Genomic DNA, 72,089 nt, shown 5'->3' on the forward strand with positions numbered 1-72,089 from the left:
GTGACCCCATGGACCAGAGCACGCCAGGCACTCCTGTCTTCCATTCCCCCCCTCAGTTTGGTCAAACTCATGCTGGTAGCTTTGAGAACACTGTCCAACCATCTCGTCCTCTGTCGTCCCCTTCTTGTGCCTTCCATCTTTCCCAACATCAGGGTCTTTTCCAGGGAGTCTTCTCTTCTCATGAGGTGGCCAAAGTATTGGAGCCTCAGCTTCACAATCTGTCCTTCCAGTGAGCACTCAGGGCTGATTTCCTTAAGAATGGATGAAGTACTTGTGAAATAATAACTATTTCTTCTGTTCATTGACAACCCTGGCTCAAACCATGACTATACTGCTTGGGTTGATCTTTTCCATGTCTCCAAGGAGGCCACTAGATAATGGGCAATCAGGTCATCTCATTCATTTGTCAGGAGTAGACATAAAAGAGGTAATTGCATACAACTTCCTCAGTGTGCAATGTTGCCTGGTGGCATGCAATAGTATAGTTTCTGCTCATGGTAAACAGCTCAAATGACTTGCTCATCAAGTATCCACTGTGGGCAGTCACAGAAGAAAGGCAGCCTCTGCAAAAAAAAGAACAGAATAGTCCTTTCTTCCAATTCCTCCCCAAATTTCATAGATGTATACTTGGGAGTTAAACTGCATTATTATGCTCAAGTATAATAGGATGATGAACTATTTTCGACAGAAAGTCTATTATTCCAGACCAGGGTGTTATTACAGAATCTACATGAAAGATTTTGGGGTTTGATTTCCTCTGTTTCTCTCCATTCAAAAGCTGTAAACGGTTTAACGCTTTTGAATTATTGCTCAGGCCTTCTCATTCGGTTTCATTGCGACCTTGAGCAATTCATTTGCAGGAGTTTTGCTAATGGCCCTTAAAAAAAAAAGAGGAGGGGGAAAGATAGCAATGAGTTTCACTTTGATAAGAATACTAGAGGTATGCTGTGTATTATTTTAATGTTGTTGTTTTTTATTAAATCTCTGTTATGATATCATTATAATTCTTCATACTTTGGGGCTCTGCCTTTTGTCATTTCTACGCTATTTCTCCCATTTCTACAAAATACATTTCTCAGCCAGAGGTAATGTAATGACCAGGCTTTGACCTCCATTTTTATGTTCCTCCTACTGTGAAGAGAAATTGAAGATGAAATGTATAGAGAGCTAATAGCTGTACAGCCTTCGTCAATCTAGGAAGTATAAAGATCCCAGCCATGGGACACAGTTAAATATTAAAACTGTATTATGTGCTCTAAACAATTTCTGATGCAACTCCCCAGTATGTTTTAATGATCTAAGAAGTTATTGCATTATGAGGGTTTAATTTGAAAGTCTCCCCCTTTCTCCTTTTTATTATGATTATTGAATCAAAACTTTTCCCTGATGACATTTCAGGGAAGTTAGATAATCATAAAGAAATACAGCACACAGTGCCTTTTTCTTATTATACATTCCTTCAGCCATTCCTTAGCACAGCTTATCTAATTATTTGCTATTGATCAATTGATATGTTTTCATGATATCCGATAAATGAATAAGAAAATAAACACAGTACTTTCAGGAATAGCTGAATGAATTTATTCAATTTTAGTGAGAATTCCCATTTTATTTTTCCTTTTGGCAGCTATGTTAGAGCATTTGAACAAAATGTGAGAATATTTTTTCGGTCAATTAAACTGCTGGTATGCTGAACTTTTGCTTGTCAGAAGTACTGTGCTAATCAGATTGTTTTAATGCATCGTGGATCATTATCTCTTATTACGTTCTTGCTTTCTCCCCATTATTGTCATGTTCTGTTGTGAAGAAATAACACGAATTTGAATTACTGAGGGCCAAACTGCCCACTTTTATTTTGGAGGAACTCCTGCCACATAATCTGATCTGGAATGTCTTCCCCATTAGGATTGGGTTCCTATGTTGATTTTCTGCTGAAAATTATCCTGTATCTGGCTGTTACCTTCCTCTGAATGATGGCAAAGGTGCTGTTTTCAAGCAACACTTTCTGGTGCAAAAAGAGAGTTATGTTCAGCAGAAAACTGATGTGGGATACCAATTCAGATGTAGCAGATGTAGAAAAGCATAGGAGAAGCATGTCATGTAGTGGAAAAGTAGCTTTCTATCACGATCATTCCAGATTGACACTCCAGTTATGATCAGGCCAGAACCATGGGCAATAGTGCCATCTTGGTCCATCCCTGCCAGGAGGCCTGATGATGCTAAGAGGTCCAGGAGAGTTGCACATCCTCTCTGTCCACATTATCCAGCAGGGAAACCAAGACAGTTTCATTCCAAATCCAGGCAGAAGCCAAAACTGGGATGAATCTAACTAATTATTTCAACCTAGGAAACTCCAGTGCCAAAGCACAACCGCAAATATAATAAACACAAGCTGAAATACATAAACACAGATGCAAAATTCATGCCTAATACAACTTTGCTGGACTTTCTCATTGGTGGCATAACTACTGCCAAATCAAGCCTAATATATGAAGTTTGTGGTGCACAGCTGAAACTACCCGGGGAAGCACTGGAGACTGTTTTATACATGCAGAGAACAATATGCTGAGCATGGGAGCAGGAATTGCCTCCAAGTATCTGCTGTGGTGTTCCAGGGAATCCTGGGGAACTTGCATGTTACATAGATTATCTGCCACAGCTGCTTTCCTTCTTTAAAACATTTCTCTCTTTTTCAGAGGGAAAGAGCGTCCTTGCCACCACAAGGGCTCGCAGAATCCACTTCTGTTGTCCATTTCTTAGTCCCCACAATACAGAAATATAGAACATCCACAGATAACAAGGACTCCTCCAAAACAAAGTTGATGTGAACAATCATTTCTGACCAGCAAGAAAGAACCATAGGATGCCCACATCATATGCTTCAAGGTTTTTATGGCCATTTTGTGGGGAAGTGGAGTGTGTACTGATGTAACAAGGTGCAGGAAAATGCAAATCCATATACTTTATTAGGTATAATGCAATCAATTATTTTCTTTGAACCAGTTATATAGAGGATTGGTATAGCGTGAGAAAGGAAAATATGCATTATAATTATTCTGCTCCTTTATTGTTGTTCATTGATTCACCTTTTCCTTTCTTCCTCATTGTATATATAATATATATAATATAATATATATTTATATCATATGAAAGAATAAAAAAGAGAACAAAGAACAAAGAAGGAAAGCACCAACTCCTAGGGACTGAGGTTCCTTCGGCCCCCGTAATAAAACATTTGAGGAAGCCGCCCCCCCCCAAAGTTGATGGGCATTGCCATTCAAATGGTGTGCATGTGCCACTTTTTGTGATTATGTGGGGCAAGACTTGCCTCCCGCCATATTTTATTCAGATTGGCACCCCTGTTGCCAGCATCTACCTCAAATAGCCAACTTATAGTGTGCTGCCCTCTTGTTGTTTAATGGTTCAATGTTTATGAATTTTGTATTGAATTGGTTTCTCTTTAACGCTATAGGTTTATTGGAGCATTTTTAAAATTGTTCACTTTGCCTTGTTGTTTGGCCAATATTTTGATGTCACTGGAATCATTTTCAGTAGTTTGTTCGCCACTTTGGGTTTCCCTTTGAAGGAAAAGCAGAATTCAAATAAAGACTAATATAAACAGAAAGTTACAAACTATGTCAGATCTCCTCCCAAAGATATTCACAAGCTCTGGAATTCTATTGAAAACATTCTTGGCTCAGGAAACACCTCATGAGAAGCAAAAGGCTGCAGATTTTTTACTTAAAGAAAAGAGCTTTGTTGACTTGAGGTACATGATAAGCATTGTGGGGAAATGTATAATGTACAGCTTTCTCTGTGTTGGCTGTGCCTCAACAGAGAATAAGAAACACTGCTTTATTTCCTCTGATCATAAAAAATCACCCACAACCTCCAGAAATTTTATATATATATATATATATATATATATATATATATATATATATATATATATGAGAAAACTGTTTCTTTCCATGGGCATAAACTCCAACACAGACTTATGACAAATTTACTCTCTATCAGCAGAATAGTTTGGTCTATTTTAGACCTAAGACACATTCTTTTAGTTGAGAAAATGTCAGGCAAACTAATCTCTCCCACTTCGCTTGAATAGACAACTGACCTTCCTAACACAAGTCAAATGATCGTTGTCATTATGACTCTTTTATGATCTTACTAATGAAGTCCACAGTTTATGCTTCTAGTCTGATTAATATTGCTGGAGAATTAACCAAGCAGAGATAATTCATTAGGCTGATCACAGTTCTTGGCAAGTGTATTTATTTTGTTTTTCATTAGTTACAGAAAAATAATATGGGAAATTGTCCTATCCCTGCATGTCTGTATGACTCCAGTGGAAAGTCTTGAGATGCATGAAGAGGTTTTTTTATTTATTGGTATGAGAGATACAGAACCAAATAATGTAAACTAAAAATCCTTCAATTATACTGGCTCAGAGGAAGGGTAGATAGAAAAGAGTGAACAAGAGGACCTTCAGCACATGATTGAAATATTAATATGTAAGTCTTCATTGCTAGGTTTTGCATGCAAATAGAACTCCCCCCTATGGATTAAAATCTATTTTTCTTTACATTGTGTTCATTAAAATGCACACCCAAAAGTACATTTTGAACAACATACACATTGTGCACCTACTCCTTTTACACAGAATTAATTGAGGCCAGTTCTCTTTGTCCAGTGTAATGTACAGTCTATATTAGATTGATAAGACAGGAGGGGAGGGGAGAGGTCATGGGCTAAAAAAAGAGCAATGAGAATGGGTAGAGTCTACTTAAGGCTAAGTTGATTACATCTGTCATGCTACAGTGAGATGAGAGAGAGAGAGGGAAGGAGAGAGAGAATCGGTTATGAACTTGTCACCATGCAGCCAAATGTGAGCCTAAAGATTTAATTTTTTTTGAGAAATTATTGCTAATGAAGTAAATTTTCATTTCAGTAATTTCTTCCCAGAGATAGAACACAAATTACAGCAACACTCCCCTTGATACCAATGCAGTAATTTTGAACACTATGTATGCCAATAATTGGCTATATGATTGCTCATTTCATTGCTGTGCTTTTCACTATGGATCAGCTTGTAAAGTGACTTTTAATGTCATTTGTGTCTAAAGTTGAACTGCTTTAGACTGGATTTTAGCGTGTAGGAAATGAGTCAACATTTACTACCACAAATGTCGCCAATGAACACTTTAAAATATATATCCCATTGCTCATGTATGTCTCATAAATGGGGCCTGCATGCATGTTTTAACTATACTATAACCAGGATTAAACCAAGACACAAGCCCCTAGCAACACTTTACATCAATTTCAATTAAAACAAGAATGAATTTGTTCACAGCAGGAAAGGAAAAATATTTTGGGGGGTAGCTGCTTCTTGTTCTGCTTCCCATTCTCCCATTCACTCTTCCTTCCAATGGCTGCAGTTCTTTTCTATTATCATGGTTATCCAGAGTTGTCTAAGTGTATGATATAGATGGGGGGGGGATGCTTATGCCCCTCTATGGGTTTTGGAGAATACAGCCTCTTCTCCCTGGGAGAGAAATTTGTTGACCAATTTGCATAGGGCAATGGTGGAAAAATAGCTGAAATTCTTAGAGAAGATTGGGGTGGAGAAAATGCCACTTCCACAGCAGGAGCCCCACTACCCCAATGCTTCTGCCTCCCTAGTATTTTGGGGAATACAATGAAGATCTCTTTATTGACTTGCACAGGGGGAGGCACAGGTCAATGAAAAACACACACAGTTGTTAATGCCTCTCCCAAATCACTGTGATTGGTGTGCCCTGCTGAAATAATTCCCTATGATTAACAGCTAGATCTGTCAGTCAAAATGGAAGACGTTGTGTACCATCTCCCATCTTCAGGTCTGAGTATTCCCCAGTCAAATTTTGTTTTGCAAGCAAAAAAATCTGATTGTGTGTTTTTAGAGAGCTGAAGCCACTCAGAATCGTAGGGAGTTTTTGATCAGCCTCAAGATGCCCTTTAATGGTGCACCGTAAATAAGAGAACCTTTCCTGAATCACTCCAATTTGCCTCATATGTTAGGGTACACACAGAGCTGCTGCACATCCTTGGAAACTGTGCACCCATCGGAGGGATCAGATTTTGCTCAAAGACAGCCAGCTTTGGATGCTTACAGTAGAACTGCAGCTAAGCCTTGATGATCTGTCCTGCCTAGTTATCCTGTTTCTGCATCTGCCCTCCTGTGATATCAACCGGGCATTTTTCAACTACATTTTTTAAAAAATTGTTTAATGGATTTTTTTTGCCATCTCTAATCATTTACCTTCCCTGTTGCAGGGAACCAGGGGACAATGCTGAACTCACTGTCAACTCGTGTGACTTCTAGGATGTCTTGCCTGACTAGTTAAATCTACACAAACTCGTCTGTAGCAGTGTGCCGGTCGGTCTGTAGGTGAGTAACACTAATGTTAAGTCAAATATCTAATTATGTGCATTTGCTCTTTTGACCATCCAGATGAACTACAGTCATGAGATTTGGAAGGAACTAAAAAAGTCATCTACAGCTACAGCATTCCTGATAGGTGGCCATCCAGCCTCCTCCGCTTAGTATTTCACTATGGTTGTTCCCACAAATAATAGAAGAGACTTCTAATTATTTAAATAATCCCAGGTTGTTCGACTACATAATGGGCTGTCTGAATCCATACACACTGTTGTCTTGATTCTGAAGCCTAGTACTAACAGTGCTTCATTAGCAAAGGCTTCATGTCAGAAAGAATCACCAACACATTGTTGAAGCAACCAAGACATCTTGTGAACTTCCTGACCCTGGTAGTCAATAAGATTCTTTTATGTGGAGTTCTAATATGCAAACCATTAGAGTTAATGAAAGAGCTCTTGACCTGGCTGATGTCGAGGGTTAGCAGAAGTTTACAGACACCTTTGCCTGACATTCCTATCATGCCAGGCAGCTTGGGAGTGTCTCCTTTGCTTTTCACAGGCTGGGTAATAATAAAATTGAGCGGAGTGCTCCTAAATCTATAGAGGGAATAAGATTTCAGTCTTCTTGGAGTCTGGTCCATCTTCTGCTGCACTCAGTGGGTTGAGTAGAGCATTCTGCTGGAAACTGCAGGAGGGGAGGCTGTTGTTCTCAGGTCCCACTTGTAAGCATCCCATAGGAATCTGGTCAGCCACTGTGAGAAGAGGATGCTGCACCTGATGAGCCATGGGCCTGATCCCACTAGTTTTTCTTCTATTACTATCTTGTGATTTATGAATAGTCAGAGGAATGTGTTTGGTGTAATTCTCTGCATTCAAAATACCTGTAACCAAAAGGACACTTGCGTTTCCATTTCTTATACAAGGACCATGCCCTTGTGAGTAAAATCTGAAGCACAAAGCAAGCCTTAGGGTTTGGGATGAACAGCTGAGATGATAACTGATGTGTGGTAAAGATACCATAGGGGGGCTTTTGTGTGTGTGTGTGTGTGTGTGTGTGTGTGTGTGTGTATGGTGAATGACTGCTTGATTGCTTTGATAAATCCACAGATAACAAAAATATAAATGTTCCTCCGACTTCTGTCCAAATCCTTCCCTGCATTACCCACCTCCTTACTCAATATAAAACCAAGGGCCAGAGACATGTTATAGTTGTCATGGAAATGTTGCCAAAAATGTTTTCTCCATGGTAAGTGATGCCCACAAAATTGTGGGGATCAGCCATGGATTCTCCATGCTTCCACTTCATCCATGAACCCTGCCAGAAAGAGCTTGACTATCAAAACTGGACAGCCAAGCTCCATGTGGCAATTGTCTTTACACACTGTAGACTGAGATGGAATCACCTGCATGCCTGTCATACAACTGTATTGTGTGCTCCAAACCTTATGCCAGTATTTCTGGCCACATCAGTACAGGGGCCGGTAAACAGATTTGCACAGCCAACCTATGTGTGGAACCTGGGGTTGTTTTAGGGAATGTGACTGTCTTTTCACAGACCCTTTGTTCATGAGTAGCCTTGCTATGTGATAATCTGTGAAAACACTCAGAAGCGGAATAACTCTTCTGAGAAAGGCATGGGAAGTATGCAACTGTGTAGTGAAAATTGCGATTATATTGGGGATTCCTTGTCATGAGCGATTGTGGCAGTCTCTGTAATGGCTAGACAAGCCTCCAGCTCCTGTGGTATCACTGATTGTTTAGATTAGTTCTGTGATTAGCTTGTCAGTCTTACAGAAAACCTGAGTTGTGTGTAGGCAGTGTTAAATAGGTCTTGATCGTTCAAGGTAAAAACAGATCTCAATTTCTTGCAACTAAATCTTGTCTTAACTTTCTGATATTTATAAACCTAGTTACATCTCTAAGAATAAACACACAGCAAATTAAGTGAGCACTTGTCTAGAGTCAAAGACATTTTTTCAAACCAAAGGAGGATCAGCTGTCTGACTTCCTGAAGGACAAGATATTGTGTAAAAAAAAAAAGGGGGGTCATTATTCTTGTGAATTTGGACTCTCAACACTTTAGTTTACTGGAAGGAGAAAAACTTGCTTAACTAGGCTTCTAGGTTAGGTTTCTAGGTATAACCTTGTTGAATTTTCCTATTGTCCTGGTCTTTCTGGTGAGACAACAAAAACGCATTCACATGGTAATGAGACAATCAGGTGTAGAAAGAAAATGTTATCACTGTCGTTCAATAAGACCTGTTGCAAGGTTAATAAATTCTGCAGGCTAAAGGGACAATCAAAGTCAGAACAATGTATAAGGGCAGTGAAGCAGTTTCTACAGATGATGCTTCATTTGTGGATGGCAGGACCTAGAAAGCAGCAAGTTGAGGATGAACACGAACAATTCATGGATTGCACACTTTTGTGCTACAAATGGGTTAGCGTGTACACAGCCTATGACCAGAACATGATGTTGGTTTCCAAATGCTTTAGCCATTCTCCTGAAGCTGTGTTTTAATTTGGCATTGCATGAGCCCACATCCTCTAGGCAGTTACACTGATGGAATTAAAATGAAAACAAAATGCAGATGACATCTCATTAGGTGCCACAAATGTTTCCAGTTGTTGTTTTATGAATGCTGAAGGAATGAAATTAAAGGTATGCCACAGAGTTAGGAAAATCAAAACACTTCAGCGCTTTGTTATCCCCTTAAGGCAATGTAGCTCTTATTAGTGTAATAGAAACCTTCATGTGTGTGCCAGCTTTTCTATGTATTAAGATTCTGAAAAAACACTGCAGACACAACTCTGAGTGCTAATGTATCTGCTAATGTATTTACCTGATGAAATTTGCAACTGTGATAGGTGCTGTGTAGTTTAACAGCATACTATCTTCTGATTAAGAGACAAGGGAAGAAGAGTTGCTTATACTGTGGTACCTCTGGTTACGAACTTAATTCGTTCCTGAGGTCCGTTCTTAACCTGAAACCGTTCTTAACTTGAGGTACCGCTTTAGCTAATGGGGCCTCCTGCTGCTGCCGCACAATTTCTGTTCTCATCCTGGGGCAAAGTTCTTAACCCGAGGTACTACTTCCGGGTTAGTGGAGTCTGTAACCCGAAGTTACAGTGAAAGGGCTTCTGTTGGAATTAGTACTGTCAGAGAGCCACTCTGTGCATGAATGGTGGGGCTGGTGATGGACCAAAGCCCTTTCTGACCTTCTAAAAATGGGACATTTCCACAACTGTTTTCTCTGCTTGCCCAAGGCTACTATGTTGCCCAGTAAGACCCCCTTCTCCACTGTGCCATAAACTTCAGTACGTTTTTCTAGCTCTCCACTTCTGATCTCAGCTGGCAACCCTGGGACTAGGTGAAACCTTATTGAGAGAGCAGATTTGACTCAAGGGGTTATTTCTGATGATTTTTTTTTTTACAAAAAATCACACGGGCTAAGAAAGGCTACGGAGTGCTCCACCTAGGAGTGTATGACAATGAGAAACATCAATGGTAAAAAGATGGCAAGCATTTTAATGGTGGATGCACTCCGGAACTTAGCTTGGTGGCATGTGGTTTGTGGCCACATTTCAGATTGTGAATACCTCTGAAATTTTCATTCCACAAACTCTTGGTAGTGCCATCTTAAAATCTCCACTTTGTCAGCAGTGAGTTGATTCAGAAAGGGACTTCTGAAATAAATCACTCAAACACCATTACAGATTTGATGGATGAAGCTGACACAATAACAATGCAAATTCTCATCTTACTGAAGCAAGCATATTTCAAGTGATGGCACTTGACAAAAAGAAAACCTGCACTTCCTCTAACCATCAGAGATATAAACATAAGAAGTTTTCACACTTTCTTCTTCTTTATCTTAACCATCATCATCCTCATCCAAAATAGCTATATTTCCGCATCTATTTTTATTCCCCTGTTGAAAGAAACAATGGAGGGTGGAAGTGCAAGAGCCACAAGTGCTTCTTAAAGTCTATTTTGCAAAATTACATTACTACCAAGATTTGAAAATGGTACTGAAATTGATTTTTTTAAGAGTTTTATGTACAGATGAACAGGTTGCTAAAGATTAGTATTGCAGGTAGTGATCAAAGCACGTTATTTTACAACTTTTTTATCAGCCACATTATGTTAATCATGCTGTATTCCATTTTTCAATAAAAGGTCAACAGTGCACTGTTTGTTCAGAATATGCAATTTAAACTTCATGTCTGTCATTAGAGATAATCTAGGCTTGCTGTATCAAGTGGGGTTGTCATAGTAACTAGACCCGAGATCTCTGTTTACAGCCTTTGGAGAATAAACATTTTGCCTTTTTTTCTTGGGGGAAAAAAAGTCAAACAATTAAATAAGGTTTGGAAACAAAACCATAATAGCCCAGAAAGAGAGACGTCATTCGTCAAAAATCAATATATGTGATGCAGTTGGTACAAGTCGAAGCATTCATGCAATTGACTGACAGCTATAGTGAAATATTTCCCCTGGGATGAAGGAAGTAACTGATAATGTATCACAATGCCTGGAAGCAGAATTCATTTAGCTTGGCTAATGGGTTTTGTTCAGCTATTATAACACTGAAGAATATTTGCTTAAATTTCATTTAATGCTAGATAAAGGGTTTTAAAATGTTAAAAACATTGGTCGTTCATAACAGCACAAAGAGATTTTACTCTTGTTTTCTGTGAGACTCTTTCCCTTCCTGCTGAACATCATTCAGAGAGCATTCATATTTAACACTGGCTTTGCATTTTTAAAATTCTTTTCTGCTGGGCTTTTGTGTGTGTGTTTGTGTGCTCCCACTCACCCACAAATGTAGGAATAATCTTCGGCCATTTCTGGTAACGTGCACTAACACATTGTGGCACCGTGGCTGAGTTGTCTGACATCTGATTTCAAATACTGAAATTGGCCAGAGTGCCTATACTCAAGTGTAGAATTCCTTTTGCTAGAGATGTATCAAAACATTCCCTCTCCAATCCAGACAAAGACAAAGAGCAGTAACACTGCCACTGAGCATGTCCAGAGTGTATCCCTTGCTGATTCATCTGCAACAATGAGAGTTGGCAATTAATCTAGATTCTGACTGGGAGACAAAGCTGGCTAGTGGTGGGCATTGGATACTAGCCTCATTTGATAGTTAATGTGCCAAGATTCTTTGAGCCAACCTACTAACCATTGTAGTCCTTTCTTAGCTCCAGTAACATGCTAAAATCTTCCACTCGTATGGTATGGTTTGGTTGTATTGTGTTGTTACAATCCACCATTAAGAGTCAATAGGCACTTACACAATTAGTCACCACAGCAAAAGTGGGGTGAGAAGGCAGATTATTGTCTATAATCCTATGCATACCTACTCAAATCATATACGTCCCACTGAGATCAATTACACTTACTCCCAGGTAAGTGCATATATGTTTACAGCAGCATCAGATTTAGGGTGGTGCAGGCAGTTCCCCTGCACAGGATGCCAAACTGAGGGAGTGCAAAATAATTAAAATACTGTAAACCTAAAATGAACCAACACAACACAACACAACACAACACAACACAACACAACACAACACAACACAACACAACACAACACAACACACAAAACAAAACAAAACAAAACAAAACAAAAGCAATTTATATGGGTACCTACTGAGAGGTTCCATTAAGAATGCAACTGTACCAAAAGAAATTCTTGTAAAAATAAGTAAGAAAGAAAACTGGGGGGGGGGGGTCCACTGAATTTTGTCCTCCTCAGAGCATTATATTACTGAAGTCCACCCCTGTTTGCAGCCTTTGAGGACACTCAGAAGCAAGCCTGACTGAGTTCAGTTGGGATTTCTACTAGGGAAGGGGGCATAGGGTTACACTCTGAGGCTATCCTAGACTTGCTTATCAACTTCTGCGTATACATGCATAGTAGGAATGGGGAACCTGAGGAACTTTAGATAATTTTGGCTCCCATCACCCCTGGCTGCTGGCAGTGCTGGCGGAGGCTGATGGGAGTTGGAGGCAACAAGACCAGGAGGGCCACAGGTTCACCATCAGGGCTGCACTGCTAGTCATTTTCTTCAACTACTGCTGCCATTGCAACATACCAAGTGGTTTGCCAGCAGCCACACTGCTTTGAGATACATGATAAGCTGTAGAGGGAAGAGCACTGGTCCCTCATAAACCTGTCAGAGACACTAGCATCCATTCTGGTGCAGCAATGTGACTGGGATAGCTTTAAGTTATGAGTGAGAATCTAATGGGGGTGTAAATGCAGCTTCCTTATAGCTTAGCAGAAGATGTTGGGAGAGGGCAACTGGTATCATGGTAAAATTTACATCAAAATGAAGTTCCTGAAGAAATCCTAGCTCTCTGCTGGTAAGGCTGGGGGGCAGGAAGAGGGCACAGAAGGCTGTGTACACTAATGTTGCCATTCAAGTTTGTAAAGCACTCCTCACTCACATCTGTGCTTCCTGAATGAATAATTAAGAGGAACATTGCTGCCAAAACCACAAATGTGTGCTGCTAATGTGCTTGCACCGCACTGCCTCAGCTGGGAGTTTCCTGAGCTTTGGAAGGTGTGCATATACAATCCAATAAAGATGACTGGTTGATTTTCTACATGCAATTAAGCTTCTTTCCCTAAAGGAGAATATCTTCCATGCTCTGATCTGTTTGTGCTAGAGCACAAAGTTGCTCCCTAATTATTTGCTCTATTTGTAGTGCTTGACCTTGACTGTATTTATAATGCAGTGTGTGTGTGTGTGTGTGTGTGTGTGTGTGTGTGTGTTGAATCTGGAAATCAGGTACAGGCTTGTGAAGCTGTTGGTCTGAATTTTTATGAAAATGAGTAAAGCAAACTGAGGGTCTTTACCTTCACACTAGTTTTATTTTGCTTTGGTTATTAGATTGCCCTGCATTGCTTTGACATTGTATTTTATGAATATGTTGATAATAAATGCCACAGGTCAACTCATATTTTTTTAACCCTCACAACATGAATTCATTTAGTTATGAGTTATGTCTGTCGTCTTATTCTTCTGCAATGGAAAATCAATTATTCAGCCTCACAACAGCCTTGTGAGGTTGGTGATGGCTGATAATGATGTCTACTGGCTATCTGATGGGTTTTATAATGGGTTGGGGGTTAAACGTGCAGTTCTCACTTGCAAGTCCTGAAACCTCTGAGGGACACAAATAGCTGCCTTGTGCCATCATCAGATCCCAGCTTTCCAGGTAGCATGAAAGAAATTCCTTGGCACTTCCTGGACTTTTCTGAGAAACACAACTCTGTAATGATTCTACAATCCAAATCACTTTTTTAGGAATTGGGAGAAAGGAAGCTGTCTACAAATTTATTTAGGCTGTATCTGAAGTGAACCAGGCAGCACATTCAGCTCTGAAGACTGGCTCAGAGACAAGCTGAATTTCAACCACAGCTCTCCAAAGCTCAGACCCTGAACCTGCCTTGAACAGAGGACTCACCATGGAACACACAAATGGATGATAAAGAAAAGAGGTATCCAAGCGTGTGTGAAGCATTACTCCTTCACAGCAGGGTAACCACCTTTGGTTCCTACCAGGTATGGGGGAGAAAGTCAGTTCAAGTTGCATTTAAAGGAAATTTACCTAGTTCACACTTTCTGAAACAATACGTGAACCAAAACACAGACAACCTTCAAAATTTGTACTTTCCTGAATTTTGCAATGCAGCCCCCTGGTCAAGTGTTGTGTACAAAACTGCATACACTAGCAGAACCTGGCACACAGAATTCCCACTAGAGAGAGACCCCATAAATGTGAATGATGTGGGAGAAACTTCAACTGGAAGTCAAACCTTATTGCACATCGAAGATTCCACGCAGGGATGAAACCATATAAATACCCCAGGGGCGAAAAGAGCTTCTGTCAGACCTCCAAAGTTGCCAGAAGTCAAAGTGTGCATTTATTTATTTATTTATTTATTTATTTATTTATTTAATCACCCTGTATCAAGAGATCTCAGTGTGCATATATTCATGTAAATAATATACAAAAAGCATTATATTAGGGAAAATTGCCTTGCAAAAATCTCTCTCAAATGGAAATGGAAATGTGGAGAATAGAAACATGAGAAACTGGAAGAAACTGAAATTGACATATTTTTCCATTCCTAGTTCCAACACATTTGAAATAAAAGGCCTTTGGATTCACCTTGTTGTTTGTTTGTTTTTGAAATTAACCACTGGTGACAAGGCTCTTTCTTTTTCAATAACAGCCTGGACCTGAGCTGAGCTACTGGCCAACATGAACACGTGAAGCCCCCCCCCCCCCAAGGAGCAACCAGAAAGGCTGAGTGTATATAAGTGTGTTTAGCTAGTAGTAGAAAGCAGGTCATAACTGGGAACAAAAGGGTGGTAAAGGCTCAGCATTGATCAAAGTTATTAAATGCCTCAGGCGTTGTTTTAATATGGCATGCTCTCCACAAAGAACTGCAGGGGGGTGGCTAGGGATGCAGCTAGCATGCTTTAACTTCTCATTTACTTTCCTAAGTATCTGGCAACGTTATATGGAGCTGTATTGCTGAAAGACTGGAATGTGCAGGAGGAGAGGGCAAATGTAGGTGGCTTCCCCAGGGTTTCTCATCAGAGAGGACAAGGAGAGTTGAATCTCTGCAGGTAGCTTGAGCTTTGCCAGAGAAGAAGCTCTTATGATAACAGTGGTGTTAAACGGTGAGGGTTTTTTCTTTCTTTTGGGGGGTGGAATGGAAAATGTGAATAGAGTAAGTGCAGTTGACTTTCTTCTAATGGAATTGTAAGATGCTGTTCATTTTTACAGCACCCGAAGGCACTCTTAATCTGTTGCACTATTTAATGTAATGTTTTGTTGTTTGGGCTTTTAAAAAGTAGACTCTTCTCACCGAAGAATGCTCATCCACCCAGAGCATCTCAGCCAAAGCTTAAAGAGCACAATAAAGAAGCGTCACACAATCCTGTCACCTTTCAAATCCATCAGCAGCACTTAGCAGGCAGATGTGTCAAGTGTTGTCTAGCTGGCTAGGCTTGGAGATCAGAGTTGTTGCTTTTATTCAGCAACTCCCACCACTGATGGACGTGTAGACAAAGGAATCAGAAATGTGAAAAGAATGCTGTACACTCGACAGCAGGAAACATCAGCTTGTTAGAAAACCACTAAAATTTGGATGTCCTCTATATTGTTGTTGGGCAGCAGTATCCAAGGATCTTTCCAGCTTCGTCGTCTTCAAACCAGTAGCATTCCTTAAGCGTCTAGGCACTTACTGAGTCTGCAGAATGAGAGCAGTATCCTCTCTGCCAACATATGTATACAGTCGTACCTTGGATGTCGAACACCCTAGAACTCAGACGTTTTGGCTCCCAAATGCCGCAAATCCAGAAGTGATTGTTCCAGTTTGCGAACGTTCTTTTGGAAGTAGAACGTCTGACGGGACTTCCACAGTTTCTGATTGGAAGCAGGAGCTTTCTGCAGCCAATCAGAAGCTTTGGTTTTCGAATGTTTCCGAAGTCAAACAGACTTCTGGAACAGATTTCGTTCGACTTCCAAGGTACGACTGTATTTAAATTACTATTGAATTATTAAGCTTGATTCACCCACCAGTAAGGGTAAAAACAATCCAGACACAATCCAGACACATTTTTAGAGTGACTAATTTAAAGCAATTTTGTTTTAAGATAAAAATAAATGAAACAAATGGTAATGCTAGCTTTAAGGGTTACTTTACATAAAACCTATTTGGCTGCTGTTCCTTTAAATAAAAATAGTTACTATACCAGGTAACTGTTGCTTAAAAGGGCGCAAGAAGAGCATTTGGCCAGCAGCCTGTTTCCCCAGAGGCCAACCAGATGCCTATGTGAAGCTTGCAAGAAGGACCCTGGAGTGCAACAGCACTCTTCCCTCCTGTGGTGTCCAGCATGTGGCATTAAAGAGGATACCACCTCTGACAGTAGGGGTAGAACATAGTCATCAGGGTTAATAGCCACTGATAAAGTTCAATTCTTCCCCCATCCAGAACCAATTGCCCATTACCCAGCTTGTGCCATTCCACTCCAGTTAACTGCCACCAATCCAATCAATGAGGACTATACTCAAAGTCTTCTAGTTGGCCACTTGCCTCTGGAGTAGAGGCTGCCACCTTTGTTCTGGAAAAATACAGGGCAGGGCAGGGTAGTTGGGGGAGATTTATTGCCATCTGGTGCTGAAGTGCCCCTCTGGAATTTGTCACACACATACGCACACATGTGCACACACATACACATACACATGAATTTGTAAATCTGTTTGTGCTTGGTTACCCAGAGCTTCAATACATGACCTTTCACACAGCCTTTCAAAGACATGCATTTGGTGACCATCCCTAACGTGTGTGTGTGTGTGTGTGTGTGTGTGTGTGTGAGAGAGAGAGAGAGAGAGAGAGAGAGAGAGGACCTGAAATACAGGACAAATTTGTATGATACAGGACAGGTGGCAACCCTAAGAGACACCCAGATTCAGAACTCCTGCCGAAGTTCCCTCTCTGGTCCAGCAGTTCTCTGCTGCCTTGGGAACTCAGGGCTCTATGCCGGCTTCTGGCTTCTGAGCTCTCCCCAAAGCCTCTCATGAGAATTCTTCTCTTTCCCATTGTTCTGCTGCTCTAACCAGTGATGTCATATCTTTGACTTTTCACCAGGCTATGACGCCCCTCACCTGGCTTCAGCTTCCAGGTTTGCATTCAGCTGAATCTTCTGCCCTCTTCTTTGCCCACCTTCAGGCACCCGCAGACTCCCTCTCCTGCAGGTAGAGATTTGTTTTTAATGCTCCATCAGGGTCTCCTCTCCTGCCAATCGTTTTAAATCGGAATAGAATTTTCCGCCCTCATTAAGCCATAACAATTAGGCCATGTGTGGGTGAGGCAGAATGTCCACTTGCTTAACCAATAAAAGCTAACAGATTTCTCTGTATAAATGACCAGGACCTCATTTCTCAAAGCTCCCCTGTTAACATGTAGCTGACAGTTCCACTGACCACCAACCATTTGCTGTCCCCCGATACCTTGTACACACTGTCAAGGCAATTTAAATGCAGCTAACCCTTTTCATTACACATAGTGAGTCCCTTAGACATTCCTAATATACAAAACTTTCCCTCAGAATATATGAGGAATGAAGTCCCCACAAGTCGACTGGGAACAGTCACCACATCACTATCAAATGCAACGTAGACTTAAAATGCAGCCAGGGTGTTCTTCTTGATAGAAGGTAGTTTCTTTGGGGGGGGGCACATCAAAATGTATTTAAAAACCCCAAGAGGGTAGATACAGGATAGATATGGATTGTGGCTAACATTGTGTGTACATAACATTGTGTGTACATAGGCTGAATGTAGAGTAAACGTGAGTGTGAAGACAACCATATGTGTAAGCGGAAACAATTGTCAAGGAGGTCCAGCCACCACCAGATTTGACTGGAAAAGATTAAACGTCTTCTGAGTGAACAGGTAACTTGGATTGTGCTGGAGACCAGTACAGTTTGAAGCAGCCCACCAGTTTATTTGCTGGGGATGATCTGATCTGATATAGTGCACCTGATTCCCTAAATTAGAGTGGCCTGAATGTGCCCTAAATTTCCTCACAAAGAGCTGAATAATAATGAACCACATCTCATTACATACTGCCTTTAGAGGAAGGTGGTTACTGAAATTAACAAGCCAAAAAGAGCTAAGTTGTATGGGGGGAAGTGAGGGAGGGTCAGAGCACTGCATTAGACAATTTAAATAAGAAGCAGGCAGAGAGACCAGAAGCCATTAACCAATTATAGAATGTGGATGATGAAAGAAAGAGATGAAATCTAACACCTGATAGAGATCAAAAGTGTCACAATGAATGTTGCAGCATTTGCGTGAAGCCTTCCTGTAATTATCATCAAGCTGCCATCTTGGTACATGGATGCCAAGCATTGAAATACATCATGCCACTGGGGAAATATTTTATTTTGGAGTTGATTTCAGGTTGTCATAAAGTCCACTTCTGAACAGGAGTAGAATGTAACCCATCATGAGTGCAAATAGCTTATTTCTTCAGCGAGAAACAGTCCCTGGCTCTCCATCAAATTCCCAGCATGTGACCAATGAGCATTCGCTGTGTGGGGGTGTGCTTCTCAAAGCTGTTGTAAGAAAAACCTCTGTTTTTAATAAAAGTAAGAGGTGCTAACCAATGGCTGTGTAAATCACCCATTTAAACAAGGATATAAAATGAGACTTATCAGTCTAGGTGAAATTGTACTGGAATCTGAGAGGGGAACAGACCCAACCAAGCTCCACACTTTTGTTTGTCCCATGATTTCTAGGCATGGGGGTCCGAGAGGATTTTCTTCTGTTATGCTGCTTTCCCCAGGAAAACCAGTGATTTGCTGCTGAATCGGAACAAACATCAGTTGGGACAATCATGGGACAAATGGGAGAAACAGTGGGACAAAGGGAAGTCTGGATGAGCCCCAAATTTGGTGTAGGCCAGTTGTTCCTAGATAGGTCACTAGGCTAAGTAGGGGCTCAGATAGTTTTTTGGTTTGTTAAATGTGTGTGTGTGTGTGTGTGATCCTGCATTTCTGGAAGTGTGTGTAGTGTAGTGGATAGATTGTTGGACTTGGAGGCCAGGGTTTAAATCTTGACCTAGCCAGGAAGCGCATTGAATGACTTTTGACCAGTCGCTTTCTCACAGAGTTTTGGGTGAGGATAAAAATGAGATAGCAAGAACCGCATATGCCACCTTGAGCACATTGGAAGAAAGCTGGGATAGAAATGTAATAATACAATAAATAAATAAAACTACTATTCAGGAGAGGCCAATTGCCTGGGTCTTTTCTACTTCATAGGTTGCTAGCCTGCTTGTCGCGGTAGTGGTGCTAATTGCATGTGATAGATGCACCTGATAGGCCTCTACCCACCCAGTTGTGATATTTTCCTGGCTCCAGCCCAACACCCACAGAGGTTCTTACCTGGAAGTAGGAAATATATCTTTATTCAGGCAAATAAAAGTACAAGCTTGACAGCAGACTCTGTGCTCAAGAGTCATAATTCAGGAGTTCCACAGCAGGTCAAGAAAATCCCTAATGGGACAGAAATATTTCCCACCTCACCCACTAAGCTTTTACAGACAAGGAGTGATACACTCACTTGTAAGACTCTCTTGCCTTGTGGGAATTTTGGGATTGCTAATTGGGATGGGTGGGTCTGCTCCCACCTCTGGTGATGGCCCTTGCTTTGAGGCAACAAGACTGCACCCCCCTGTTCAGGTTCCTGCCCAGTTTCTGCCACCCTCCTCAGCTGAACAAAGCTCTCTCCAGCCTCCCCTGAGCCTCTCCACTTCACAGGAAGGTCAGAGGGCAGAGCTGACATCCCTGTTCACCCTTTCAAAATGATTGAAGTTGGGGTGCACAGGTGGAACTTTCCCTCCTCCAATCCAGGCTCCCCCCGTTCAGTCCACCCGGTCCTTCCTTGCCACCTTGGCATATGAGGCACCAGCACACAATATAGTGGTACCTTGGTTCTCAAACGCTTTGGTTCCCAAACAGTGAAAACCCAGAAGTAAGCGTTCTGGTTTTTGAACTTTTTTTGGATGCCGAATGTCCGATGCAGCTGTCGGCTATTGTTTCCAGGGCACTTGCACCAATCAGAAGCTGCACCTTGGTTTTCGAACATTTCAGAAGTCAAACAGACTTCCAGAATTGATTAAATTTGGTGCTTTTGTTTTTGCTATTTATTTTGCTTTTTTGAGGCTTTTTTGGTTAATTTGTTTTTGTGACTGTGTGGAACTGAGTTCAGCTACTGATTGGTTGATTGTGTGACTGCAGAAATGGATAAAAGCCTCCCATCCAAACAATGACTATCATCAATACAGGTAAGAAAAAAAATAATTTTAATTTTCATCATCTACAATACTGGTTTATTTATTTTATAGTACAGTACATTGATTATTGCTTTCATTTTATGGATCAATGGTCTTGTTAGATAGTAAAATTCATGATAAATAGCTGTTTTAGGGGTTGTTTTTAAAAGTCTGGAATGGATTAATCCATTTTGCATTACTTTCTATGGGAAAGCGCGCCTTGGTTTTGAAACTCTTTGGTTTTGAAACGGACTTCTGGAAAGGATTAAGTTTGAGAAGCAAGGTACCGCTGTATAGGTAAACAAGTCTGAAGCATACTGTTTTGCTTGAGATTGTCAATCTCCAAGTAGCTGCCTTTATAACCACACCTGATTGTGTAAACAAACCTTTCTGTCATGTATAGAGGGAGATCTGAATGTTCTTTTCATACCAGGTAATAATAAACAAGGTAGTTATTCCATCAATCCTGATGGAGGAAAAAACCTGCGACGTTTAGGTATACTTTGCACAGGTCTAACCTTGAAGGTTTTTTTCTGTTGACCCTAGCCTACCTGTCACAAGAACATAAATTGGATGAGAACTAATTAACTGTCAAAACTCAGGGCAAGGGAGTATAAACTCTTGCTTCACCTCCTAGTGGGCTCCAGTCCTTTCTTTGATGTGACAAGTTGTCCTTTGTTCCTTTTGCAAACAACTTAGCACGGCAGAGGAAATGCAATATACCATCAGGCAATCACTTATCGACGACAGCAGATCAACATGAAAAATGGGCTTTGGAACTCTAAAGGACAATGATCAGAGAGGCTTCTTCTTTCATCCTAAATCATTATGTTTAGTAGTCGGCTGGAGCACCATAAGTTATTTATAAATGTCTCTGCTTGTTAGGAGATGGATGTTTTTCTAGAGAGATAAATAAATGTTTTTAATCAGATGATAAATGTATGCCGTCTATAGGAAAACAGAAGTCCCTCCCATTCCCTATGCTGTAACCATCTACGGCGGTTGAGAGGTGAAAACATTACTAGCTGAAATGCACTTGGGTGCTGCAGTTTGTGGGTTGTTTGGCTGTGCTGCTGTTTGCATAGCTGGGCTGATGAAGTTCTGAAGTGAATCACAATGAATGGAAATGATCAAGTTTTCAAAAGCACTTTAAAGATCTGCTGTCCTTCTGCTCAACCTCAGATGCAAATGAAGACTTGCGATCACTTTCAATGTTGCATCTTTTATTTCATATGATTGCTTTGGAAGAATATGCAAGAGAGAAAGAGAAAGAGAAAGAGAAAGAGAAAGAGAAAGAGAAAGAGAAAGAGAAAGAGAAAGAGAAAGAGAATTAGTTTGGTTTATTGGTTTTTTGCTATATAATTTTCAAAACAATTACAAAATTAAATACAGAGATCAGCAAGGCTGCAAAATTCAGGTGTACATTCACATTTCACTGAAAGCAATGAAGAGAGTGAGGAGAAGGAGTTCTAACCTCCTGATGCCTTGTCTTCTCCCTCTGAGGTGGTGCAGCTTGGGCTCAGAGACAAGCAAATGGGCAGTGGCAAGGAGAAGGAGGAGGTCAGTGGCTCACTTAAGGAAAAGACCATACCAGAAGCATCTGGTCCAAAGATGTGCAAAAACCTGGAACCAGCTCTGAAACCTGTGTTTATGTTTAAGACACCTGCACTATCCCTGAAGGAGTGGCTGTTGGTGCAGCTGTTGCCTGCAAGATCACCTTGCCCATCTCCTTTATAGACAAAGAAATGAGATTTTGGTGTTTCCGGGTCTTATTTGTGCGAGAAAGACAACTCTCAAGGACCACAAACAGCAATTAAGAACATAGATCACATTTGTTTTTCATAATGCACATCTTGCCAGTTGCACAAAATGGTTGAGGCCATTTCCATCTCTTTTTCACAGTGCTTATTTCTGTCTCCTCTCACACAGCGAAGAGAGGAAATAAAGAGCAGGTAGCATGAGATGGGTTTGTTTGGATAACATTTTGAAGGGATGCAAACCAGCAACTCCTTCTTACTCTGGCCTTGGCCTCTCCATACCACAAAGGCATGGGAGTGCTGGACCAGGGTGGGCTAAGAGTTCCACATGACAGGAGTGATACAAAGAGCCTGCTTACATTTTTGTTTAAATTTTATTTGCACTTGGGTTTCCATTCTGGGCACATATGATAATTGTCTGGAACATAACCTTAAAATCTATTATCTTTTGCGAGGTTTACACCTAAATCAGCAATCATAAATGAAAAATTTAATCATAAATGAAAAATAACAATCATACATATCGTACCTGCAAAATAATAATAATGTACTGATTGCTTCTGTACAGGGTACCAGCTAGCCACCCATTCCCAATTCCAAACTTCATTCCATTCTCCTTGGCCCACTTGCTGTGGTCCCACTCCTTCCTCTTGAGTTGCTGTACACAGGAGTAAATAATGCTCAAATATGGCTACAGTTGATTGTAACTGTAGGAAAAGTAGTAGACTGGAACTGTGGGAAGTTGAAAGGGAAAGTCAAGAGGGTCAAATCTCTCCAGAATGCTCGGAGGCTATTCAAAATCACAATAATAGAAGCTCAGCTAGAATGGAGGCTGCTGATCAGGCCAAGAGGATGTCAGCTTGGTTAATGAGCGACTCAAGGAAGAAGCTATTAGATGCAAGAAGATGTTTTTCAGAAAATGGAAGTCTTGTCCAAAAGAGGAGAATAAAAAGGAACCCTGGCAAAAGAAATGGAAGCAGGCAATAAGGGAGGCAAAGAAAGAAGAATTTGAGGTTTTTATAAAGAATGTGAATTGCTAAAACAATTGCTAAAATCTAGGGCTAGGCAACCACTTTGTCCGGCCACTTTGTATTTGAATACTGAGGAGAGGTGGGTGTATTCAGACTGAATCAGTGTTTAATTAGACTAGTTACTTAGGCAGTGTCACCTTCCTTGCCCCACCTCCATTTTTGGGCCATAGTCTTGGGTTTTACATTATATTCACAGCTGTATCCTCTCCCAATCAATCCTGGTCACTTATCCTTCATGCTATAGGCAGATTACCTGATTGTTTTTCTATCTTTTCCCATCCTTCCTAATCCAACACAGCCTCTACTTATAAATTATAAAAATAAAATAGTGTGCTGCCCCTTGTCTGTGCCTTAATACCGACTTATACCTCTTAATCACTCACACTTATTAGGCTTCAGTTCTTAGTTACATAGGCTGTGTCACTTCTCCCCTGTGCCAATATTTGTGAGAACGCTTTGCTATGTCTGCAGGTTTCATGTACTTTTGTGAACCACTGAACCTGAAAGTTATGGACATTTTACTTTTGGAAAACAACAACAACAACAACAACAACAACAACAACAAGTGGTAAAGGTAGGGAGGACAGAAACCCCTGGCTGTACTAGCCTGGAATTTGGTATGGTTAATCCTCTCTTGTGGGGCTACTATACCTGCAGGTTCCATGCACCTGTGTGAAGAAACCAGAAACCTCTGGCTGTTTTGGTTTCCCAATGCAAGTCAAAGGGATCACAGACACTTTATTCTTCTCAGTTTTGCTTTGGATGAAAGGGCCTCCCAAAATGATCAGAAGTGGATAGGGGGCCAATACTGAGTGTGCTCCGAAGTGAAGTGGCGGGGACCTTGTACAACTCTCCTAAAAAAAATCAAGACCACCCATGAAAAATTATTTAAATATATTAGAAGTTATTTTGACTACACAAGGATAGGCACTGGGAGAGTATTCACGAGTCATATATAGGATGTGAGTCTGGGGAAAAAAGTTATGCACAATTATCTTCTGTAATAGCTGGTGGAGACCTTCCTTAACCCCTCTGCATCAGTATGAGCATAGTGACTACATCAACAGATGGAGGTTTAGAGCATATAAAACATTAAATGGATCTCCCACCCTAAGGTTGACCACGGCGTTCTTTTCCAACCCTTTAAAACATTCATAATGTTTTTGTCTAGATAATTTTGTACCAGTTTAGGCTGCTTTTTCTTTTGCTGTTTGAAAACACTTTGCAGCCTTGTTTTATTTTCTGGGTGGTGACCAGAGAAGAATCGTAGCGATGGAAATAGGAAATAAATAACTGGGGTAAACAGACTATTTTGTCATACTATTTCTTTTTCTGACAGTGTTCAGCCTGCTTGACCTCCTCTCTTTCCAATTTGTCTCCTCTCTCTTTTCACCCATTAGGTCACTGCAATGCAGAGTTGGAGAAACAGCATGAAATAATCTGTGACTGAGCACTGAGCACCTAGGATGTTCCATTTCTGGTACCAAAGTGATTAGTTTTCTCACTTCAGTGCCACCACTCTGCAAAACCTGGAACCTTGTATTTTGCAGGTAGTTTTTGCAGTGGCTAATGGGGTGTGTGTGTGTGTGTGTGTGTGTGTGTGTGTACAGTGATTAACATTTTAAAGAGCTTTGCAAAATAATAAATGTGTCCTTAACCTCTGATTATTATAGTTTATTATATTGGGTAGGGGGAATCACATGCGATCTTCCAGAATATGTTAAAGAGACCATAGACTTGGAGAGTGGCAGAGTTTTGTTCTTAAGTGGAAATAGTATCCAGTTAAGAACAAATCCTACCTCAGCCATGAAGTTTACTGGGTGATATTGGACCAGTCAACATTTTGCAACTGAACCTACCCACAGGGTTGTTGTGAGATTAAAAATGAGAGGGGGAGAACCAGGTATGTCACATCTTTACTCCTTGGAGGAAAAGTGGGATATAAATGTAATCCCCGCCACTATCAAGTAAGGCTCAAAAGGGGGGTGGGGGGCAAGCAAAGGGAAATGACATACCGGATAACTGATTCAAAGAAAACACAAAGAGTAGCAAGAACACACAAGACTTTGGATACAAGGGATTGCATTTTAGGATGGGCTTTAGGTTAGGATTGGCCTGGATTGCAATAAGGTCACACAACCCAAACATAGCCGCCACAGTGTTGTTGCTCGTGGGAGACGCAACTTGAAAAAGGGTATTGGAAACCCGGGAATAATTTTTGTTGTTTTTCTTCTCTGTTCCTCCCAAATGTAGTGATTGGAGAGCCCTGATAAGGTTATTTTGTGGTTGGAAGATACAACAACACCCTTCTCCTTTCCTTCTGCCTGGCATTTTCCTTTTATGGAGAGCTTACGGGAGCTTCAGGTATTGACCAGAACCTCCTCCTCAACACTTTTCTGAAACCTTGGGAAGAGCCTACTTTGCTTTGGACAAAACCCACTTCTTTTTGGAGGAGACCCAAATATCTTCAAAATGTCATGCTTCAGCTTCGTAGCTGGCTTTGTTCAAAGTGGATGAACACGTCTATTTTTAAGGTGTTGACCTTAGCGAGAGGGTAGTGGTGGGGTACCAATTGTACTCTGTGTCATGCAACAAGATTGTTTGGTTCCACAGTGGGTGAGGAAGTTAGATTGTGGTGTCGCAGGTATGGCTTTAAGAAGAATTCTCATACTTTGATGAATTAACTAATTATTTTAGTGCTTACTCATGTATGTGTTTAGAAGGCTCCACTGGCAGATACTTAATTTCATATCCGCTATATTCCAGTCATATCTAGAGCTCACATCTTGCAGTCATGGAAGACATTAATCAAGGAGTAGGCTCTTAATCCTCCTTTTAGTTTTAATGAAACACTGTAAAAAATGCCTTTCACCAGTGGATGTCAAGTATCAGTTGCACAGTGATTAACATGCTTTTGTGACAGGTTTGCTATTGTGTTTTATACCCAGTTATTCCACAACCCAATTTAAGCTGTCAGGATGCAAAAACCCACAAAGACAGCCTTCTTGCTCTCAGTGACATTAGAATGGATGACTTATGTATCTAAATGTTTATATTTCTGAACATGATAGTCTGCTCTCACAACTAGGGATTGAGCATTATATATGTGAACAAAGTTATATTGATGGTGAACGTCTGTAACATACTGGCTGTTTTAACGTGGTATATTTAAATCTAACCACAAAAAGTGTGTCTATAAATCCAGCTGAAATCAAGGAAACTTGCTAATTGGCTGTGCTCTTAAAACACATATAGAGGTTGTATTTTCCTACTTGCAGAGACGTTGTGGGTGTACTCTGGAGCTGCAATGATGTCAAAGTAGAATTGTTGTTTGGGGAAATGGGTTCTTGTATCTAAATACATCTTTCCTCTCCTCCACTGCCTTGAAAGATGAAACTAAAACTTTCAATAGAAGCTTTGTTAGCTCAAGCTGAATTCACTTTATCTTCTCGTCTTTTCCCAACCCAATCTAATGTGACTCCTTTATATTAGCTCTGAACCTCCTGGCAGCTTAAAGCCAAGACCAGACGTATCCTTCTCTCTGAAATTGGAGACTGAGAGGCCAAACCTTTCATGGAAGTTGGTTTATTTTTAGATCTTTTGTAAGCTAAACTCTTGAAAATATTACAACTCCCAACTGGCCTGTGGAATTAAATAGAGGGGAAAATGGAGTTCAAGGAGTGCACAGCTATCTGTATCAATATCAGTGTTTTGTACAAGACACAAATAAGACTTGAAATTAGAGTCACGCAATCTGTAGTTTTACAGAATGTATAAAAATGAAGTAATTTTTTTTGGTGCTCTGAATGCAACACAAAATAAACGGGGGGTGGGGGGGTAGACAACCATTTGCAACCCAAAGGGCACAGTCTCTCACGGGGAATCTTGATGATGGTGTTGATACTGCTTACCTGCCTTTGCCATACATTCTCAGGACAATTAGTAGATTAAAAATCAGTTAAAACAATTTACAATGTTAATCAGAATTTAACAACAACAAAAAATTAATGGTTCATTGCCTCCATTTCTGGAATACAGCTTCAAGAAAGTCACCTTACTTTAATAACTCTATCTCCATCAGGGGTAATGTTTTCTCAGTCCTGTGAGTGTATCATTTTACCAAAAGGTGGAAACTCTCACCCCAGGGAAGACCCTTGAGCTTGTACAAGAGATTACATTTATATGAAGAATAGATAAATACAAATGTGATTGCCATTTTTGAACCTTAAACAAAAATCCCAACATGCAAATAGAAAATGAGTATTGGTCTGTTTGCTGCTGATGTCACAGCAGCCCAGAACACTGTTTGATAGAGACTTTTCTTTGCTGCTGAAAAATGATGGACTTGGTGTGTGTATGTTTGTTTCATGTGAGATGTCATAGGACAGGGGTGCTGACTTGGGCCCTAGGTTATGGGTGCCCAATGGCGCCCATGCTGTAATGTGACCTCATGACATCACGTTGCATTGGTGGTGAGTTTTTAAGTAGGTGGGCAAATGGGTACTCTTATTTGCAGACACCTGAAGATCTGGAAAGGACCCAAATCCCAGCAGCTTTCTAGGCAATACTCATGCAATCTCAACACCCCCCCCCATCTCAATATAAATAAGAGACAATCTTGTATCTCAGTCCTCCTGCAACCGGCATTTTCAAGGTCGGATGACATTCTTATTAACCAGCCTTTCAATAACATATGTTGAGATTTCCATTCCACCTTAAGGAGCAGATGTGTGGAACTGTTGCGTGTCACATCTGTGTACATTCAAGCACAGCTTGCTGGGAACTTCCATTGTGTATAGCTTTTGCTTTTCCTGTTATCTCTGAGAAGACAAGAGAGAGAGAGAGATGACATGTTTCTTTGCCCTGATTTATGATTAATAAATCCATAGTTGTAGTATGCTTCCACAAGCTTCACGCCTATTCTGTGTGTGCAGTTTGATCTGCTGATAGTGTGCCCTGGGTTTTAAGCCCAGGTCACAGATTCATGTCGCAGCAGAGGTGATGGGTCTTCACAGTGGGATGGCTGGAAGGAGAAGGCCCAGCTGGGGCTAGCCAGCTGGCCTCCCGGCCCTCTGCATGTCATCAGTTATTAGCCCACCAAGTTATGCTGTAGTTAAAAGCAATTTATAAACTTACACACTTGTAAATGCCAACACCTGCTGCAAACAGTGAGCGAGATACAATGTCATGCAAGTGGAACATGCTTTCTCCTTCCTCTCCTTCTCACTGCAAAACTCTGATATGTCCCACAAAATCTGCTCTAGATTGGAGGTGGAGGAGCTGGAGGAAGGAGAAGAGGAACCAGACATCTCATTGCGACAGTAGATTTTGGTTGCACAAACAGCCGACATAATTAGATATATAAAAGAATGAATCCATACCTTCCTTAATCTAAATGCTTTGATAGCCATACTATCATTCATGTTTGCAGGCAAAATTGGCAACAGAGCTTGTGACCGCCATATATTATTTAGTAAGAAAACCGCATGAAATAAAATAAAAGGTAAGCATTTCTTCTGAAGAGGTTAGAGGGAAACGGGGGGTAGCATTACCATATTGCCCAAGTCCCAGATTGCCTGACAGCAAGGAATTTTTTCAAAATGCTGATTAAAAACAAATGAGAAGCAAAACACAGTATCACAAATGAGCTGCGATTCCTGCATTGCAGGGGGCTGGACTAGATGACCCTATGGGGTCCCTTCCGACTCAACAATTCTGTGGTCCTATGAAGTCCTTGAAATGTATCTCTGCACTAATATGAGCAATAATTACAGAGATATGCCTGCATGTAATTTGAGAAATCACATGGTTGGACATGTTTGTTTTTGTGTTCAAAGCTAGATAATTTCCCGTTTCATTACGTTTGCTGCTTCTCTGCAGACAGATCCATCACCAGAATCACAGAACTGGAAGGAATCAAAGGATCATCCAGTCTAACTACCATCACAAGGCAGGATCAGGCCCTCCAGCTGCCTCACCTTCCCCTTTCTGGCTAACTCGGGTAATCCAGACCACAAGTGGGACTTATTTTCATAAAGTTTGTATATACAAGTCAAAGATAGAAAACCCGACTGCAGCGCTGCTCTATTATTTTTAAGCAGAGTGGGAGGAAAGCTATTAGCTTGATTCAGCGAAACAATAACACGTGAACTTTAAACACAGAACACTTAAAGTGCCATTTAAAGCATTGCAGAGAAAATCCATTCTTAAAAAAAATATCAAGAAATCTACATGAGGTTTTATTGCATAAAATGTGTCACAGCGCCGTCTTCATTAGAACTGAAACGACAAACTGGATTGCTTCCAAAATGGCTGGCTCCAGACCTGGATTCCTATTGACCTGAAATGTCAACTGCGATTATATTCTGCTGACTGCCAATCACCACAGTAGCTTTAGAAACAATCTTGTGCAAAATAAAAGGGGTTGCGTCTCAATGCCTCTCAGCGGCTGTGCCGTATGAAAGTCATGAGAAATGATAGCGCCTTTAATGCAAGCTACCTCTCCTCCGGAGCGAAATGAATTCTTAATCTCCTGGTTATTCATGTCGGGAGCGTGCTTTCTCTGCAAGGCACCATTGTATGTGCTCTGTCCAGAACTCCACTTGACCTTCTCTCCCCCAGCCTGCTCAGCATTGCAGACAAAGGAAGAATGGACAAAAACCTCTTAATAAGCACCCTATCATAGAAAAGTTAACTTGTTCTTAAAACAAAGCAGGCTTCTATTGTTATATGAAGCCGAGGGACACATTATTGGTTTAATCTGTGAAGCTGCCCTCTTTGAAACCGAGCCGATCTCTGCTTTTTACAGAGGTTCCCTCAACTCTTTCTTCTTTGACAAGTGCCAGCCTCCCCTTTCTTTCCCAGTGACACTTGCCACACACGCCCCAGCCTTTCCATTGCTTTGGTACAAGATCACCATCCGTGGTTTGGGGCTGGGTTTCATTTATTTGTTTGCAGCGTGCGTAACCGAACATCTACAAGGCCGTTTACCAGCCATGCAATGTTATAAAGGCAAGCAAAATAAAACAAAACAAAAATAATGAAAAGAAACAGGAAAGAGAAAACCACCACCACATTAAACTGCATTGAAAGAACTAAAAGACAAACTCAAAACACCTGGGGAAGTAAAAAAGGTCTTTGTCTGGCACTGAAAGGGCCCAAGGAAGCCTCTCTGGGGAGGACATTCCATGCCCGGGGTGCCATCACCGAAAAGGCCCCCAGAAACCAGTTGCACATGGCAATTAATTTAAATATCCAGAAAATGCAATGTTGCCTATTCATTATCATGGAAAAACTTCCAGACAACAAGTAAACTAGCTGATTTCTTTCAGCTTCCAACCAAAATATCCTATGTTATCCAGGATGCCAAGCACACAAGAGACACTTTGCATTTTTCTCAGTAGGCTGTGGCCAGGAGCCAGGCTTTTGCTCAGCAACACTATGGCTCCACTCTATTATCAGTTCTGTCCAAACTTGCCGTGGCCTCTGTCATATTCCTCTGGTTGGCCATGAACTGGTAAAGAAGCAGAACATGGGGATGGGAGTCCCCACCCCATGGGAAATGGAGTGGGGAGCAGGCTCATTCCTGTTGATAGTGGGGCTTTTGCATTAAATAATAAGCTCCTATAAGCTTGTGGAAAGGTGAAGGGCTAGGAGCCGTGGGAAGAGGGTGGGGATACAACTGTATCAGCTTCAGGGAGAGACTTATAAAACTTTAGGTAACATGTGTGGATTCCACCCTGAAAAAATTACCAGTTAAAAGGGCCCTTCTTATTTTCATAATATAGCACTGATTTTGATGATGATGTCATCGATGAAGAAGCAACATTATTAAACATTGAGTTACATATGTACTTTAAAAAACAAAAAAACCCAAACTGACACCCCTTTAAATTTTCAAGTACAGTGGTACCTCGGGTTACATATGCTTCAGGTTGCATACGCTTCAGGTTACAGACTCCACCAACCCAGAAATAGTGCCTCAGGTTAAGAACTTTGCTTCAGGATGAGAACAGAAATTGTGCTCCGGCGGCGCGGCAGGAGCAGGATGCCCCATTAGCTAAAGTGGTGCTTCAGGTTAAGAACAGTTTCAGGTTAAGTACGGACCTCTGGAACGAATTAAGTACTTAACCCGAGGTACCACTGTACTGTAGTCTGCAAAAAGAAAAGAATGAAGACCACTGCTCTGGCCCATTTGTGTGTATCTGTAGTGCATGGTTAGAATAGTCTTCTGACTACAGGTCAGTGGTGGTATCTATTCTGCACTCTGTGTTGGCTGTGTGGAAGCTGGCTGGTTCTGATTTGTGATTGAACTGGGGCTGACTTAGGCTGTGAGAAAGTTGTCTTTGGGCTTATAAGCAGTTTTCCCATCTCCTTTCCTCATTCTTAAATGACATCATGGAAGGAAAAGGGTTTTTCAGACAAAAAGCACAGCCAAATAAGGGATTGTATTGCATTGCTGTAGGTGCAACACTTCTTAATGTGAAACAGCTTATGATGGATGAAGCCCATGACTAACTCCTGACCTTTAAGGAAAGAAGTGCAGAATGGAGCTTGAAGTGAGTTTAAACTGGCTCTGTGTACACTATTTGCCAAGGCATAAAATATTAACAAAGTGACTTTTTGAGATGTATACAGAAGATGAATCTTCATTTTACATTAGCGCTCTTACAGTAGTGTCCCCTAAGGTTACCCCTAAAGGAAAATATTTGTTAATTAAAAAGCAATGAATGCTTATCCATATCACTAGGAAACTCTCGTGTTTGACAGAGGTGAATCAGTTGTAAATTTAAGATAGGAATCAAACATCCCTAATGAGGAAGAGAAGCTATAGCTTTTGCTATTATTGTTCTAAACAGAAACATGTCCAGAATAACCTGACTTGCACTCATTTATTATTTGGTGAACCTCATTATATGAACCTAAAAACAGACAAGAATATATTTTGCTTCATGTGTTGCTGCTGGTTAGTGCTGAGTTTCTCCATCCCATTCTCCATCAACGAATGAGAAAAGAAATTGCATTAGAAAACTGTCCAAGGGAGAGACAATTTCGGTGAAATTCCCATGGCTGGAGTGCACTTACCTTATTTTTGAGTGGCTGATAAATATTTGTGAGTTCCCTTTCTTTCATTCTCGCATAGGGCGCCATATTATGAAAGATTTACCAAAGTCTGCCCCTGAATGTTGGCACACCAAAGGGGTGGTCTGCAAAGGCTGTGACCCTCTGCAGGCACCATCTAGTGCAGGATACTTCTGCTGATGCTGGTTCCTATATTGCCCAGTTTTTCCTCCAAAATTGGCCTCAACATTCTGTTTACAACAGTCTGACCTGGTATAAGGCAGCTTCCTACGTTTCCATGAAATAACTATGCCTGATCAATTCAGATACATAATGCAAAACTTAACTCAAGATCCATTTCAAATACAAAACACAATGCCTTGATTAAGAAGCACTTCACACACAAATGCTTTAATTTAGAAGCATTTTAAATAGGAGCTATACATAAATCTACAATACATTTTTGCAATACAAACTTCATTCATTCTGCCATGTCCTTTTCTGATGCTGCCTACCTAAAATTTGTATTGAATTTATTTGTAGACTTTATTGATAGTTTTACACAGACTTAAAAAGACATAAACACCAAGTATATTTATTTCCAGCTCATATCCCGACATTGATTTGTCGGGTTTCCTGAACTTCCTAATTTACTCTTCTGGCCATTTAAAGTTTATCCCCACCTTTTCTTCCTTCCTTCCTTAACTTCCTTCTTCCTTCTCACCTGTACAATTAAACCCACATTGTGTGAGGCACGTGTACACAGAAAGAAGGGATAGCACAGGAGAAATTTCATGCCAATTAAATAGGCATGGATGTGTAGAATGGGTCCACTCTGAAGCAGGGTTGTCGAGTGCTTTCCCCTTCAACCCAGATTTACAAACAGATTTAAAAACTGTACTCTATCTATCATCTATCTATCTATCTATCATCATCTATATCTATCATCACTCTCTCTCTCCTATCTATCTATCTATCTATCTATCTATCTATCTATCTATCATCTATCATCTATCTATCTATCTATTCAATTTTTATCTTGCTGTCCCTTCAAGGAACTCAAAGCACATAGGTGGCCCTACTTTTTATCCTCGCTACAAAATGCCCCAAGATCACACAGTAATATTTGGGTCTGAGTGGAGATTTGAGATCTAGTGAAGGCTTGACACTGTAACCACAGAACCAAATTGTAGTCCCATCATCCTTGAACAATGGCCATGCTGGGAACTGTGCTTCAACAACTTCTGGAGTACACCACATTGACTGCCTCTAGTCTACACTGACTGGTAGTCTCAGGCAGAAGCTTTTCTCATCATCTGCTTTCTGAACCTTTTAAATGGTGATGGACAGAGGCTGAACCCAAGACCTTGTGCTTGCCCAGCATGTGCTCTCTACTCTTGAGCTATGGTCCTTCCTTGAAAAGCAAAGAAGTGTGGTCACATGGTCAGAGATGATGCTCTCGATAAGGAGGCCTCAATGCAATACACAATAGCACACACAAACAAGAGCCTTCAGCTCTAAAGAGCAAAGGACCTAAGAGCAGAGAACAGCTTGGTGTAAGATAGAATTTAAATTAAGGATTTCTGCTAGCCAATCCCCAGACTCACAGGCCAATGTGCAGTCTTGCATCTGAGCAAAGCTGGACTAGGGAGGTTGGAGGCCCTGGTGCAGTTTCCAAAACAGGTCTCTGCCTAACACCCACCCCCCATGAAATAAGGTACTACAAAATAAGTATTCAAAACAACTGCTTGGGGGCTATTCTCTTAATCTGGCCCCATAGCTAGGAGGAGAACTACTGCAACACAGGGCTACCAACTCCCAAGTCATAGAGATGGTCCAGGAAGATACCAAGGTCAATCGTGTGTAAAGCTCCAAGAAGTCAAACAAGGGCAACAAAGTCACACTCTCCCTGAGTAGAAGGTCATCTGGGTGTCCTAGACTGATCCTGTCCTCAAATCAGGTCTGGACCAAGCTTGAAATGGAACATGATCATCAGCTTCTTCCAAGAGTGCCTGCAGCTGGACTGCTGCCACCCTCCTTCCTCCACCAATACCACCACTTTCCTAGAAGGTCACATCTCTTTCAGTTCAGCCTAGTGCTATGACTAGAATAGAACCAGTGACTCATTAACTAGCCAAAACAGACGTTCAAGGATGAAATATGCATAACTGTGATGCTGGCTGTTTTCTTATTCCTGCAAGCAAGGTGGAAGATCCCCTTCAAAGGATACAGGCCTGTAAACGAAACTATGTTATTTTTTCTGCCATGCTGTTAGCTGTAATGATAGTGTTCTCTCTAGATTAACAGCTCGGTATGGAAAAATATTGTGGTCCATGGTGGCATTTCCTGGGCTATGTTTTCCACTGATGAAAAGCTTTCGCCTTCCCACTTCCGTTTGCCATCAAATGACAGCAAAATATTTGGGCATGGTGGTGTGGAATTACCTGTAAGTTTAAATAAAATACCTGTGCTGGTGTTTTCTGCTGAATAGGGATTAAACAACCCCTATCCCTATGACAAAATAAGTAAACAAACCAACCAACAAACCAACCCTGAAGCCATTTTCTAAACGCAGAGACCTATGCCTCCGGCTCTTTGCATTATGAATGTATCACTTGTTCTAGCTACTTGGATGCAAAGATCAGCTGTCATTAGGCAAGATTTACTGCTGGGCTAAATTAAATATTTGTTTGTGCTGTTCTCTTGCTTACTGCTCGACTAGTGTTTTGCAAAAAAAGGGAAAGGAATGGGGGGTGGGGAAAGCCTCTCTTGAGCCTGCCACAAACAAGTATTTTAGGAAATTTAGTAGGGAGACAGGTGTTGCAAGAGAATGAAATAGTACACGCCAGCTCTTCTGGAGTACTGATGAAAGTGAATGGAAATGCTGCTAAATGATACAAAGTGTTTGGAGCAAATGGGATTAAAATGTACAACTTGAGGAATGTACAACTTGAGTGGGCACAGTATTGCTAAATCAATGAAACTCATTGGTTAATCCTGGGACAGCCACTGTTTCTCATTTTACCTTACATTACTTATCCTTGTGAGGCTAAAGGATGTATGTGGGAGAGAGGACCACCTGCATTTTTTCTGAGCTCCCTGGAGGAAGGGTGGGGTACGAATGCCATAAAATTAATACAAGTTCCCTAATGACATGCCCAAAGCACAGAAATCAAACTGAAATCTCGGCTCTCCATGACCATTTGGGAGCAAACTGGACAGCAAAATGAGAGCAATAGTGAAAGGTGTTTGCTGGCAAGCCCAGAACTAAGGGAGGGAGAAAATGATAGAACTGTAGAGTTGGAAGGGACCATAAAGATCATCGAGTCCAATGCCCTGCAATGCAGGAATCTTTTGCCCAATGTGGGGCTCAAACACATGATCCTGAGTTTTATGTTCTACACTTCCAGGAAGAGTGGGCTGCTGAATACTATGGATCTTTCTCTTCCTGTATAGTGAGGTTGCTTTCTGTCCAAGGGAGAGTTCTGATGCTAGAGGCCTTCCCAGTGCTGGCCATAACAATATCCCATTGCTATTGTTGATCTTCCTTCAGTGTTCCAAAGGTAGTAATGATGAAATGGGGACATTCTGGATCCAGTTAGAGAAAAGGCCCTATTGTTTCCTAGGACATCCCCCCCCCAAAAGGTGAAAGCTGCCCCCTACACCTCAAGTTGGCATGGTTATTCTCCCTCCATTTAGATAGCACCAATGGGAGATGTGGCGGCTGCCTCTCAGCCACTCTGGCTCCAGTGGTACCTGGCAAAGGGAGATCTGGCCACAGCAGAGTGTACCCCTCTGCTTGCAGCCACCCTTCCCACTTAAAGAACTCGCTGCCACCAGGTAAAGGGGAAAATTATCCTTACCAACCTGCCCTTTATCCATCAACCTACCTAAACACTTCCCTGGGGTTTCCCTGAAGCCTCCCAAGATGCCATAGGTTATGGCTTCCTGGGATGATGATGTTTACAATTATCTGAGACTGCAAGGTTCAGGAACAAAAGTTTTTTAACATTAAAAAAACCTATGTTTTTCAAAGGAAAAGGTATTACAATGGAAAATTTAACGAAAACCAGCAAATTCCCCAATAGTGCAAAAAAGCAAACAAGCAAGGATTAATTGGAATCTTCTGTCCCTATCTCTAAGCATATTCCCTAGAGATGGAATCTTACGCAAGCCGTTTTGTTGTTCTCTTACAGTCCTTCTTTGCTGTATTTCTGTCCCAGGCCTACGAAGGCATTTCTTTTGCATGCTGAGATCCACCTTGGTCTAAGACTTCCAGGCTGGCTACCTGTTGATGTAGCTTTGCTCTGTCTGCTTTATATCACTGTCTCCTCTTAAATGGCTACACAAGTTCACCCTATAATTCTCTAATGACCAAGCAAAAAAGATATATGGCAGGCAAGAAAGATACGCACTCCCATAAACAAGGTCCATACAAACAGTCCAGGACAGAAAAGTCCAATCCCTTCACAGAAGGGGGGGGGGGAGAATTAAGAAGAGGAACTGGTGAGGAAAAAGGAGGGGGAAATGTGAAAATCCACTCCATTTTAAACCTGGTAGGGCTTTGAAAGTGATGGTTCATCCACCACAGGCTTCTCTCCCCCCACTTGCCTCCATCCCACCTCCACAGAATTGCTTGGTTAAGGAAAAATAAATGCCCCTGCTGACTGTTCAAACCTAGGGAATTGCAACTTCCAAATGTACTCCACAATATATTGAATCACATATGGGAGTATGCCTTTCTTTTCTTGAGATGTTCAAACATCCACATGCACACCTCAGTGCCTTGGATTCTGTTTCCGCTTCGTACAGATAACTGGTACTCTACTAGGCAGGAGAACCATCTGTAAGATGAGACATGCTTTTGGTCGTTGTTGTTGTTGTTTACCCGCAGTAGAGAAGCTTTTGCATGAATTCTCTGTTCTGTTTTGCTTGAGCTGGGGAGGGGGTTGGGAATGCAGAGTAGAAAGATCTTGAAAGCCCCCTGACTTGTTTTGTTTTCACGATAGCAATGTGAAATGGCTTTCCCCCTTGTGAGAACTTCCTCATCATTCTTCAAAGCTTTTCTTTGGTACAAGAAGACAGGAAAGGCTCTCTAGTTAATAGAGAATATTTGTTCTCTTGAACCCAGTGTAACCTAATCCATTCAAAGCGCAAGTGGACTACGCTGCCTGAAAGGTCTCTGAGATCCTTGAAACCATATTTCAAGTAAGAAGGTTACTCCATATCAAAACCTAGCATTTGATGACTGAAAGAATGAAGGATTTGATTCCTTCTTGTTATGCTTGAAAACAATATGAACTTGATTGAATGTTCTGCTCTGCATAACTTTTCTGTTAGTAAAAAGGGTGCTTTAATCACTGGCCATATAAACGCATGGATACTTAACATGCACTTTCCAATCATGAGTTTAATGAGTTTCATCCTGATGAGAATGTTTGCAATTTGTGTAAATGTTAAATGACTTTGTCTAACCCTTCCCAGGTGTTGTCATTCTCCATTGCCTTAATTAAAAAGTACAGGCAAAATTGGAGGCTAAAGTTGCAAGTTGGTTGTGACTAAGAGTCCCCCCAGTGTGTTGGACTCAAATAAGCTCATTTCTGAAGGCTTCTTTCCCCTTTGCGCCTTTAATTTGAAAGTAGTGTAACACTTTTTTTTTTGGTATTTGTCAAGTTTTATTACTTAGGTTATGAGTCAAAGACATATCCGAGACTGTGTTTACACCAGAGTGTAAATGCATGTGTGAGCTGCAATTTTATTGTGTGCACTTTTGGATCTTGGAGTTGGATCTTGATGTTGTCTGTCCACATTAACAGGTAATGGTTGATAGCATGTATTCACACACATGTGTGGTTGCCCTCTCCATCAATTTAGTACTTCCCTACCCTCTCTGCATTCTGAGGTCCATTGTGAGCAGGCATTTGTTTAACTGTGTGTCTGGCCTTTTGTTTAGGGTACAGGCTTTCTAGTATACTAGACAAACTAATTCACCTACCTAGGCTGTGAATGCTATGGAGCACTGAGCTAAGAAAATATTGTTGTTGTTGTTGTTTAGTTGTGTCTGACTCTTCGTGACCCCATGGACCAGAGCATGCCAGGCACTCCTGTCTTCCACTGCCTCCCGCAGTTTGGTCGAACTCATGCTGGTAGCTTTGAGAACACTGTCCAACCATCTCGTCCTCTGTCGCCCCCTTCCTCTTGTGCCCTCAATCTTTCCCAACATCAGGGTTTTTTCCAGGGAGTCTTCTCTTCTCATGAGGTGGCCAAAGTCTTGGAGCCTCAGCCTCAGGATCTGTCCTTCCAGTGAACACTCAGGGCTGATTTCCTTAAGAATGGATCGGTTTGATCTTCTTGCAGTCCATGGGACTCTCAAGAGTCTCCTCTAGCACCATAATTCAAAAGCATCAATTCTTCGGCGATCAGCCTTCTTTATGGTCCAGCTCTCACTTCCATACATCACTACTGGGAAAACCATAGCTTTAACTATACGGACCTTTGTCGGCAAGGTGATGTCTCTGCTTTTTAAGATTCTGTCTTAAATATTAATAATAATATTGGCAGTAATAATAATAATTCTTGTGTCATCTAATAACCATTTTTTCTGGACAGCTTGCAATATCCATCAAATAAAGAGTGCAGACTGCTTTGGCCTTGTATTTGGCCAGCCATGAGACTGCCTTGCTCTTCCCCTTCTACCTCCCAGTAAGCAGCGGCGATGCAGGCAATGGGCGGTCAGGAGAGTGATGCCACCTGCTACTGAATTCCAGGCTTATTTGAGAATCTTTATTGCACTAAAGAGTGGAATATTAACTTCTCTACAGACATAAGATGTTCGTGTGACTTCCTAGCATGGCTTGTCAGACAATGCAGGAAGGTGGGGGGCTCCAAGCAGAAAGACGGAATTAGGACCATTTTAATGGTTTTATCTTTTCAAGCCCAGGAAGTTTTAAAGATATAGAGCTTTCCCCAAACCCCGTTTAGTTTGAGAAATTGCCAGAAGATGTATTATTCCATTTCAAGTATCCTTCATGCTTCTGACAGAGAAATATTGCAGTCGGTGGTGACTCTGCTGAAAAGACTTCATTAGATTGCCATTAGTTGCTAATAATACATCGTAATTATTCTTATAGGGTTAAGCTCATCTGTTTCCTCTTCCACCTGCCTTGCAGTGATAACCTCTAAAGAATACTCTGAAGGGCTATGAAGCTCTCCTTCAAAATCTTCCACTGTAACTGAATGTTCTATACAATTCATCACCTACAAAAGATTTGTGGGTGTTTAGAGATATGGACCTCAATTTCTGAAATTTACGTTCTCATATAAATAAAGTTGAGCACTTTAGTCAGTATCTGGAAGATTTAAATTTCTCTCCATTATTATCAGGCTAGACTCGTCTTTCTATTAGTACCTGTCTTGTTTGCATTCATCTGAACAAAATCCATCAGCCTATGTTTATGAAATTTGCAAGTCGTCGTCTGTCTGTCTGTCTGTTTGTCTATCATCTATCCATCTATCATATAGCTAGCTATTATGATTTTAAAGAGAGAGAAAGGCTTGTGAAGCAGTGTGGTGTTTTATAATTCAAACAACCATTGCCACATTGTAACACTGCTTGGAAGTCCACTTCCCTGGCTACACACTAGTGACTGGCTCACCTCCTGCAGCCCCTGTTGACCCGACAACCAGAGCGAGAGCAGCAGCCACTGAGAGCTGCCTCGGCGACTTCTCCTCATACTACTTTCCTTTTTCCTCTCCCACTCAAACCCCCACCCCAGGCCTGCTCCCCACCATCCTCGGCTCGCTTTGCTTCATGGCATGGCCCAGCACAGAGTGGGCGCTGCCTTCCCTGGGTTCTGCCTCAGCATCCTGCACACAATGAGCCATTGAGGAGGAGGAAGTGCTGTGTGGTTCACCATGTGGCCTAGAACCCACGTACCTACGGGACTGCCTCTCCTGGTTTGCCCCGCGGAGGACCTTAAGGTCCACAAATGACAACACTTTGGAGGTGCCAAGTTGCAAGGTGGTTAGATTGGTCTCAACTAGGGCCAGGGCCTTTTCAGTACTGGACCTGACTTGGTGGAACGCTCTGTCACAAGAGACCAGGGCCCTGCGGGACTTGACACCTTTCCTCAGGGCCTGAAAGGCAGAGCTGTTCTGCCTGGCCTTTGGTTTGGACTCAGTCTGACCCTTATGTTTCCCTCCCCTTATGGTTTTGAACTATGGGCTACTATTAAAATGAGGCTGCATTTTAAACTGTATTTTAACCCGTATTTTAATTTTTTTCTCTCCTCCCCTATTATGTTTTTATTGTGATTTTACTGGTGTTAGCCACCCTGAGCCCGGCTCTGGCCGGGGAGGGTGGGGTATAAATAAAAAATTAATAATAATAATGATGATGATGATGATGATGTAGTTATTGGGTCAGCCAACAGCAGTAGCCTCAAAGGATACAGCCAGAAGCTGGTGAAATAACTCAGTTGTAGCCTAGAAGGGAGGCAAGCATATTAGCTTAAAGTTCTCCTACTTTGCTTATAGGTTTGAGATGCAATCCCATTTACTGCATGCATCCTTCTTCAAAATGTCACCATTCCAAGCATGTAGAGGTCTGATCATCTGTTGTGAGCCAAACTTTACTCTTCCATGGTTGTGGTGCTGGAGGAACACCCAGCTCATCATCTGCTCTCAGAAAGATTATAGCCACAATATTGAAAGTTTTAAAGTGATGACAGCTGACCACCAAGTAAATGGTAATTCATTGCTACCCTTGATGGCAAAGAGTGTGTGGCTCTCCTAAGGACCATGCTGAAAGCTAGTGAACACTGGTAATCTTTGGTAGAAATTGGGTATCTGTATTACCCAATATGTTTATTGGGAGGATCCAGTGTCAATGTATAATGAAAAGAAGCCCTCTTGTGCAGCAAAAATGGAGAGCTGAACTGGGCCTAGATTTAAACAGATTAAATTGAAACAAAGAACACATGTCATACCCCTCCAGTGGATTAAAATGATGCACCAGTTTTTGGCTCAGCAGGCTTTCAAATGGAAGAGTAGAATTTAAGAGGTCAATGAAACAAACAGGTGGTGAAGCAGGATGAGGGACAACAACACAAGTACTGAGATGTTTTGGCGCTTTTCACAGCCATTGCCTAGTATATTTCATAGCTAATAAGTAGCAGTAATGAGTGTAATCACAGCTCACCACCTGCTTACCATTTATGTTTGAAAGAGAATGTTTTATTACAGATTAATCTCTGATTAAATCATAACATGCTCCTAATCACTGTTAATTCTACTGTTGCTTATAGTTAGGGGTTATATTCTAGGGCTGCTTTGTTTTACATTACACTCACAATATCTTATTTGTGTTAATTTATTCAGGAAACTACCACTTCCCAAATGCATCCTTGTTGTCACTCATGATCATTAAAAAATGCATGTTGTTCTCTTGATGACTGCAGCATCAAATGATAAGTTTTCCATGTGAATGAGCCTTCAGAGATCAGATAACTTTTCTATTATCTTTTTTGTTTTAAGCTATTTCTGTTTTATCTGAAAGCCATATTGAGTCCTGGTCTGGGGAAAAGGAGAAAAATAAAAACAGCAACAACAACAACAACAACAACAACAACAACAACAACAACAACAACAACAGAATCATAGAATTGTAGAGTTGGAAGGGACCTGAGCGTTATCTGGTACAACCACCTGCAATGCAGGAATTTCAAAAAGCTCATACATGACAGATGGCCACCCAACCTCTGTTTAAACACCTCCAAGGAAGGAGAGATCATCAACTTCCAAGGGAGTCCATTCCACTGTCAAGCAGCTCTTACTGTCAGAAAGTTTTTCCTGATTTTTAGTCAGAATCTCCTTTTTTTGTACATTGGATCCATTGGTTCGGGTCTTAGCTTCTGGAGCAGGAGAAAACAAGTTTGCGTCATCTTCTATGTGACAACCCTTTAGATACCTGAAGATGGCTATTATATCTCCTCTCAGTCTCCTCTTTTCCAGGCTAAACATACCCAACTCCCTTGACTGTTCCTCATAAAGCTTGGTTTCCAGACCCTATATTATCTTGGTCATCCTCCTCTGCATTCCAGCTTGTCAACTTCCTCTTAAAATTGTGGTGCCCAGAACTGGATAACAACACAGAGAGAACTTGCATCTCACCTGAAAGATGTTGCTTTTCAGTGTAGCCAGTCTACAGCCTGCTATGAAGTCCTGTTGATTACTAGCCAAGTGATTGAAAGCAAGTGGTCTACATCTATTTGTGAACTACCCTAATGACAAACTGAATTGTGGCCCAATGGGCATGATGCCATTTGTGAAATTTGAGGGTCCCATTACATCTTCTTAATGCATGTAGCCTTGGACAAAGGAGAGTGTCTGTTGACGGGCATTTTCATGTAGTCTGCCCATGAGAAATCTAACTCATTTGCATATCCTGCCAGCACCAGCATTGTCCATATTAGTTTATTTATGTTTTGAACGTTTGCATCAAAGACTTCCTCAACTGTGCAGAACAAATGCACATGTAAGGTACACTTTTGACCTACCTGCCTTATAATGTTTGTGTGTCTAAGCATGCTTAGGAAAATTAGAAGAAGAAAATGTCTTTAGACTTAGGTAGGTAAAAATAATGACAGCCTGCAGACCAGGGTGTCAAATGTGGCTTGAATTTTCTTGCTTTGCAAACAAACCTTGTGCTCTGCTCTTCCTGGATCCAGTGGTGGAGCTTCATGCTCCAACTGGGGGTGGAGAGCAGGCGGGGGCATGGCTGGCGCGTGTCCCAGGGAGCGTGGTGCACACCTCAGGGGTGTGGAGTGCTGCCTGTAGGGGAGTGGTGCGCATCCTGGGGGCATGGCCCCCAGCGTGCGGGGGGGGGCAGCCGCGATGGCACCCCACCGGGATCGTGGTGCCAGGGGTGGTGTGCTCCCCCCGCCCCCCTCTTCCTCCACCAGTGCCTGGACCCCATTCATGTCTGTGTGTGTTCCACTTATTATCCCTATATTATGTTTTGGGACTTCTTCTTGTATGCACTTTCTAGCTGTAGTCAGATACAAATCCTAGGATTGGTCTGCACCCCTATTATCCTGCTCAAAAGCTGCTCTGCACTTCAGTTAGTGTTACTGTTCACTTCTGGTCAATAACCTTGGTGCTGCCTATCCTATGCACAGTTTGATGTCAATGAGATTTCGGCTCTTGTGCAGCCACTGCTAGCTTTCCCATTCTGCCACAGACTATTTCAGTTTAGTTTTAGTTTTAAGTTCACATCCTTGGGCTTTTAAATGCTATTGAATTGGTGACTTGCCTTGCCTTGATCTTGGGTCAACTGGACTTTGTTTATCACCGTTAGGCAAGTCTGTCTGTGATGCAAATGTGACTTTTACTATGTTTTCTGCTCTTTTTTAAATGATAATGCAAGCTTTCATTTATGTAGCAAATGAAATACTGTGAGTGGGAGGGCATAAAAACACTATGGCAGCTATTATTATATTTTAAAAAAACAAAAACAAAATAGGGATGGGAGGGAGAGCCCTGTCTGTTCATTGTTCCCAAAATCAGTTTCCTTAGCAAGGAAACTTCATCAGCAAAATCCCAAGCATCTCTCCCATGCTGGGAACGGCCCAGCAGAGGAATGCAAGTTCATTAGGTTTGCTTAAAGCAAGCACTGTGTTGCAATGACAAGAGAAAGGCAAAGTCTGGGAAACTTGGCAGGAAGTTGAGTCTCACTGTATTATTTTTCACATGACTTGGTGATGGTGATGCTAATTGAAAATTCTGAGGTCCCCTCCTCCCTCCCTGAGATGAAACAACCTTAACATTCCCCAATGATGTTCCTCTGCTGTATGTCATTTGACAAGCACAAAATTTTACAGAAAATTCTACCGGCGACCTTTTGAATGTCTGGGAACTTACTTGGCAGCTGGAGTGCTGCTATTAATAAGCAGGGTAACCCGTATCCCATCTGAATGTGTGTCTAGTGAAAGACTGTGTGAGATGTGGGGATCTTGCAGTGAATTCCCAGAATTCATAACAGCATGTAAAACAAGATTTATCTTTAGCAACTCACCTTTCAGAATTGCCCACTCCTGGGGAAAGAGCCAAGACCTTGAAATTCAGTCCAATGTTTTGAAAGGGAAGGGAGGAAATCCTAAGCGACACATACATACACATCTGTGCACCTGTAGCTGGGTAGAGGGAAAGAAGAAGAAGAATCTCTTACCTCATCACTCTTGGTTACTGAGTCAGGGATGCACTGAGCTTTAAAATCACAACTTGTGACTTATGGGTGGTGAATAAAGCCATAATCATTATCATCATCATCCTGGTGGTGAAGAAACCTCAGTATATATGTCTTTTTTAACCTAATGTGATCATAAGCTTTCAAAACAAAATAATAAAAACTGGTCCCAAATGCTGCCATCTACTGATGGAAAAAGACAGTGCCTGCATAATTAGATGTACATGTAAGTTTGTGTAATCTAAGTATCTCAGCAGGGCTCATTTATGTCTAGCTGCAGGGATTCAAGAAATGGAGGCGCAGTTCAGTAGATTAAGGTCAGATATAACGTAACCTTATTAGTTTTGCTTCAGCCATCAGAGGAGGAAAGGCAATCTATCTTCTTATTCTTGTTCAGAGCATCTCGTGCCCGTAACTTGTCTTTGGATAAAGCTTGGTCTGTGGGCTCTAATGAGGAGGTGTGTTGGAAGCAGAGCTGTCAGAGGAGTCTGAAGAGGCACTGGGACAAAGGGGAAGCAGTTTTCCTCAGGGGACACCTGACCTCCTTCTTTAATCTGCCTGAGGCAAGGTTGTCTTCCTGGGTTGGCTCCTCAAGCTGCAAAACCCTCTCTGACATGGGCCCTTCTTCTTAGCACCTTGCTGCTATCACCTCATCTGAGCAGGAGGGCTGTCCCCCAAACTATTAGTCCTTGCCTGGAGTAGAGATCTCTGCACCATAGCTGCTATTCCTTAAGGAAAAGATGACCCAAATAGTGTGGCATCCATCTGAGAAAACGCCTCTGTGTTGTGGTTGATGGTGGGGAATCCCTATGGTTTAAAAGGTGCTGTTCAGTGTGGATATCCTGATCTTGTGGAGAGCTTCTACACAAACACTGTAAGTTCTTGGAGGCTCACTGGTGCAGAGTTTCTCTGAGCATTTGGGACAGGACATGTTCAGGTGGTCTAGCCCCTGTGCTAGCTGCACATTGTAGAAATTTTCTTCTGTGGCTTTCATATCGGAATTGCAACATTTCATTTTGGTACAGAAACCAAAAGGGCATGTTTAGAACACCTGCACACTGTGAAATGTTCAACTACTGGGTTAGCATCCAACAACATGGGCACCACTGATTGTGTTAAGTCTGCCGAAGTTAACCACAGCCAGCTATTCCTTTTGCTATATTTGATTAGCTCAGTCCATTGCAAGCCCATCCCAGCTAGTGTAATTGCCCCCCTCCCACCTTTCTGTCAAACCCAGCCTTGTGAGGGGTTGGGTGGGATTGTCAACAGAGAGATGAGAAGATCATTTTTCTCTAGGTACTGAAAAAGATAAATTATTATGTTATGTACTGAGAACAATAGGATCCAAATTGCAGCAGTCTGATTAGTCCTAGAACAATAGGATTCAGAATGCAGCAGTCTGATTGGTCCTAGAACAATGCAGCAGTATGATTGGTTGGCAGGAACCACCCAATCCTGCTCCAGATTGAAGTGAATCCACAACCTGATTGGCTTACAGTAGAATTCCGGAATTAGCCAATCATGTGCAGCCCATTGTGTAAATAATGTATATAAAGCAGATACTGTGAGGGGACATTCATTCATTCCTCCTCACCACTATGAGCTGAATAAAGAGCATGAAATCACTTTGCGACTCTGAGTATATTTCACTGGCGACGAAGGTGGGATCCCGCTGAGCTGACTGCCACACACAGCACCGCAGCACCGCCACCTGCCGCACCGCTGCCTCGCACCGTGTATCCAGGCTTCAGCTCCGGGACACAAGGAACTCAGAATGGCAGCCAACAGCAACTTCTCGCCATTCAACCCAGCATCTGGAGACTGGGAAGCATACGCCTCCCGTTTCACCTTTCTCCTAGAAGCCCAAGGGGTCACCGACGAAGAAGACGCCAAGAAGAGGGCGATATTCTTCAGCGTCTGCGGAGAGGAGACGTTTGAAATCGCCCGGGCTCTCCTTGCGCCTGAAGACGTCGCTACTGTTCCATACAAAACAATAATGGAACAGCTGAAGGGGCACTTTTCGCCACAGCCCTCAGTGGTGGCTCGTCGAAATGCCTTCTACGCAAAGCGACAAGCCCCTGGGGAAACCATAACTGGGTTTGTGACCTCTCTCCGCCAAGCCGCCCGGTTCTGCAACTTCTCAGAGCTGGAGAACATGCTTCGTGACCGCCTCGTCGGTGGCCTGAAGGATGAGAGGCTGCAACGACGCCTCTACGCTAAGAAGGACCTAACGTTCCAGGTCGCTCTGGAGGAGGCCCTGGCAACGGAAGCTGCCGAGAGGTCGACGCAAGAGGCACGGCCGAGCCTGCCATCCCAACCGAGGGTCCACCACGAAGACCTCACCGACGACTCAGGATCCGACAGGGAGGAGGTGCACCGAGTACAGCAGCGCACTCAAGCAGCGCACAGACCACAGCTGCCTCGACGAGAAGGAGGGAACTGCGCAAGCTGCGGGGAGAGTCACGAGAGGAGGACCTGCCATTTCCGCAACGCAGAGTGCAGGCAGTGCAGAAAATCGGGACACATCGCCCGGGTGTGTCGGGCTCGGCCCACCCGACACCAGGCATCAGATGACCAACCCAAGAGCCCCAGGTCCCGGGGCCCAACGCACCAAGGCAACTCGACGGAGCTCACGGACTGTCAGGTATACCAGTTGCCCCACCCCAATGTAGAGAAAATTTATGTAGAGGTACAGATAGAGGGGGCCCCATGCCGCATGGAGCTTGACACGGGTTCAACTCTATCCATAATCTCGGCAAAGACCTTAAGGAAACTGTGTCCTACTGGGGGTCCCAAACTCAGGCCGGCCCCATTCACCCTACGGGACTTCCAGAAACGTAAGGTCCCCACAATGGGGGTGGGGACCTTCAGGGTGCAATACCGAGGGCGGACGCGGCAACTGGACTTGCTTGTGGTCAAGGGCCCCTACATTAGCTTACTGGGATTGGCATGGTTTGGACCACTGGGGCTAGCTGTCACCGGGGTGAACCACACTAGCTTACAAGTGGACGTGGACGCCATATGCAAGGAATTTCCCGGGGTTTTCGACGGGAAATTGGGACAGTATACGGGCCCCCCCATTGCGCTACAGCTTGACCCCACAGTACGACCGGTCAGGCTCAAGGCCCGCCGGGTCCCGTTCGCCTTGAAACCCCGTATAGACGAGGAATTGGACCGACTCGTGGAGCAAGGAGTGCTGGAGCCGGTGCCTAATGCCCCCTGGGAAACTCCAATCGTCACACCCGTCAAGCCTAATGGTTCAGTCCGCATCTGCGCAGACTACAAATGTACAATAAACAAGGCCCTCACGGCCCACGCATACCCAGTGCCAGTGGTCAGCCATGTCCTTGCCACCCTGGCTGGGTCGAAAATTTTTGGCAAGCTGGACTTGGCCCAAGCATATCAACAGCTGCCAGTAGATGAGGCCACAGCAGAGGCACAGACGATTGTGACGCACAGAGGAGCGTTCAGGGTAAAGCGGCTGCAATTCGGGGTCAGCGTGGCACCAGGCATATTCCAGAATCTAATGGACTCTCTCCTTAAAGGGATTCCTGGTGTCACCCCCTTCTTCGATGATGTGTTGATTGCCGGGCCCACACCAGAGGAGTTTGAGGACCGCCTCCGCACCGTTCTGCACCGTTTCCAGACGGCGGGTCTCAAGGTGAAGCGGGAAAAATGTCTACTAGGAGTGCCTCAGGTGGACTTTCTGGGATTTATGGTGGACGCAGAAGGGGTCCACCCAACTGGGGACAAGGTACGAGCTATCTGTGATGCCCCAGCGCCCAAGAGCAAGACTGAACTTCAGGCCTTCTTGGGACTATTGAACTTTTACCATTCCTTCCTTCCCCACAAGGCGGCGGTAGCGGAGCCCCTACACAGACTCCTGGACAAGCGGGCCCCTTGGGTGTGGAGCCAGCGCCAGGAGGCCGCATTCCAGGCAGTCAAGGACTTGCTTGTCTCAAACTCTGTCTTGGCACACTTCGACGAGAGGCTGCCGGTGGTGCTAGCATGCGACGCCTCACCCTATGGCATTGGCGCTGTCCTGGGGCACCAACTCCCGGATGGAAGAGAGGTACCGGTGGCGTACTTTTCCCAGACACTCAACGCAACCGAGCGGAACTACTCGCAAATTGACAAGGAGGGTCTGGCAATTGTGAAGGGAGTAAAAAAATTCCATGATTTCTTGTACGGGCGGCCCTTCACCGTGGTGACTGACCACAAGCCGTTGCTTGGCTTGTTTGCCCCCGAAAAGCAGACCCCCCAAGTGCTGTCTCCTCGCGTCCTCAGGTGGTCAATTTTCCTTGCCAGCTACCAGTATGCACTGATTCACCGACCGGGGAAGGCGATGGGCCATGCAGACGCCCTCAGCAGGCTACCACTACCGGAAACAGGCCCTGACCCAGCACCTGCACAAGAGGTTATGAGCCTGGAGCTGCTTCCCGACCGCCCCATTCAGGCACAAGAAGTTGCACACCATTCCGAGAAAGATAGGGTCATCTCCCGGGTCCTGGACTGGGTGTGGAGGGGATGGCCCAGCAGCAGCCCCGGGCCAGAATTCGCTGGCTACACAACCCGCAAACATGAACTGTCGGCCCACAAGGGGTGCCTGTTATGGGGAAGCAGAGTCGTTGTTCCCCAGCCCCTCCGCAAAAGGGTCCTCACAGCCCTACACGAGACACATCCAGGGGTAGTAAGAATGAAGGCCCTTGCCAGGAGTTATGTGTGGTGGCCGGGGATTGATGGAGAGATAGAGGCCTGGGTCAAACACTGCCAGGCCTGCCAAGAATCCCGCCCAGATCCCCCAAGGGCCCCAGTCCAGTCCTGGGAGTCCGCCCGAGCACCATGGTCACGCCTGCATGTGGATTTCGCTGGCCCCTTTCAGGGGAAAACATTCTTCATAGTGGTGGACTCCTACACCAAATGGCTGGAAGTCGCACTGGTACCGTCCACTTCCACGTCCGCAGCCATCCGTGTACTACGCAGGCTGTTTGCAACCCACGGGCTCCCTGACACTCTCGTCTCAGACAATGGGACTGCATTTACGTCAGGAGAATTCCAAACCTTCACAGCACAGAACGCCATCCGCCACATCCGTTCGGCGCCGTTCCACCCTGCCACCAATGGCCAAGCAGAACGCATGGTGCGGACCACCAAGGACACCCTTCGCCGCATGACGCAAGGGGACTGGGAGTACCGCCTTGCCACATTCCTTCTAGCACAGCACAGCACCCCCAGCTCAACGACTGGCCGGAGCCCCGCTGAACTACTAATGGGTCGGCGCCTTGCAATCAGATTGGACCGCCTTCACCCCGATAGAGCTCAGGATGAGGTAGTGGTGGGGGAAGACAGGAACCCCCGGACCTTCGAGGCCCAGGACCCAGTGTACGCAAAGAATTTTGGGGCAGGCCCAGCATGGGTACCCGCCACAGTCACCAGGGTCACTGGCCCAGTGTCGTACGAGGTGCTAACGGATGGGGGGCAATGCTGGCGCCGCCACTGCGACCAGATACGGCGACGATTCCCGGGAGAAACCCAGGAGGAGGACAGGTCAGAGGAGTCCCAAGGGAACAGCGGGGCAGTGAGGCCCATAGAGCAGGAGGTGCCAGCAGGAGAGGCAGAATCAGTAAATACAGAGAGGACCCGTGAGGCCGAAAGGACACCAGAACCACAACTGAGCGAGCTGGTTGCACCAGACCAAACAACCCCATCACAGCCAGCATCCTTGGAACATGAGCCAGAACCTGGAGCCCGGTCCAGGGAACACCCCAGGCCGCAACGCACACGTAGGCTGCCGGCATACCTTGAGGACTATGAATGCGACCTCCCGGGCAGGACTGGAACTTAGAGGGGAGGGGTGTTATGTACTGAGAACAATAGGATCCAAATTGCAGCAGTCTGATTAGTCCTAGAACAATAGGATTCAGAATGCAGCAGTCTGATTGGTCCTAGAACAATGCAGCAGTATGATTGGTTGGCAGGAACCACCCAATCCTGCTCCAGATTGAAGTGAATCCACAACCTGATTGGCTTACAGTAGAATTCCGGAATTAGCCAATCATGTGCAGCCCATTGTGTAAATAATGTATATAAAGCAGATACTGTGAGGGGACATTCATTCATTCCTCCTCACCACTATGAGCTGAATAAAGAGCATGAAATCACTTTGCGACTCTGAGTATATTTCATATTAATTGCTGGAGAGCATGGGAAATTTAGTTTCCAATCTGTGCTGGGTCAAAGAATTGAGCCAGGGGGCATTAGGGGTTACATTTCCTATGTTCTGCTGAATCAACACATAAATGGATACTTTGTGTGAGTCTTTAGACCTCTGTCGCTACCCCTCCCTGTAAGCCTCTGCTGCTTCCAAGTCTTCCCGCTAACAGTAACCCTCCCCCATCATAATGGTAAGTGAAGTTTGGGGAAATCAGGGTTTAAGTGGTGGTGATGGCTTCCTGGGAGCTCCCCATAGTTCATTGGGCACCAATATTTTTAGCTGGAAGAGCTCTTTCATAGGAACATTGGAGATTGCCTTATCAGACCATTGGACAATCTGGCTAGGCATTGTCTTCTCTTGCAGGGGATTTCTAGGATTTCAGACAAAACTCTTTCCCTGCCATACCTGGAGATGCTGGGGATTGAACCTAGGACCTTCTGCATGCAAAGCATGTGCTCCACCACTGAGTCTTCAGCCCCATACCCTCCAATGCAAAGTGGCCCCAAACCAGGATGCCATCTTCTGGGTCCACAATCCCCCGTGGATCACGTGACCAGTGTGAGATCGCACTTTTGGGGGAACATGACCCCAAACCATGCATTATGGGGCACCACACCAAATCACAGACCCAGATAAAATGCTTTTTTCAGGGCAAGAACTCAGCCTGAAATCACACAAGAGCACAAGGCCCAAAATGGCACCTGTGTTCTTGTAGGGAAAAATGGAAGGTCTCATGTTTTCAGAGACCATTGACAGGTATGCAATCCCAGTTTTCTAAATATTGTTTTGCTTTTTTTAAAAAAAGAAAGGTCAGAAGGACAAGCCCAATTACGAAGAAAAATGGTTGCCTATCATTCATTCCTTGGGAAGAAACTAGCATCTGCAGTGTGTTGAAGGAGGTTTAACTACCCTAAACATTGAAATCTTGCCCTTATGGCTGCCCAAGGAGTCTGGTGAAAGGGGTTACATGACGACAGAGAGAGCACCCGAGAAATCCAAACACAGAGCCATGATCTACTATGCACCACACTAATTCACTATGATTTATGCTACAACAAACAGCAGAGTGGTAACAACTGGAGAGATTTCTGTTTCATTAAGGGTTACCAAGGTGATGATAAGCAGTCTGCAAGCCAGAAAAACCCAGAGACTAAAGGCTAAATTCCAGAGGGACGTATCTCAGCACAAACCACACCACTGAAGAACTGCTTTGCTCAAATGCAGTAAATTTACATTTTGCACAATAATAATTAAAAAAAGCAATTTTAAGGGTGAAATATCAAAAATAAATGAAACATTTATTTATTGCTGCCAGTGGGAATTCCAAAAAGTCAGAAATGCACATTCAAATTAAAAGCTGGTTCCCCCCATTCAAATTCAAACAATAGTTCTAGCACATTCTCCACATCAGTTTTTGACACTCCTGAACAGGTGTGGCTAACCCATGAACCTCAAGATGGTGGGCTGGAGCTGATGGGAGTTGGAGTCCAACAACCTCTGGGGGCCCACAGGTTAACCACTCCTGCTTTTGAACATTATTTTATTTCTTTCATTAAAAGTAGAGCTTGATTTCTGGGTTGGAAAATGTCCTTTATGCGGGGATGGGCAGGAAAAAGAAATATCCTCTCACCCTCAAATTCCTACTTGTGAGAATGTTCACTTTTTAACCCTTTGCTCCCATTGTTTCCATTACCTGCTGTTGCTTTGATAGCATTTCCCTCCTTCTAATTGCTGGTTAGTCACACAAGTGATCTCCAATTGAGGATCGCTGGAATGATGCCAAGATGCTACAGATCCAGTCAGATTTGGCTTGGTCTTCTGACTGACATCATTGCGAGCAAAGCCAGCTCAGTACAAGGGAAATACTTTCCCACCCCAAAACTACAACAGCTGGATAGCCAAATGCTTTCATGCATTTGAAAAGCAGTCACCAAAAATATAAGCAGGACTTTTCTACTCTGCTGGAAATGTGAAAAAATAATAATCAGCAAGTACTTGGTTTAAATTCACCCCTAAATTGAAGAAAGGATATGAAGGATGACTTGGTGACCTCAATGCATGCAGTGGGATCTCTGGGTCTCCTTCCAGAAAATGTCCCAATTTCAGGCTTCTCCAAAAGTAATCTAATGTGGCAGCAAAGATAAGAAAACCCAATCTGTTTGCGTAGCCACAAAGAGCTTTTCCAGTTAGATACCCACATCGAGATATCTATCTGGCAATCATTAGAAAACATCTTCTGTGTTTGTTTGAAAGGCCCTTAGCATCCATCTGCCATAATCTGCATAATCAAGTTAGTAAAAGCTTGGTTGGATTGCATGTTTTTAATTCCACACCCCTTTCCTGTGTAAATGAAGCGTTTGCTCCTGTACCCAATAACATTGCACAGATGTTTCTTCTGTCGTGGTGTGGGCTGCACAGGTGGTTTCCATTTGTACTACAAAAAGTCAGGATGCAATCCTGGGATGTGGATTTTGTCCTACAAGGCAGTGACAGGCAAACTTCACAGTGCACTTTTTGGGGAGAGCGCATAAGGCATAACTAATTTGTGTTAAGTGATCTTGATTAGTTATGCCCTACTGCTTAAGCACACCAGGTACACCTTACTCAACCAGATCAAGGCCCACCTACTTCATTCAGCCCTCTTTGCAAGAATCTCAGCAACCAGCAGTTACGAGATGGTTCATCAGAAAGGATTACAGCCTACTCCCAACCCCAGTATGGTTTCAGGCCACCAGATGAACATTAATCTGACATCTTGATAGTGGATATAAGAATCTGACAGTTGCACCACTTGGATATGAATCAAGTCATTGCCATGTACAATTTCCAAGTGTAGCGGTTCTTTTAGATTCCTCCCTCCAATCAAGCTACTGCTTCTTATTGACTTTGACATTACCTGATTGCAAAAGGGAGATAAATGCACATTTCCATGAGGTTTATAGCAGCAAAAGCTCATATGCAATATAAATGAATTCAGAGCCAACCTGTTTTCACAAATTTGTCGGAGAGGAGGGGAGGAAGGAATATTGTTTCCTGTGCTCACATGCTTAATATAATGTTAGGATCAGAGCTCATTTGAGGAGCTTATTCCAATCAAGCTGATTCTAATTCATGTCAAGAATCAAAACTATGCATTTATTCCTTTGCCCTCATATTATTAGAGAACTATGCCCACCCAGACCTGCTCATGCAATGTTGTGAACTTGTGTAGATTTCTATATGGCATGATTCAGAAGATGAGGAGGCTGGGAAATGGGGGTAGCCATCTTCCATGCCCCCATGCCCTTGGGAACAATGCTATGTCATGAACTAGTGTTGGTTCCATTGGGACATTGTCTTCAACTTTGAAAAGGTACCCTGCCTTTGAAGTGGAAGCAAAGCATTTTTATAGCAGGCAAATAACAATCCTCATCATAAGTGGTAAGCCAAACCCTCATTACACCTATTAGCCAAGGTCTGGAGATGGTTACATTCTTTGGGGTCCATCTTCACTCCCACCCCCTGATACCAATAAAAAAGCCTGGGCGGAATACTTGAGTCCAAGTTTCCTGAAGTGAGGGGCCAAAGTTCTTCAAAGTCTTCTTCCCTGTATTGTAATACTGCTGCTGATCTGGGCAATGGATTGTGCTGAATTTCTGCAACCATAGTCTTCTGTGTCTGGGAGAAAATATTTCACTTAAATAGCAAATGTTGTAGTCTGCGAATAGCAAGAGAATCAATTACACAAGAAACTGGCTCCCATTTAATAAAAATTATAAATGATCAATTTCGTTTCAATTTATGTGCGTCTTTCTCTCGGTGTGTTGAATCTACTTTCTAATAACTTTAGGATCAAGGGAGGGAGTTGGTTCCTTTGTAGCTTATCTCCTGAACTTGTCTAGGACATTGCACTTAATGAGGTTTATAATTCACTCCATCTACATCAGCATCTTTAATTATGCCTAGCATTTAATCTTCACTGCACCACTTAAATCACAAGATCTAAAATTAAACCTTCTTAAGCCTAATCTAATAATAAACACACATGACATTTTGTGAAAAATGTGAGAGTCTGATTAGAGTGGCACAGCATATTGCAACCAGATTAAAACAACAAGTACAAGAGAACAATTTGAAGCAATGCAGGTGTTGTGCATGGTGGCTGCCTGGGAAATAGATAGATGTGTGCATCCCTTTAGGTACCTTCTCTTTATTTTCAAGACTTTTTCCTTTGGAGGAAGAGGCTAGCTATGCACACGGAGCAAACTGAAGCCACAAACCTACAATTAGCAAAAATTGCCTAATGATGAGAACCACTGGCTTCACTGATGCTCTTCATGGAAACAGCATTTAACCAGCTCAGTGGCAATTACAGGCACATGAAAGAAAAGATTAGTGCTGGAGCTGAAGCAAATACAGCTTTCCACCCTCATTTGTGAAATGGGAACTGTTTGCTTAATTTGAAAACTGTAACTCACCTCCTTTGAGGTTATCTCTTTTGGTGGAAACAGTTAACTAGATAGTCATTGATATGCCATTGATATTCAGAGTCTGATCATTCAGAAAAGAGCTACTAAATTTTTGACGCTGATGATAAAATCCAAGTTGGATTTGTTGGCATTATCCAAGGTGAAAGAATACTCTTCTAATAGGTTGGCAGGTGTCAAAGTGGAAGAACGGTGGCTTTCAAGACAGAGAACCTGGAATCATTTATGAAATCTCTTTTCTGATTTGAACTCCAGAGTCTTGCTTGTGGACCACCAGATCAGGAAGGGCTTTCCTCCTCATACATATGTCCTGTGGTCCATTTCCCTCTCTCTAGGGCAGGTGCCATCTTGAGAGATAGTCAGTGTGGTAGCATGGCTGTTCCAATACACTTTCTTTGGCAGTAAAGTGTATTGTATTTGCTCCCTGGAAAAGACCCTGATGTTGGGAAAGATAAAGGGGACGACAGAGAACGAGATGGTTGGATAGTGTTCTCGAAGCTACCAGCATGAGTTTGACCAAACTGCGGGAGGCAGTGGAAGACAGAAGTGCCTGGTGTGCTCTGGTCCATGGGGTCACGAAGAGTCAGACACAACTAAACGACTAAACAACAACAACAAATTTGCTCTAATGGTGGGCAAATTATTTCAAGCCCATCTCAGAATGTGTTTGGGTTTTCTGAGCATACTGCAGAATACTTGAAAAGAGCAAAATCTTTCTGAGCTTCTTTCCCGTGAAAGAAAATTCATTAAATAGTCCTATAAATACTGAGGAACATCATTATTTTGCTGAGAGGCATGGGATTTGCTGGGAGGCATGGGATGTGCATCCTAATTCAATCCACTGAGCTGCTACATGCTATAGAAAGGTACAAGTCCCATAAACCCAGCAGGAAATTATGCTCCTGTACAAGGAACATAGGAAGCTCCCTTATACTGAGTCAGACCATCTAGCTCCATATAGACTACACTGACTAGCAATGGCTCTTCAGGGTTTCAGATGGGTTTTCTCTACCTGGGACCTGGGACCTTTTGCATGTTCTCCCAACCCCACAGAGCTGATTTGGGGCACATGGGGAGAAGAGAAAAGGAAAAGCCACATTGCACTAGCAGGACTCATTGTGCTGGCCCCCACTAGCACAAGTAGTCAGTTGAATCTGGCCCTGAAACTCCCAAATTATTATCGCTAATTTGCTCATGTTCAAGACATGGCTGATCACTGTGAGGGAATCCACCATGCAGGCCTCCTGTTGAAATGAATGGGAGTTATGTAAGGGAACTAATCTCAATAGGATTTGCCACTCAGTAGGATTCACTCAGGAGAACTCCCTAGTGCAATGGCCGCTTACCTCTTTCCATGGTGAGCGGCAGTTGCGGCCTGCCACAACACCTCCAAGCCTGCTGAACCTCACCGTCTTGGTCCTGGACCGTTGGCACACCTTCCCAACCGCCGTGGAACATTATGGGCACCGCAAGCTCCTCAATTCAAATTCAGCCTATCCGCTTGGGGGAGCAGACCTGAGAGATACAGACTTCACTCAGGTCCGCTCCCTGGACCAATGAGCTGGCCAATGCCCCTTAGGCCAGATTGGCTAATGTTTCCTGAGGCACAATCCAACCAAGATTAAACATTTCAAGGTCACATTTATTTCAATAATAGAGTCACACACACACACAAATATCTTCCATTTTAATATCATTTTGATTCTGGATGGATTGTTGCGTATATTTCCTTGTAGTAGGCAGCATGGTTTGATTTGACTGAACCATCACAAGAGTACTGGTGCTCTGGGGACCTGCTCTTAGCTAGTGGCATGCTTTGATTAGCATCAGGTGGGTTGATATAAAAGGGGCAGGAAGGGGACTATTTTTTTCAGTAGGGCACAGGTCTCATTGGCTTTTTGATCAAGATTCTGTTTCATTTTCCACCTATGGAGAGATCCTTATGGCCTCTCTTGATATGACCCACATTGGCGTCTCCACTGCGAAAGCAGCGTTGCTCATGAGGTCCAATGGTGCAATGTCAGCTGGCTTCCCCCCAGCCTTCGATGCCTTGGAAGTGCTAACAAATCTGGGCTTATGTTATGAGCGTGTCCCCTGTGCTGATGTGATTACAAGGGATACTGACTTTTTGTAATCGCAGCAGCTGCCTGGGCTGCCAGCTGGGTTCTGGAGCTTCCAGCCAGGTGCAGAGCACCCCTTGGAAAAAACAAAATCCTTCCATCTCCCCTGAGGACTTTCCATATGCTGACAGCTAGAAGCTGGACATTAGGAATGCTGAACAGCCTGACTGCGCAGTCAGTAATGGGGCACCCAGGATGGGGATGTGACCAAAGGGGCATGGCGGCCATAGCACCATGAACTGCACATTACACAGAACTGTCTCCCATGGCTGCATTTTTTGAAAAGCACCAGTCTCCTCTCCCCCAAAAAACCCAGGGTAAAGTGATTTTTTTCTATGTGATGTGCATGTAATTTGGTCCTCAGTATACTAATCTGCTCCAGGATTTCATATAGACTTGGAATACCAGAAGCAAATGCTGGTTGGTTGAAGGGTAAATAAGGGCAGGAGACAGACCCTTGTTTTAACGAGATTATTGAAAGAATTGATGCTTTTGAATTATGGTGCTGGAGGAGACTCTTGAGAGTCCCATGGACTGCAAGAAGATCAAAGCTATCCATTCTGAAGGAAATCAGCGCTGAGTGCTCACTGGAAGGACAGACCCTGAAGCTGAGGCTCCAATACTTTGGCCACCTCATGAGAAGAGAAGACTCCCTGGAAAAGACCCGGATGTTGGGAAAGATGGAGGGCACAAGGAGAAGGGGACGACAGAGGACGAGATGGTTGGACAGTGTTCTTGAAGCTACGAACATGAGTTTGACCAAACTGTGGGAGGCAGTGGAAGACAGGAGTGCCTGGCGTGCTCTGGTCCATGGGGTCACGAAGAGTTGGACACGAGTAAACGACTAAATAACAACAACAAATTGAAAGAATCTCACAAGAGGCATTGCTTCCCATGGTATACTCACATTTTATTTTCTCCTGCTATGGCCTCTGGTCAAGCAAGGTTTGTTGGTTATTGAAATAATACCCCCTGTACAACCTGTTTGCCAGATGTTAAGGTGGAATGTGGTTCTGCAGGCCCTGAGAGCATCAATCCCTCTTTCCGGCCGCTTCCAACTGTCGTTTGTCACCAGACCAGCTTTCTTTCCACTGTTGCCTCTGGGCATTTTTGAGTTAGATGTGGAACATGCTCTGATATAGTTTAAGCCCAGCTTAGTAAAAGGTAGTGAACAATGAGAGCTTTGAGATCCTGCTGCGACGTTCCCCCAGAAAGCCTGGTAACAATAAAGGAAAAGAAAATCCTTCATCAGGGAGTCTGATCAGCTGGATTCTACATCATCTGGGTTAGGGCAGATAGCTTTGATCAGAAGAGATGAAAGGCTGATGAAATCTCCATTGGGCCACCAAGTTTCCCCACTACTGTATTCTGCAGCCTAAACTTAGATGTCACTTTTCAACCATGCTTCATCTTGCCAGTAATTAAATAAGAGAAGATCAAACACAAACAAATCTTTTATCTCTACCAGCAGATTTAAAGGTAAAAGTTCTCTCCGTGGTGAGTTCTGAGTCATTCGTCACTAAATGTATTATTTCTCTTCTAGTGACTGAAAGGCACTCACATTGCTTCAGGGTGTTTGCATAAGGAAGAAATCTCCCCCCACCACACCACCCTCCATTACAATTACATAGAAAAATTGTAGTGTGCCATCACTACCACTGGTAATGATGACGGCCGGGCCAAATGAAGGGCAATAAATCTAAATGAAAACTCAGGTATATGCTGTGAAAATATAGGAATATCTCCATGCGTGAGAAGCAGTGGGTGGCAATCAAATGACAGCTTTTACCCAATGTTGGCCATGATCATGATCATGATTATTTATATGGGTATTTAATTATGACAGATTAAGATGGCTTCGCTAATAGTTAGCCCACCTTGAGACCAACCTTGAACATGTATTTGGTGAATAACTGCTTCACAACCTCATTAATCTGATCTTGGGACCAGATTGGAAAAGTGACAAAGGCAGAGAGGTGGCTGGGCTGGGCAGGGCAGAGGAAGGACCTTCTGCATCAGGCCAGTGGCCCAGCTATGGAGTCCAGCAGCCTGTTCTCACAGCGGCCATTCAGATGCCCCAAAGGACATTAACATTTTATTATTGTGTTATTTTATTTTTACTGCCAGGAAGGGGGAGAGATAGTCATGGGATTTTCTGCCTTGAGTACTGTGGGATGTATCCAGCAAAACTGTTATGTTAGCACAAGGAATTCCGCTCGTGGAATAGAACTTCCCCTCCCATCCACCAAATATGTTCTAGGTCCCCCCCCCCAATCCCCTAGAGCTAATGGGGGGTACAGAGTGGGAAAGGAGATGGAGGGGGAAAATTTCATGGTACAAGTTGAGTCTTTGGGCTAATGAAGTGACTTGCTGGATACAAGCCTATGTGCCTTGACTTTGCGATGTGTGTGTGATTTCCTGCCCTCGGGCAGCAAAATGTCTTGAGCCGGGCCTGCCTGGCTCCATCCAGCACTCAGGCCTCAAAGATAGTGGTTGATCATGAGGAAAAGAGGAGTCCAGACTCCTGAAATGGTTCTGTACTAGTGTATTCCAATAAAATAATCTTGTCTGCTGAACACACAGCTGGGTTCATTGAATCCTTTTGTTCAGTCGTGGACTCAGTGCCTGTCTGTGACCAACATTTTCCCCACCAGCCGGCATGCGTAGCTCTAAATAAGAAAATATTTTTTTTTAAAAAAAATCAAAACAAAACTCATAGATAACAACCCTGCGATTTCCTACAGCCTGGGCAACATATTTTCCTGGAGTCTCTTCTGGAGGGGAAAACACATTGCAATACAATAATCCCTGCGTTCCATATTGCAAGAACCACATCAGATGCCTACGTCACTACTGTTTCATTAGCTGCGCGATAGGAAGAGCCTCTGATTCAAAACGGACCTCATTGTGAGCCTTTTGCAGTCTTCCTAGCATGGAGTCCTTAATAAATGCTATGCCATCTTTGAAGCATGCTGGCTGTTTGTTCTGACATGCACCACTTGTCATCTTTTAGCTAATAGGTGCAGAGAACGGAACAATGAGCGACAGGTTCCAAGTGACTGGCAGTGGCAGTAAATTTATTTTGCCACTAAAACAGCCTTTGTAACGCTCAGGCCAACTTTATCTCATTTTTACCATGGGTATGCAGAGATAATTGCTGAAGTACTTTGTTAAAAAGAAAGGCTCTCTGCATTTCTATTAACTCGCTGCATGGGGCCTGTTTCACTTGAGTGCACTAGGTACCACTTACAGTTCAATTTTACAGCCATGATGGACTGGAACATATCAACCTGCTTACTCTCCTCGCCGCTAATTGCATGCATTAATCAACAGGAAGATTTAGATGATTAAAAATAATAACAACAATAAAAAATCTTATACCCTCCCCACCCCCAATCCTCCTTTTGTGAATCTCCTTTTATGAATAAAAGCTAGACACCGCTGCCAATGAATTCCCAACTGCCACGGGATTAAATAAAGTACCTTCTTACCACAGCAGGGTGTAATAAGTTACTGTTTGGTAGGAGCAAACCAAGCATACAGAAGCTGTTGCAAATTAAAACAACAATAACAAAGGCGGGCATTGTATGAGGTAAATCTACAACATGCATGCGTTTACATAATCACGTTGGAATTCGCTTTGAAATTTTGCCTGGAAAATGTATTAAGACTGAAGGGTGAAGATTGAAATATCCGAGCCCTCAGACTGCTGAAACAAAATAGGAAAACAGTGTGGTGGGATGCAAAGGAAGAAGAAAAAATGAACTAAAGAAGATGCAAAATGCCAGGAATCCCTTTTTCAGTGGGTCATGGCTGGCAAGCCAGTCAAAGGCCAGCATGCAAGATAAGTAAACAAGTGGCACTCCTCTCCTTTCCCTTTTCTTTAAGATGATTATTATTTTTTTGTCTTTTAAAAGAATGGATTTTGAGCATGACTTAAGCTTGCCCGTGTTTAATTGTATCAGCTGTTTGCACAGGCGGGGAAAAGAGAGAGCGAGAGAGAGAGAGAGAGAGAGAGAGAGAGAGAGAGACCTGTTTCACTTACCATGATATGCTTTAAAGCATGACATGGAAAGATGGGGGGAAACAACAACCGCTCTTCTGCTGCCAAGGTTTCTTTTGTCATATAAGGAGAAAAACATGGTTATTTCCACCCCACCAGGGGCCATATTTTGCAGCTCCAATTCACAATGAATAGATCTTGCCAGGATATTCTTGAATTCAACAGCACTTCAGACATAAGCACCGCCGCAGATTTTCTAGGCCCCATTGTGAAAAGAGGACACGAAATGCCTCACAACTTCACAGCGACATTGTGAAGCCTTTGTCGTTAAGGAATGGCAAAAAGACTGTGGAAATAAAGAGTCGGGTATTTCAAGTTCCTTAGTTGCGCCCACGAGGAGCCTCATGTCACTCTTCAGCACTTCCAAAGTCATAACATTTAATCGATGAAATCTTGAGTTATTTTCAGATCAGAATTCAATGGAAGCTTTCCACTTAGCGAACAATGCTAACATGTTTAGACATTTTGATGAATGTAAGGTTTGAATTCTAGCCACTTATGCACCTCACCCGGCTGTGGGCTGTTCATCAATCTCCCCACATGTTGAAATAAACAGGTGAAGGGGTTTGGGGCCTCTGTGGGCTTAGGTCTATCCTCCTGATGGTGATGTGCAACACATTCACACAACCTTCCTATGCTGGGGTGTATAACAGAGTGTGCACACATTACTGGCTTAAAGCACAGCAATGCTTTAAGAAACAGAAAGCCATTCTGTTTCTCAGTTCAGATCAAAGCTGGGTGTTGTTGTTTTTTGGGGGTGGGGTGCATCGAAACACAATATTTCATAAGAAATTAAAAGGACAGATACGAATTGTGGCTAACATCATGTGTACACTGCTTCCCAAACCAGCAATAGGAGCTCACTGAGCACAGAGGAAACGGAACTCTGTGTGCAGCCACAAACACTTCCCAGTGTTTCCCCATTCAGACAGCATGGGGAAGGGCTCTCCATGCATACTGATGTATGCAAGCGGAGCTCTTCCACGTGGGAAAGGATCTTGATTGGGCCAGTTTCCACTGAGTGGCCTCAGAATTTCAGTGGTCTGCACCCAAACCCATGGTCCTCTTAATCTTCAACACACTCGGGCTATGCTAGACACTTCCCTGTATTTCAGGGACAATACAGAGGTAAAGTTAGAGCAGGGATGGATCTAGACACATCGAAGAAGCGCTTCAGGAATACGCGTTGCAAACTTTGTATGAGAAATTGCGTCGGCAAAAACGGAACACCACAACGCCATCTGGTGTCACAGTGTTATAATGCTGATATAACACATATAAAACGCCTTTTCTTTACCAATCTAGCTCAGTCCCAGGTTTTAATCACATAGGATTGTCACCTCATCATCTATATATAGGAACTCACGTGTGGCAAAATTTGTGTCATGACCTGAGGAAGCAACGGGCCTTCTCTGTGGTGGTGCCTACATCATAGAACGTCCTCCACTCTTGTTTTTGCTGTTCATAACAAATACATCTCATTGGCCAGGGATTTCCCACATGCTGTTATCCCTGGATTATGTTGATGATGAGTTGTTTTGTTGTGTTGTTTTATTGCAATGTTGTAGTGGTAGTGTTACTTTATTGCTGTAAGCTGCTTGGAGATATTTGCTTTGAAATGAAATGCCATTAAGGAATGAATGGTTTTATATAAATAAAATGCGTAATTCCATTATCCTCAGTGTCCAAATGTCGGATATGACCTGCCAACCAATGAGAGCTCTGGGTTTCCTTTTTAGTCAGTTACCAGGTATGCAGAGAGCCAGTTCTGTAAAAATCAATAAAAAGAATGCAAGAAGCAGTGTGTTTGCATCTTGCTCTCTTGAACATCAGCCAGGTCTGTGAGCTTCTCCTTGACTGTGCAGTACCTTCATTCTTCTGCTGCTGTTTTTTTGGATGTAAACCCTACTGAGTCCATTGAGGTGTGCTCCCACGTAATTGTGCATAGGATTGCAGCCCAAGTCCAATCAAATATACTGCTATAATTCAGTCCATCCTGGTGGATAAATATGCACACCAGTTTAAAGAAGTGAGAGACAGTGTCAGGATAGGGTATCTGAAGAATACTGGGAACTGTGTTCACTCCTCACAGAGCTACAGTTCCTAGCATCCTTAACAAACTACAGTTTCTGGGATTCTTTGGGGAAACCCATGTGCTATAAATGTATGGAATGTATGTGACCACAATCCCTTTCCAAATGATCAGTGTGTATTTTCACAAGTAATATGGGGATAATACGGGACCTAACTATTATTTTTCAGCTCACTTTATTATGAACTCATTTGAAGCAATAGTCACAATTCAGATTTTGATGCAACTCAACTCAAGATCTAGAAAATTTTGCTTTCAAAGGGACACACATTTCTTTCAGGCTTCGTGGAATTCTGCCTAAAGAGCTGGATCTTATTCTGCTGCTTCATGGTTGCAACGGTATTTGATGAGACTGGGACCTTTATCGCATAAAGACTTTTATATTACAATCAGTGGAGCAGCTGCTTTAATGAGGTCAGCAAGGCTATAACACTAGTCACCTTTACATTGCTTTGAAAATGTGTTCATGGCTTTTGTAGAGAAAGGCAAAGTATATTGGGTTTGTGAAGGTTGGTTTTTTTTTTGTTTTTTTGGGGGGGTGGGGCACGTAATATTGTCTCATGAGCATTTTGAGAGCTATTTCAGTTAGACTGAAACGGCTGAGATTTCATACTTTGTGCTTGAGCAAATGCCAGAAAAATAGGCTTTCGCTCCCCAGAAATGCCACCTGTCCAAAAAGCCAATTGGCTTGCTGCTGTGATAAACCACCTGGAGCATATGCTGGCAATATGTGATTCATCTTTAGATTTAGCTATTGCCACAATCAGGTTCTTTTCAGACTGTAGCTGAGGGAATCTAATTACACTGTTTGAGCTGGAAGACACCGGCGTATTGCAATTCCTTTTGAAATGACATACCGTCATTTGAAATACTTCCATAGCATCAAGCCATTGTGCTATGGAACGTTTAACTCTTTCGTGGCCAATGGCACAATGTTTGTGACTGAAAAAAACACCAGTGATGTCTTGTCAGAACAAGAGTGCATTAGATGCTGTGAAATGCAGGGGTAGGGAAATGGGACATCTGTGGTAAGATGTGCTGGCTCTTGACAGACTTGACAACTCCTCCCTCCCCCACTCCGCTAGCCAACTGTGTGTATATTTAGAGCATCATTTTAGTTGCCTTTTCATACTTTTTAATAAACACAGGAATACAAACTTCCAAAGAAGAATCAGGTGCACTATTAGATAGGTTCAATGCTTCATATTAAGACAGAGCTTAATACTGTAAACCATTTGTTGAGAAATTGTAAATGGCTGGCTGGCAACATTTAACATATTGGATTTCCCCCTGGAAAGAGTCACCCTAGATTAAATGGGGGGGGCATGGACTTTGTAAATAGTATTTGCCTGTGAAGACCCCCAGGAGCTACCCCAATAATAAATAAATTCACACATGACATGGAATTTATTTTTAGGTTATTGGCATACTTTTGGCCTCAACTTTATTGATTACAGAGGGTGAGTGGTTTGTTTAGGCATTGGTTCAACTAGGCTGTGTGTGATGTCAGCAGGAGGCAGCACTGATGACTGGGCCCCACCATATCGTCAGTGCAGGTAAACACCATGGGGGAGCATTGGTACAGCTCTGTGAGTCAACCTCACCCCAAAAATGCTCCCAGGGACTCTTGCATAGTCCAACCCCCCACAAAAAGGGGCCGACAAGCACGGCAAGTCCCTGGATTCCTTTAACGGAATACCTCTTGCCGTTGGAGGGGTTAAAAGGTAAAGGTACCTCTGACCATTAGGTCCAGTCATGGTTGCGGCGTTCATCTCGCTTTATTGGCAGGCATGACTAAGCCACTTCTGGCGAACCAGAGCAGCACATGGAAACGCTGTTTACCTTCCTGCCAGAGTGGTACCTATTTATCTACTTGCACTCAACGTGCTTTCAAACTGCTAGGTGGGCAGGAGCTGGGACCAAACAATGGGAGCTCACCCTGTCGTAGGGATTCGAACTGCCGACCTTCTGATTGGCAAGCCCTAGGCTCTGTGGTTTAGACCACAGCGCCACCTGCGTCCCTGTTGAAGGGGTTACAGGTTCATAAACCACCCCTCCAAACCACCATTTAACCAATGCCTAACCGCCAAACCTTACAAGTTGTGACGATTTGCTATGTGGCAGGCGAAACCCAAGTGGCACCTGCCAATCAGCCAAATGGGAAAATTCCTACCGGGCCCCTGTCCCAAAAGCAGATGGCCCACGATGGCATAGCAAGGTCAAAGCAAGGCCCTAAATGTAGGGATGGGTGGGCGGGTGAACTGGTGCACGAAGCAAAAAAAAGGAAGCTCAACGCAACGTGCAGCAGTATATAAAGATCCCTTGGTTAATTCACAAAATTCCCATTGGCCAGATCTGCCCAGCAACTGAGGGCTCTCCAATCGGGTTGTTGTGGCTGTCCAATCACTCCCACCCACAACAATGAGGTCAGTCCTGATGATCTCACTGCAACATGTGCCCTCTGGGAGGAGGACCCGATTTACATACCTCTTCACCAGTAACAAAATACAAAAATCATGGACAACTTTGGTACAACGGAGTACATCAGGATTATGCAAAATATTACATTTGCTATACATCTAAAAGCCGAAACTACACTGCTATATTTTGGAATAACTTGCCATGACGATGACTGAATCGCTGCAGGCTGTCTAAATCTGCCCCCTTCATTAATGAATTTAAAACAGAGATACAATTCTTTATCAAACAAATCAAGTTCAGTCTCCCCTTGAATTACTGAATACAGTGGTACCTCGGGTTACACACGCTTCAGGTTACACACTCCGCTAGCCCATAAATATTACCTCGGGTTAAGAACTTTGCTTCAGGATGAGAACAGAAATCGTGCTCCGGCGGCGCAGCAGCAGCGGGAGGCCCCATTAGCTCAAGTGATGCTTCAGGTTAAGAACAGTTTCAGGTTAAGAACAGACCTCCAGAATGAATTAAGTTCTTAACCCGAGGTACCACTGTAGCGGACTGCCATTTTGATGTAAATGATGTTCCATGAATACTGCCCAAAACATGCATGCACAAGGAGAGCCAATGCAACCACCAGCACATCTTGAAACATGGGATTGCTCCCCGCTTCACAAACCACTGTCACTTTGCAGTTTCACCTTGATTCTGCCCCCATGCTGAAAATGAGAGCCAGTAAGTGAGAGGTACTCAGGTGAACCCCCCTGAGTGTCTCCGAGCTGAAAGCACTGGCAGAATAATAGCTCTTAGGGCTTACAGCACCATTGATCTTCAAAGTCCTTCGCAAACAAATGCAGTAGTAAGATAAGCTGGACCGTTTTCATTGATATCAGTGGCAAAGAGCTTAGTAGGTTCCATAAAAAGGACTGCATGTTTGCTAGACTAATAGAAACAAATTTAGATCCAGCTAACTAAAATGAAAACGCATAAGGAAAAGCAGACTTCAAGCCTGAAGCCATAACTCAGTCACTGTCTGCAGACAGAGGAGACACAGAAACCAGCTTTCCAAACATGTGGCTCTGCAACACCATTTCCAGCTGCAGCCTCAAATGAAGCCGTCTAGATACCTGTGAGAACCTGCCACACAGGAGCCCAGGAGGCTTTGCAGTTGTTGCCTTGATTATGCTGCCACCTGGAATCTGCTTCCAGCATTAACACTATGCGTTCTACAGGTCTCAAGCAGCAACAGAAACAGCTCACAAATTGGCTGTTTAGCTCGCTCTGTATCTAGCTAACCCCACCCTTTAAGGAATTTTACAAGAGGTGCTGCAAAATTTCACTTGAAGCAAAACTTGAGGTGAGAATGAAAAGGTTCTGCTCCTTGGTAGAATTTTTGAGAGAAGTAAAAAATAATTGGCGGAATTCCCAAGAAATTTCTCAGGAGGCTTCTCTTAAATTTAAGATTAACTCGTTGGTCTTGTTGAAGCAAATATTTGGTATGTGTTTTGAAGGAAGTAAAAATGATTGTCACATGTTAACCTAATCTTCTCAGGGGTGTACCACAGATGTCTGCAAAATCATGATCAGGAAACAGAAAGGACAAAAGATGGCTATTTCATTAATAGGAATGTAGCCATTAATTTTGAGGTTGTTTTCCTCTTGACTCCTAAGTGGGGATGGGCAAATCTGTCCATTTCAGTTTCTCTCGGTTTCTTATTCTCCAGTCTTAAATTAAGTTCTCCCCGTTTCCAGAAAAAAATACAATAAAAAAAAATCCTCATGAAAAGTCATCAGCATTTCTGGATGAATTTTTACTAATATTTGTATTCTTCTATGCAATTTTACCTGATATGCAATTTTTTTGCAAAGCAATTTCATTAATATAATGCTTTTTTGTATGTTATGCATGCACTTTCTGCATTTTTGTACACATTACTTGTCTGGAGAACCGCAGAGCAGAATTCAGATGAGTGCGAATTTGGAAGGATGGCTGTGGTTTGGTTTGCATCAAGTTTTGGAAAGTGCAAATTAAGTAGGTTCACCTTTAAGTGCAAACTGAATTGAATTTCTCCTCCGTCCCTACTCCCAAGACATGGCTAGTGTTCCAGCTTATTTTCAGTTGTTCTTGTTACCTTTGCCAGCCTGCGTTGTATACATTCAATGAAGCAGTTATGTGAGCATCCTACCCACATGTCAACATGTCGCTGCAAATGTTTATTATAATACAGCAGGCACGTCCAACAGGTAGATCGTGATCTACCAGCAGATCACTGGACGTCTGAGGTAGATCACCGGTAGATCACTGGCTACCCTCAAAGAAGCTCAGCAAGTTTGGCTCCCCTAAAAAAAGCTCAACATTTTTGCCCTGCACCCCCCCAAACAGGGCATTCCTCCCTCAAAAAAGCTCAGTAACTTTGACCTGAACCCCCCGAAAGGGGGTAGATCACTGCCAGTCTTGAACTCTGTGAGTAGATCGCAGTCTCTTGGGAGATGGCCACCCCTGTAATAGAGGAAGGGTGGGAGTCATCTAATGAGCCCCACCCTCAAAACCCTGCACAATGATTTCTGCTTGCTCACTGGGACTCCCCACCTCTCCCCATACCGGCCCCCTCCAATTGGCTTATGGTAGGAGAATCCCCAGAATAGCACATGGGGGAGGGGAATGGGGATTGTTCTGATTGGCAAGCTGAAATGCTTGCCCAGATGGAACGAACGGAAGAGTGTGACATTGAATTCCACCTGATGTTTCAGAGTCCTCATGTCTGCCTGAAAAGACACACATTCCAATATGTGGCATCACTGAAGAGTGGAGAGCAGCTCCAACTCGGCCTCAACCTTTCTCCTGTTATTGCAGAATTCAGTCACATAACTCTGCATATACCTGGCTTGGCAATACTTTTGTTGCCTAGCCTGATTTCTAGGGTATGTCCTGTTCCTTCCTCCAAAATACACCCCAGAGGACCAAAACACTCCAGAGGAGTTACATGCAACCGACCACAAGATCCTCCTCAATTGTAACATTATATTTTTGTGCTTATTAGTTGTTATAATGGTCATAATTTTTGTATTTTATGAGCCACCATGAACTGAAAGGGAAGGTGGATGTATATATTTGTTACATAAAAATAATAAAAATGAACACCAACTAATTTATAACTTAACAATATGTATAGCTAGTTAGGTTAATCTTTTGTACCTAGTCAGGAGGGGTAAGCAACAAAAAACAAGGTTAAATGGCATCTTAAGTACTAACCAAGTTGCAGCCAGAGTTTGATCGGTGGGTTTTAGTCTGTAAAAGTTCATGCTATAACAAATGTGCTAATCTTTAAGGTGCCAGATGGTCCTTTGTTGTTTCTGCACTCTCCAATTTTAATCTGCTGTTTTATTGCCAGTCTTGCTGTTTGTGTGTCCCTTCTTCCAACTTTACAGCTCGGCTTCTGCCTTAAATAATTTTCTCATGGCTATGGATTTTGTTCCTCCATTGTCTAGATTCCAGATTATGAATGCACATTACATGGAATGCATCTAGCACGGCCCTTACTCATCCCTGCTTCTGTAATAGGAACATTATTAACAGTTCAGCCCATTGTTACGACCAATTTATCTTACTCCGATGCATTTTTGAACATTTTGACTTCCCCCATTTCAGGAGCACCTCTTGATTCTATCCGCTTCAGTGCCAAGCCATCGTTAGTCATGCTCGTCGTGGTATCTCTTTAATTATTTCTCTTTCCCACCGTCCATGGCAATGCTGAGCCTCTCGGGGCATCTGGTTCACTGGGTGGCACTTGCAGGCTATATCTCATGTTGCCAACTCCAAATAACGATGGCCATCTTCCCTGCCTTTTGTCTTTCCAGCTGTTACAGATTTTTCCTCTCTTTGCCAGGGAAATCTGTTTTAGCAATGGAGAAAGTTGCTACAGTGAGAATGCTAATCAGGGTGACAAGTAATAAAAATATGCTAATGATGCTTAAGCCAGCCATCTTCATCGCTAGCAAGAACAGGCTCGCAGCGCATATTCTAAACCTCCTCTGTGCTGTGCAGTGGGAGGCTGCAAAAGATCCGCAATGTAATCTGTGGTTAAAGCTTATCTTTAAAATACAAACCTGAACCAAGTGGGGAGAACCCCTCTTGTCCCATACAGAACAAGAAAAGACCCTGTGTATGTTTAGGATTCAACCCTACAATAGTTCTAGTTCTTTCTTTGACAAATGAATCTTCTTTTGTATGTTGGAATATGATCCAGCAGCATCACAGGAAAATTGAGGGACTGAATAATGGATTAAACATTGCTTTTTTTTCTTTTCTTTTTTTAAAAAAACGTTTCCAGCCGATGAGTCCACGTGAACAGTGAAATAATGAGCTGTCTCATCTTGCTCTTAAAGAGCCAGAAAAGACCATTCCAACTCAAGGCAACAATAAAAATGCATATTGTCCTAATAAGATGTTTCATGATAATTTCTTTCCAGTTCTGAGTCTGATGTCCCTGCCAAGGTATCTATGTGACCCCAGTAGTCATATTTTGATCCTGCTATAGCCATGTATTATTATTATTATTACTTTCTCTCTAGCTGAGCACCGTGTTGTGCACCAATAATGTGCTAGACGAAAAACAACTGTGTGATCATCCGTGTCCTAAATATGGTTAGTGTGTAATGATTATCCCTAAATATAAAAGATACAGAAGAAGCGCTGCTGCATCACTCCTCCATACTGAATGTTGTATACAGTGGTACCTTGGTTCTCAAACTTCATCTTTTCCTGAAGTCCGTTCCAAAACCAAAGCGTTCCAAAACCAAGGCGCACTTTCTCATAGAAAGTAATGCAAAACAGATTAATCTGTTCCACACTTTTAAAACCAGCAATTTAACATGAATTTTACTATCTAACGAGACCATTGATCCATAAAATGAAAGCAACAAAAAATGTACTGCAGTCACACAATCAATCAATCAGTAGCCGAACCGGGTTCCACACAGTCTCAAAAAACAAAAACAAAAAAAAGAGCCACAAAAACAAAAACGCAAAAACAGACAGACCTCAGGGTAACATTCAGCTTCCAAAAAAAGTTTGCAAACCGGAACACTTACTTCCGGGTTTGCAGTGTTTGGGTTCCAAGTTGTTTGAGTACCAAGGTGTTTGAGAACCAAGGTACCACTGTATACATAGTTGGACTGCTTATCCACTGTGTGATCTTTTGCTGCTTTAAAGTATTTAGTTATTTACATTTAGATCCTCATCTTTCCTCCATCATGTACAACACACACGTACTTCCCAGTGACTTGCCCATCCAGGCAATGACCAGACCCAAACCTGGTAGTCTTCAGCTAGGTGATCTCCTCATATTGCTGGAAACTTCCGGAGGGGAGAGGGCTCTTTTGCTCAGGTCCTGCCTGCAAGTTTGCTACAAGTGTCTGGTTGGCTACTGTGAAAACAGGAAGCTGTAATAGATAGGCCCAGGGGCTGAGGAAATGGGGGTGCGGTGGGGGTGGTCCGCCTCAGGTGTCACCACTGAGGGGGGTGACAAAATGCTGGACGGCACTCACCGTGGGGCCTGCAGCATGCCTGAGCTCCACATCTCTCCTGGGAGTGACACGGTGGCTTGGGCGCCTGCAGGCTCTGCGCTGCCCCAAACAGTCCGCCCGCTGCCTCTCCCTCAGCTATAGGGCAGCTGAATGGGAGGAGGCACGCAAACTCCTCAGAGGCCCCACAGAGTGTCCTGCTCCGGCTAGCCCCGCCCCTGTGGGTGGCTAGCCCTGCCCCTGGGCACACGTGCCGCCCAAGGTGCCCTATTGGCTTGCTCCACCACTGGGTGGGCCATTGGCATGATCCAACAGACTCTTTTTATGTTCTCATATGCCTTCAGGGCATACCCTGGAGCAGGTCTTAAGACTTCTTAGGACAGCCTTCACCAACCTGGTCCCCCCCCCCAGCTCCTGGTACCCTGTTGAACACAAGGAGTTTACTTTGAGAGTTCTGGATTATTCAACACTGGAGAGTTCAGTTGGTTAGAGCATGGTGCTGAAAATGGCAAGGTTGAAGGTTTGATCCCCGTATGGAACAGCTGCATATTCCGGCATTGCTGGGGGTTGGACTAGATCTGTGGTTCCCAACGTGGGGCAATTTGATTTTTAAGGGGGCAATTCCAGAATGAGTTATTAACAGTTAATGGCCTTCTAAGCTTCCTCCACATGAATAGGAGTTCACATTTTGAATAATAAGAATTATATGTCACCGGGGGGGGGGGGAGTATCAGGATTTTAGAGATGCTTCAGTGGGGCTTGGCCAAAAAAAGGTTGGGAACCACTGGACTAGATAAACGCAAGTGT

The 72,089-nt window shown here is 43.1% G+C and overlaps 1 long non-coding RNA gene across 1 annotated transcript; it reads right to left on the reverse strand.

Annotated features, from left to right (window-relative positions):
- Window positions 1-51,635: 51,635 nt before the first annotated feature.
- Window positions 51,636-56,518, reverse strand: LOC310707705. Its single transcript, XR_014526675.1, has 2 exons — window positions 56,416-56,518; window positions 51,636-54,300 (listed from the first exon to the last, which is right to left on the reverse strand). It is a non-coding gene; the product is annotated as an uncharacterized lncRNA (long non-coding RNA).
- Between the last annotated feature and the right edge of the window lie 15,571 nt (window positions 56,519-72,089).

The sequence above is a fragment of the Podarcis liolepis genome (assembly GCF_965112155.1).
Source record: "Podarcis liolepis genome assembly, chromosome: 5".
Taxonomy (NCBI): Eukaryota; Metazoa; Chordata; class Lepidosauria; order Squamata; family Lacertidae; genus Podarcis; species Podarcis liolepis.